The sequence below is a fragment of the Hordeum vulgare genome, chromosome 1H (genome assembly GCF_904849725.1).
Source record: "Hordeum vulgare subsp. vulgare chromosome 1H, MorexV3_pseudomolecules_assembly, whole genome shotgun sequence".
Taxonomy (NCBI): domain Eukaryota; kingdom Viridiplantae; phylum Streptophyta; class Magnoliopsida; order Poales; family Poaceae; genus Hordeum; species Hordeum vulgare.
In genome coordinates this window covers 153,025,197-153,097,285 of record NC_058518.1, presented here as the reverse complement: position 1 = coordinate 153,097,285, position 72,089 = coordinate 153,025,197, and positions in this window count along the sequence as shown.

The window sequence follows — 72,089 nt, the reverse complement described above, 5'->3', positions numbered from 1 at the left end:
AATTCATGGGAGGCGTAGGATGAAGATGGAATTTCTCAAGCAATCCTGCAATCAAATAACAAAGAATCTCTTGTGTCCCCAACACACCCAATACAATGGTAAATTGTATAGGTGCATTAGTTCGGCGAAGAGATGGTGATACAATTTTAATATGGATGGTAGATATAGGTTTTTGTAATCTGAAAATATAAAAAAAGCAAGGTAAAAAATAGTAAACCACGAGCAAAATGTTGTATAAATGCTTGGAAACAAGGCCTAGGGTCCATACTTTCACTAGTGAAATTCTCCCAACAATACTAACATAGTTGAATCATATATAAATCCCTCACACGTGATAAAGAGTTCAATCCAAAGTCACAAATAGCGGAGAACAAAGGAAGAAATTATTGTAGGGTACGAAACCACCTCAAAGTTATCTTTTTCCGATCAATCTTATGAGCTATCCCTATAAGTGTCACGAACAGCCCTAGAGTTCGTACTAAAATAACACCTCAAGATACACATCAACCAATACCCTAATGTCACCTAGATACTCCAATGTCACCACAAGTACCCATGGGCTTGATTATACGATATGCATTACACAATCTCTGATTCATCATGTTCAATCCAACAGAAAGAACTTCAAAGAATGCCCCAAAGTTTCTACCCGAGAGTCAAGACGACAACATGTGCCAACCCCTATGCATAGATTCCCAAGGTCACGAAACCCGCAAGTTGACCACCAAAATATACATCAAGTGGAGAAATAGAACACCCCATTGTCACCACGGATATCCCATCGCAAGACATACATCAAGTGTTTTCAAATCCTTAAAGACTCAATACAATAATAAAACTTCAAAGGGAAAACTCAATTCATCACAAGAACATAGAGAGAGGAAAACTCCATATGATTCATCTATAAGCTCGCGATACATCAAGATAGTGCCATCTCAAGAACACGAGAGGGAGAGAACAAACACATAGCTACTGGTACAAACCCTCGGGACCAAGGGTGAACTACTCCCTCCGCCTCATGGAGACCATCGGGATGATGAAGATGGCCTCCGATGATGGTTTGCCCTTTCAACAGGGTGCTAGAACGGGCTCTCGTTTGGTTTTTCGTGGCTCTGGAGGCTTGCGGCGGTGTAACTCCCGCTCTAGGTTTCTTTCTGGAGGTTTCTTTATTTATAGTAATTTTTGGCGTTGCTCTCACGTCAAGGCGGTGCCCGAGGGGCCCACAAGACACGGGGCGCTCCCTTGGCTTGTGGCCAGGTGGTGGACCCCCTATGGTTGATTCTTTCGCCAGTATTTTTTATATTTTCCAAAAATATTCTTCGTAAATTTTTAGCTCATTCCGAGAACTTTTATTTCTGCACAAAAACAACACCACGGTAGATCTGGTGCAAACAACATCAGTCTGGGGTAGTTCTAATCAAATCATACCAAAATCATATAAAATTATTGTAAACATGACATGAATACTTCATAAATTATAGATACATTGGAGATGTATCATTGGGAGGGCCTTGAGGGCCCCACAAGCAAACAGGCCCCCGAGGCAGCGTCGGGTTGGCTTGTGGGGTTCTCGTGTGGCCCCCATCCTTCCTTCAATGTTTGTTGGTCTTCTTTTGGTCTAAAAAATCAGCAAAAAGTTTCAGGTCAATTGTACTTCGTTTGGTATGGAAAACCCGAAAAGTGAAAAACATGTAGAAAACAACAACTCGCACTTGGCACTGGGTCATAGGTTAGCTCTAAAAAATAATATAAATTGCTAAATAAATACCCCTAAAGTAGAATGATAATATATCAGCATGGAGCAATCAAAAATTATAGATATGTTGGACACATATTACCTCGCGATTCTTCCCTTGGTCGTCCCATGATTGTGGACTGGACACAGTGTGTGCGCTCGGGTTTGCCCGTGGAGTGTTGGTAAATCCAAGCGACCGAGTTCTGTCTCATGGGCGTGCTCACGCGCATGTCACCTCATAGAGGTCCTTGGTGTCTCACCCTCTCATGGAATTATCATGAGTAAGTAAGTGAGGGCGCAACCCAATTTGTATGACTACTAGATTGGTGTTTTGCCACCTCGGGCGCCACACATGCGTCGACTTTTCCCTTGATCATTCCATGGAGGAATTCAACCTGGAGTATGTGCTTTGGTCCATCCCTGCAGGGTCGCTAGACCTGAGTGACCTAGCTGTGTCTCGCGGGCAAGACCCACAGAAGTCACATCGTTTGGGTCCTCGGTGTCCAACCTCTTCATGCAATGGCCCCGAGACGGACCCCGACGTGTGTCACCCCATGTAACACGTGACAAGAGCACACAACTACGTCAAGAGCTTGGTGCAAACCTCCCGAGGATCAAGGAAGGAGCTCTAGAGCCCTGCGTTTGGAGCATTCGACACCTCCGCTAGTTCTACCCGGGACCATCTCACATAAGAATGAGGTGGGGCTATACATGCCCCCAACGACTCTGGAATAGACCTCCTACCCACACCCAAGTGGAAGCCCCATGATCAGTGGTGGCGAAACGGTCGAACTACGACCATGCCCATGCCCTAGTGGAAGCCCCATGCCCCGAGCCGGCGGATCGATCAAACCATGATCATGCCCACCCCCAAGTGGAACCCCCATGCTCCGCACTGGTGGATAGTGAACTATGAGCGTCCCACAGGCTGCAGCGGTCTCACGGTGAATTGTTCCTGACACATCGGCTACTGAACTTTTTTCGCGGCACGCACTCGTTAGCTTCCCCTTGAGCCTCATGCAAGCAGGGGCTAGAGACAGTGCATGTGTACGGGTTAGTCCCAGCAGCGCTGAAAACCCCTAGGGACCGGGCTATAGATCACGGGCCTTCTACTACGCATGTCACCCCACCAAGGCCCTTGGTGTCTGGTCTCCTCATGTGACACCCAAGTGCAAGCTGGCGAGCACGTGTCGTTCGCAATGAAGATTTTGTGTTCAGGTTTTTCTTCGGGATGGATACCTTGAGGGGTCTCACCAGCTGCGACCGACAAGTGGGAAACTATTGGAATTGCAAGGGACCAACTATGAGAACCCCCCGGGTAGCCTCGTCATTTCCAAAGTTTTTCCTCATGTGGGATGCTTGTGCGTCAAGGGGAACTCCTGAGCATCCCCCTCGAGAGCCTTCAATAGCTCCCGGAGCCCCTCACCTCCTGTCTTTGCCCAAGCACCGCGACCTGACATTCCAGCAACGACCGAGGTATGACCAGGGATGGGCCATGCCGATGTAGAGCCCTAAGACAAGCAATAGAGAACCAAGCACGGAGAGGAAACCCGCGGATCGTAAATGGTTATTACAAACTTTGAGTGTTTCGCAAATTAAACCATCTTCTTACACCTTCGCAAGGCAGAATGATAAAAGGAAGCTTCAGGAAGAAGGATGTCTGCTGCCATTGTCGATGCCCACCGTAGCCTTGCGGGGCTCCTCGTCGCTGCTACAGGAGAACTTCCCAAGCAATGCGCTCACGTGGCTTTCCACAGCTTCCGCGAGGTCGTCGCGAGATTCTTCGGGGATGGGGCATATCACCTTGCCGAAGTTGAAGACAAGATCACGAAGAAGGAGGTGGGTGAAGACTCGGGTCGCCACCATGGAGAAGAGGTCACGACATTCCTCCTCCAGGAATATCAATGTAGTTAGCCAAACTATTTCAATAGATCAAAGAGAATTATCAAGCTCTCGTAATCATGCCCCTAAGAATCATACAAGTATTCAGAGAAGACTCAAATGCTTATCATGAATAATATGAACATAAAACCACAATTCGTCGAATCCCAACAAACGCACTGCACAAAAGGAATTTAATCATGTGGATCAAAGTGAAGATGTGATGATCACTGTATTGAAGATCAAGAGAGAGCGATTGCCATCTAGGTACTCACTATGGACTCATAGGTCTGTGGTGAACTACTCACACATCATCGTGAGGGCAGCGAGGTTGATGAAGAGGCCTTCCATTATTGACCCCCTCCCTCCGGCAAGGTGCTGGAACAGAGTTCCAGATGGCCTCCCATCGCAATAGAGACTTGCGGGAGCGTAAAAATTGTTTCAAGATTGCTTGTGGGTTTTTAGGGTATATGAGAATTCATAAGCGAGAGAATGGAGTCGGGAGGGCCTTGAGGGGCCCACAAGCCAACACAGCGCGACCCTGCATGCCGCTCGGTTTGGCTTGTGGGGCCCTCGTGTGCCCCCAGCCTTCCTCTGATTCTTGTTGGTCTTCTTTTGGTCCAGAATATATACCAAAAAGTTTTTGGTCAATTGGAATTTATTTGGTATGGAAAACCTAAAAAGTGAAAAACATGTAGAAAACAACAATTGGCACTCGGGACTGGTCAACAGGTTTGTGCTAAAAAATAATATAAATTGGAAAATAAGCACCCTAAAAGTATTCTAGAATGATTATATATCAACATGGAACAATGAATAATTATAGATACATTGGATACGTATCAAGCATTCCCAAGCTTAATTCCTACTCTTCCTCGAGTAGGGAAATGATAAAAACAGATTTTTTTTATGTAACATGCTATCCATAATGTAACCTTATGCATCTATGCTCACTGACAAATGATGAATTAAGAAATATTAACACAACAATACTTATAGGGATAAGTAGCAAAATCATTATACTTTCAAAGTATACGATCCTCAATGATGGTTTTACCCCATTCATCTTATAATATTAGCAAGGCATGGCTCCATCTTCACCACATTAATGCAAATTTCAAGCACCACAGTGTCCAAGTCACACAATTGGACCATACTTTTTCAATATGCATAAATTTTTTATTCTTCACGCAATACATGAGCGTGAACCAATGGACATAGCATATAATATAGGTGGAATACAGTATGATGGTAGGTTTCAAAAGGGAAACAAGTGGATAAGATAGTCTCACATCAACTAGGCATAACAACGGGCTACAGAGATACCCATTGATAGATATCGATGCAAGGAGTAGGGATTGCCATGCAAATGACGCACTAGAGCTATAAGTGTATGAAAGCTCCACTGAAGCTAAGTGGGGTGTGCATCCAACTTCCTTGTTCATGAAGATCTCGGGCATTTGAGGAATCCCGTCATTGGTATATACAAGCCAAGTTTATGAAAAAGTGATTCCCACTAGCATATGAATGATATAACATGAGACTCTCTATATGAAGAACAAGGTGCCACTTTGAGGCAGAAGTGTGGTAAAGGATAGTAGCAAAGTACCTTCTCTCTTTTTCTCTCATTCATTTTTTATCTTTTAATTTTTAAATTTTTTCATTTTTTATTATGGTGGGCTCATTTGGCCTCCCCATTTTTATTTCCTCACTAGGACAATGCTTTACCAATGATGATCATCACACTTTTATGTACTTACAACTCAATATGAAAAATGATAGGACGATATGACTCTGTATGAATTCCTCTGGTAGTGTACCAGGATGTGCAAAGATCTAGCATGACATGTATAAAAATATGATGAATGGTGGATTTTCCACAAATACTGTGACAACTCTATATGATGATGCAAATCATTATGATGATGAACAAACAAGTCATGTGAAGTGAGGATGGCATTTGCATGGCAATATATCTCGAAATGGCTATGGAAATGCCATGATAGGTCGGTATGATGGCTGTTTTGAGGAGGGTATAAAAATGGTTATGTGCAACAGAGCATGTCATGTTATAGGGTTTGGATGCTCCAGTGGAAGTTGCACCGATCCTCAAGGTGAGAACGGGCTATGCACGATACGGAAGAGGCTAGCAAATATGAGGGGGTGAGATTGCGTATGTCCATGGTGTCACATTAGTCAAGAATAACTTATGTACGTATTGCAAAGTTTTATTAGTTTATCACAAATAAAAGTAATACACACATGCCCTGAGGGAGAGGGTTGGTAGGAATTAACCATCGCGCGACACCGACTTAGAACAACACTAGGATTTCAGCGAGGAATAGAAATGCTCACAAATCATCACCATGCCCTTTTAATTTTCAGATGAACAAGAAGTTTAAAATCACTTAATATTGACACCTCTCTGAATTAATAATTCTATTGCACTCACACCTTTTTTATATCACCACATCAATATCGATAACCCAAAATTTCTCTATATGTGCTACATGATGGTCTTAATTATCACTCATTGAACACCCATTATTTTTTAGCCAGTCTTATGACCCATGCAAATTACCGTCACTGTATACTTAAGTCTGAAATAAATATGAATTAAGAAAAAGAGCATAATATTTCTATAAAAACTACACGCCACCTTGCTCAAAAAGATATAAGTGAAGTACTAGAGCAAGTGCTAAGCTCAAAAGATATAAGTGAAGCACATAGAGTATTCTAACAAATTGTGAAGATGTGGTAAATATCTCAAATAGGTGTGTCCAGCAAACAATTATTTTGGAAAACTGAAATTAAAAGAAAACAAAAGCAAATGAAGCTCCAAGCAAAAACTCATATCATGTGATGAATAAAAATGTAGCTCCAAGTGACATACCGATGGACTCACACGAAAAGAGGGGATGCCTTTCGGGGCATTCCCAAGCTTAGACGTTTGAGCCTTCCTAACATATTACCTTCGGGTGCGTTGGGCATCCCCAAGCTTAGGCTTTTTCTGCTCCCCATTCCTTTGTCCATCGGGATAATACCCAAAACTTGAAAACATCAATCAAATAAAACTCAATGAAACTTCGTGAGATCCGTTAGTATAAGCAACATATCAAATACTTTCAGGTGTTGTTATAGGTTGATACTTATTTTGTTTTAGAATAAGGTACGACATTCTAACTTCTCCATGTCTGATAACCCCGATACAATGCATAGCATCATCTAAACAAGCAAACTATGCAAGCAAAAACAGAATCTCACTGAAACAGAACAGTGTGTAGTAATCTATAATCAACCTATACTTCTGTGACTCCAAACATTCTGAATGATTTGGACGACCTAAGGAATTTGTATAGAAATATTGTGTAAAACATTCATCTTAAAAAGATGTTCGAGTAAAATCAGAGAAAATTTGCACTAGACGTGAAAGTTTGTGTTTTTGCACCGTATCAATTCTACTCATCATACAAATCATCCTAAAGGACTTACTTGGCTCAAACACTAACTAAAACATAAAAACACAATCATTACAGAGGCAATAATCATGTTATCACCAACAAACATAAAGTAAAAGACAAAATAAAAAGATAACTAGTGGGTTGCCTCCCAACAATCACTATTGTTTTACGCCCCTAGCTAGGCATATTGCATAGTTTCAAGTGTTGTTATCCTTGTCATCAAGCTCTTTAATAACACAACCATGGATAACAGTAACGAGAGGAGGCTTTATAATATGATCCTTTAGCAGGTTTACAAAGTTGGAGTGAACACTAATCGTTTTGAGATCTTCGTTTCTTTTGGTACGAGGTGTACTAATGCTCTTAGGAATGTATATGAACTTGGGACTTTTGTTTTAGAAGTACTAGAATTAGTTTTAGATGGTACAAAGGTAGAACCCACTTCGTCAATCACCTCATACATTTTATCAATTATACTCAAACCTCATTCTATCCTCTCATCAATAATAGTATCCTTCCTTTAAAGTTTTCAAAGTCATTCCTACACGTGACCCAAGTTGAGTGATATGGTTATGCAGTTTTTATAGAACTCCTCAATTGGTTCATGAGTAATCATTTTCCTTTAAATAGTATCAAGACTTTGCATAACATGTTCCAAGGTTAAATATGTTTCATTAATGATAATGAGTGGTGTTACTACAAGATTTCCAATGGCATTATAGGCATCCAAAGTGTGACACATTAAGAATTTCCCACCGGTGATGGTGTCAAGGACAAACCTATACCAAGTTGTCACATCAACATAAAAATTATGAAGCAAGGGAGTAGTGGATAGATTATTAGCTACTTTATTTTGAGAATAGCAAATCCTATACCATGCATGTTCCACACTTCTTCTTCCCGTTTGTTTAAAATTGACAACATCATTATTGAAAATAACGCGAACAAAGGAAGAACTAGCCATGACTTCAAACAAGAAGACTAGTAACAAGCAAAGACAAATATTTTGTATTTTTAATTTTTATTCGACAAACTAAATATACCAGCAAATAAAAAGGGGAACAAGTGAATGAAAATTTATGTGGAGTTACTTGGTAATTAGTGATGATAGTCCTCAACAAGGGTGCTAGAAATTCTTGTTGATACTTGTGATCTACGTTGGATTTTTCGTGAATAGGAATGTGTTATCAAAACACAATGTGGGTAAGTATTTCCCTCAGTTATGAAACCAATGCTTATCGAACCGATAGGAATAACAACCACAACTGTCTTCAATGGCTGCACACAGAAGAACAAACAACTTGCACCCAACGTGGGCAAGAGGGTTGTCAATCCCCATGTACTTGTTATTTGCAAGCGAGTGGTGTGTGTAGATAATTTTAGAAAGAAAGATAAAATAAAAATAAGTAAATGGAAGCAACATATTGAAATTTTTGTAAATATGTTGTGAATAGACCAAGGGGCCATAGTTTTCCCTAATGGCATATCTCATGAAAAATAACAGACAATTGGTAAACACATTATTGTTGGGCAATTGAGAGAAAAGCGGATAGTTATGCGATATTCACGACAGTAATCATGTGTATACAAGCATCACATCCATAAACAAAAAGGTCGACTCCTGCATGCATCAATTAATATTACTCCACTCATCGACCGCTAATGTGGGGACCCCGACTTACGAGTCGAGATCGCCGTGCTCAGTGATCCCAGAGACCAATGCTCACCGAACACAAATACCGAATAAAAAGTCTTACATCCATACATACCGTTTGATACAATAAATGACCACTTCGGCCGAGTCTTACATATATAGGGCCTTATAGGCCAACACTCCAAACTGGACCAATAGCGAAATTATCGGTTGAAGTGTGAACCCATGCCATCAGCCTTAACCTACATGCATTCTGACTGGGAATCTTCCTAGCTCGCAAGCACGTCACCGAGTTAATCTTCACCATATCCTGCTCTCTCATACCTGGTCAATGAAATAACCAGTGGCAAGCCAATTAGTACTTCTGATTGTACTCGCAAACAACCCACGATATGAACAATGAAGGTGAAGGATAACAATATCATGCATCTTTGGTGTAACTCGTCTTGGTGGAATGATCATGAATATGCATCAAGTTAAAGAATTACTTTTGAAGAATAGGTTACAGATATCAATATATCTGCCGAGGGCTGAACCATCCGGGTTCTCCCAATATGCCAAGTCACCGAACTTGGTCAGATCATTACTTTCATAACAACACCTTTTCCATCACCAACACACACACACACACACTTGGTTTATGCGGAAATAACTAGACGTAATTTAAGCAGGATTACCCAACTGTCCTTGACCGTGTACACGGCTATTCGAATAGTTTTACACTTTGTAGAGGTAGTACGCTGGACCCACGAGATCCGAGAAACTTCCATGTCATCCACGACTCGCGGTATATAACATACCCGAGGTAACTACCCAATCAATGCCTTTCCCCTTACGATACTAGACAAAGAGGTCCACTCGATTGGTACCCAGACCACATGTTGTACGTCTTACGAGCACCAACTCTGGACAATACCAACCATGCGGGGACCAACAGTGTGACTGGAACTCATAAAAATGGCATAGTCGTCCTACCTGGCACGACCCCACCACGAGAGTGACCACACATCACTCCCGCTACTAGTAATGTGGCTCTTCGCTAGCACCGACTAGAGTAATTAACGTAGCCCCGTCCCATAAGGGGTAACATGATCGTACTGGTAAGGTTGGGATGGTCGACACATCATAAATCTAATCCTCTTTTCAAAACCATACTCACGCAAATATGAGGTGTATCACTTCACCAAAAGTGACCACCTAACTCACCATCACCCTCGGGCATTAGTGGCACCCGACGGGGTTTTCATAAATTCTTGCTTATGTCATTAACATGCTCATGATAATACTACTTCTAACTTTACTTGTCAACACGATATTAGCATGACCCTCAAGGGGTAGGATCAAGCTCAATGCAAGTGCTCCGGGGGAACCATCGGTAAAATCATATCAAATGATTACCGACACTTATGATCATATGCAACAGAATACTTGCTATCTTAATCATGCAAAGTAACATATGATCAGTCATGGTCAAAGGGCGGCTTGCCTTTGCTCACATAAGTCCTCGGGGTCTTCGAGGTATTCCGCTCCAACTCCGAGTACTTCGTCTACCGTAAACTATCGTCGGAAACAATCATGGTAAGCCACATAGCAGGCAGAAATAACGTGCTACAAAAATAGAAGTTATATTTTTCTTGGACCTCTCTGGTCATAAGAAAAATACCTGAAGTATGCCATAGGAGGTTTGGATCATCAAGGATTGTTGAATGGAGGAAAGGAGGAATAGGTGATTTTAGAAATATTTAGGAAGTTGCTTCACTGGATTTGGAGTTTGAATGATTATACTAGAAATTTTCTACTATTGAATAAATAGCAATATGAAGCTATTTATTTTATACAACAGAATAAAGCCTGAATAAAATGTTGACCAAGGTTCTAAAAATAGAGAATGATTATAGAAGGCCCTAGGAATTGGAATCACTCCATTTGGAGTTGATTTGGAACCTATAGGAATTTTGAAAGGTGGGACAATTATATCCATATTTGGATTTGAGTAATAACACTACAGAAAATCTTCCTGAAAAAATATGCAAAGCATATATGTGGTAGAGCTTGAATCTAGGAACCTTTAGAAATATGAATCAATTAAATTGGAGTCAAAATGAATTTATGATGGAATTTATAACTTATGAAGAAAATGAAAATGAGAAAAGCTCAGCCTGTGGGGGTTATCTTGCCACCACGGCTTTAAATAGGCCTTCGGGCCGACCTAGTGGCTCGGGCCACCAGCGAGGAAGGCCACACAGGAGGCGCAGTTGGGAAAAGGTGCCTTCGGTGTTGGGGAAGCGTAGTTCCAAGGTGCGCTTCCACTTAAAAGGGGCGGGCCCGATTGGAGAGAGGCTGACGAGGGGCCCCACCCGTCAGCTTCGTCCCTAACCTCCCGCTCAAGATGGGAGAGAGGGGATGCAGGACAGGGCCGGGATTCGGCGCTCCTTCCGGCGGCTCAGGCTGCAGCTGGCGCCGCTCCGGCCATCAGGGCGCTTGGGGGAAGAAGCCACGTCGACCTAGGGGGTCCATGCCTGCAGGTGTAGCGAGGGCGAACAGGGGCTCAGGCCCGCAGCAGCTGGCCATTGATGGCCCCCGGCGGCAGCCACTTGCGAAGGAAAGGAAGAGGTGGGGGAGAGTGCAGGGAAGGCCTGAGGTCCCTGGGTGGCTGTGGGAGGATTAGGGAAGAGGAGAGGCACCCCTAGGTGCTTGGATTGGAGGAGGACGAAGCTGTTCCCCTTGGTCATGGAGGATGGGGGAGGGCCTCGAGGAGGACCCGGGAAGGATCCTAGGAGGAGAGGAGAGATTCCCCGGGCTGCCGATGCTCAAGGGGGAGGAGGTAATGATAGAGGAGGAGGGACAGAGGGAGGGAGCTTAGGAGCTCTCGAGAGCACGCGTGCGAGGGAACATTTGGCTGCATCTGAGCGTCAGAACGGGTTGGACGGGTCAAGGGGAGCATCCTGGCGCTGGGATATGCTGCCAAGGAGGGACCCGAGCTGCAAAAGGAGGAAAGGGTGCAGAGCACCAATACCATGGCAACTTGTGTCCACGGGGCAGCCAAGACCAGCCAAACATGTCTAACACTTAAGGCACACATGCAGGAAGGTTACTCTGGAGTTTGGCTGCTAGTGGAGTTGATTTGAAATGGGTTTGACTGAGTTAAACATTTCAGCAGAAAACTAGGGGCTGATACAAGTGGTTTTCACAGGAAGGGATGGGAGGTGAAACCATGTCCTGGAGCATCAGGTATGGAAGGACTACACCTCAGCAAAATTTCAGTTCAAGCAAGGAAGTTTAGCTAGCACTTGCTGTACAAAGCTACCTTTCAGCCATAAATCAATATGAGGATGTGCTTCTCATTTTCTCCACATGAGCATGCCATCTCTTGGCTTGAAACAATGCATTGGGATGCTAGGCACCCTCTGGAAAGAGATGGGGGCTTTGGCTTAAGAAGAAGTGAGGCAAGAGGGGTAAAAATAGTGATTCCAAGGGTAAAATGAGAGATAGTTACATAGGGTCTCTCTCCAATAATTGACCAATGGCCATGGGAATCTTAAAGGAGGTAAAATGTAACTAGACATAGCTGTGGTAGAAATTTGAGCTCAAGGGTAAAGGTGGAAGGGGTCAAATAAGCCAATTTAGTGGGTGCACACAAGGTGTTTGATCTGTTGTTAGGACAGTAGATGAATTCCAATGGCTATGAAACTTAACAGGACCAAATTTGGGATTTGCTAGAGAAGTTTTCCAATGTAAACTTGGAAAACCCATGAAATGGGTAGAAATGGCTTTTTGCTTACAATCTCATTAAATCAATTCACACAAATCCAATATTTGGTGTAGGGGCATTATTTGAGCATTAAGGCATGCACAAAAAGTTTGGGGTCAATGGGAGAAACTTTATAATGTAAAGTTTCCCAACGTCAGAAATCAACAGAGAGGGTTTTGATGGTCTTAAGACAAGTTCTTCTATTCTCCTTGATGCACCACTTGGTGTGGATGCATTATTGGAGTATTAGAACATGTCCACCAAATTTGAGCACAATTGGATACACTTCACAATGTAGAGTTGCTCAAGTTTGAATCTGGACACATAGGGTTTTAGAATAATTAGAGGAGTCAAATCAACTTGGATTGGGTTGAAATTTTGCAAGATCATCAAACACATCATAGGTGACATGATGGAATTTTACTGGAATTTATTGAGAATATTTCTTATACAAATATTTCCAAAGCTTGAAATAGGCATGAATGGTTTTGGAGGGGTTTGCCCAATATTTTTAACATGACCATGTGTTGAAACTCATATATATGGAATAAATATATCCAGTGAGTTTCCCTAAATTTTCTTAAATGTTTTGAAAGCAATAAAAATAACTTTCCTTCATAAGAGACCATTTCTGGCCTCACAGAAAGGCATTTCAATAAAATAATAAAATAACTTTTAAAATAATAATATTATGGTTTTTGGAAGAAATTTGGATGATAGGTTTTAAATAAAATATTTGGTGCCAAATAAATTCCCTAATTGGAGGACTTGTAGTACAAATCTCATCTCAGGGGTTTGGAAGTTTAATTCAAATAAATGCTTTTGGGGAAAAATAATATTTGATAAAAATATATATTAGTCCTAAACACATGGCATGATTATTAGGCAAGAGAATATGGGATGAGGAGGTGAGTTGGAGGATGGCAAGAATTATTGGGGAGCAATCACATGTATTCAAGCAAGTAGGCAATAGCCACTTCAAGCATCACAAGCATTCACAAATTTTTTTAATTGGTCCTAATTTTTGAAATAAGTTATTTTGTCAGGAAAGCTAAACACACGGTGTTACAAAGCTTACCCCTTTAAGAAAATCTCATCCCCGAGATTTCTAGGCTAGGGGTTGGAGAGATTTGAAATCTTGAGTCGGAGGTAGTGTTCATGTCCCCATGTTGCAGTTGTGGTCTCCAGGTGCTCGATTATACAACTTTAAATGTTTCGCACATCCTTGCCTGATCGTGAGCGGGATCTGGCAATAAGTTATGCTTGACCGAGGTCAAGGGCTTGGTGGACTAAGTTCGTGCAAGGTTTTGGCTTGCAAGTGCATTCCAAGTCAGAATACGTGGCAAGATAGTGTGTCTCGGATCTGGTCCTCGGGCTTCGCATGCCGGTTAGTGACATCAAGATGTCTCGTGTTAGAACACACTGCCAAAGTCTTCGTGTAGCTTCCTGCTTACGGGGAAGTCCTTGACTTCCTTTCGACAGTCAAGCTATGGTCGCAAATGGTCTTCGTCCTCGAGGGTGTTGCAGTGGTCTTCGAAGGCTTCTCGTGAAAGGGTCCGGGTTGGGTCTTACCCATGAGCTTAAGCTCGAAGGCTCAGAGTCCAGAATGGTCATGCTATCTGGGAGGGTTGCGAGAGTTCCTGGATGAGCTGGCTACCCAGTAGTATAGACCAGTCATCCACTCCCAAGGTCTGCGGCTCGGCGAGCGGGTGAATCACCTTTGGCAGCTTTTCACCACGACCCAACTAGTATTCTTGTCCTAGATTTGGACCAAGGAGAGATTGTATGATTCTTTCGCTTGTCCAAAGGCTTCATTGTCTTGAATCGTCAAGGCTTCTGACGTCATTGACATAATCGATGCACGATCGGTGGTTAACTTTTATTGCTTCTTCGTCAATGTCGTGGCTTCCTCGCCATGGCGGTTCTTCGTCTTGACTTGAGTAGGATAGAATTCTGTTGTCTTGGGGTTGCTTCGAGAAGCCCACCTTCTCGATATAACACTGTACCCTCGAGAGGCATCACAATCGGCGCTCCTGGGCTCGTCCAAACAGGACTAAGATGTTCATCCTCTTACTGGGTGTTTAAGTACGTCATCAGTGAGGATGACAACATACCTTCCCCAAACATGACATAAGCACAATGCTCATGAGTCAGGTGAGGAGAACGGGGACTTGCTATAGGGTGGATCGTTGGCCGAGGGGGAAGAGTTTATGGTCCACATGACCTGGTCCTTCTTGCCCATGTTCGTCATGGACACGATGGGCGAAGATTTATGGTCTCATGGAACTAGGATGTGGGTGAACAATTATCATCTTATCTCTAAGCACATTCCTTAAATGCCAATAGTTTCGACCTCTAATCTTGGAACGACATCACCCCATCTCATCAAGATACCATCCCACACGGTCAACTCGACACCGCTCAAGCTAGTCAACTCCGGGTTGAGGGAAGAACTAAACCCAAACACTACAAGTATGGTGTAGCTACGATGCACATGCATTCCTATGCAAGAACCTCGGGAGGCATACAAGCTCCTATGATTGAATTTAATACACAACAAATTGAAATGTCCAACTAAGTCATCCAATGGACAGGGTACTACATTACTATATTAGGGAAAAACATAGTATACCAATCCAATATCTTGTTTCCCTGCTACGAATCCGATCAAGTGATCCATCAATCCGATCAATCATTACTGAACCCATCACTCCTACAAATCCAATATTAACAGGGTTCTACATAATAGTTTAGGGTCCTCATAATTCACATACTACTGCAAGGATTACGTCATAGTATGTCTACCAACTTCAATACTCATGGCCATCTAATCTCCAAGGCCAGTCCATATAGGTTCGTAAACCAATCTGACAACTCCAAGTATACGCACTCTCTATCCACCGAGAAACATGGTATCATGATCGAGATTATCAGGCTAAATCCAATTTACTCCGAACCATCTGGGCTTGATACGTCTCAAACGTATCTATAATTTTTGATGGTTTCATGATGTTATCTTGTCATCCTTGGATGTTTTATGTACCTTTTATATCTTTTTGGGACTAACTTATTAATTCAGTGCCAAGTGCCAGTTCCTGTTTTTTTGTGTTTTGGCTCTTTCCAGATCTGATTTTGGAACGGAGTCCAAACAGAATAAAATCCCCAAAAAAAATTTTCCGGAACGGAAGAAGATCAGGGGGCTTGAGGGCCAAGCCAGGAGGGCTACACGAGGCCCACAAGCCCCCTATCCGCCACCAGGGGGCGGGGGATGGCAGGGTTGTGGCCTCCCTGGCGCCCCGTGACCTAGATCCTTCACCTATATATTCCCTAAAATACAGAAAAAAATCAAGGGATCCACGAAAATACTTTTCCGCCGCCGGAAGCTTCCGTTTCCACGAGATCTCATGTGGAGACCCTTCCCAGTGCCCTGCCGGACGGGACTTTGGAGTTGGAGGGCTTCTACATCAACATCATCGCCCCTCCAATGACTCGTGAGTAGTTCACTTCAGACCTACGGGTCCGTAGTTAGTAGCTAGATGGCTTCTTCTCTCTCTTGGATCTTCAATACAAAGTTCTCCATGATCTTCATGGAGATGTATCCGATGTAATCCTCTTTGGCGGTGTGTTTGTCGAGATCCGATGAATTGTGGATTTGTGATCAGATTATCTATGATACATATTTGAGTCTTTGCTGATTTCTTATATGCATGATTTGATATCCTTGTAAGTCTCTCCGAGTCTTGGGTTTTGTTTGACCAACTAGATCTATGATTCTTGCAATGGGAGAAGTGCTTGGTTTTGTGTTCTTACCGTGTGGTGACCTTTCCCAGTGATAGTAGGGGCAGCAAGGCACACATCGTGTAGTTCCCATCAAGGGTAATAAGGTGGGCTTTGTCGTAGATATGAGATTGTCCATCTACATCATGCCATCTTGCTTAAGGCGTTACTCTGTTCTTTCGGACTTAATACACTAGATGCATGATGGATAGCGATCGACGTGTGGAGTAATAGTAGTAGGTGCAGAAAGTATCGGTCTACTTGTTTTGGACGTGTTGCCTACAGATATAATCATTGCCATAGATGACGTCATGACTTTGCGCGGTTCTATCAATTGCTCGACAGTAATTTGTTCACCCACCGTCTACTTGCTTTCATGAGAGAAGCCACTAGTAAACACTACAGCCCCCGGGTCTTTTCACACCTATCGTTTCCACTTTCGCTTTTACTTTGCTTTGTTTCTTTATTGCTTTCAGTTCTCACTTGGCGAACAATCTATAAGGGATTGACAACCCCTTCATAGCGTTGGGAGCAAGCTTTTTGTGTTTGTGTAGGCACTTGTGATACTCCTTCACTCGATCGATACCTTGGTTCTCAAACTGAGGGAAATACTTACCACCGCTGTGCTACATCACCCTTTTCGCTTCGAGAGAACACCAACGCAAGGCTCCAAGGCCATGAGGGAAATCCTTTGCATATTTGCCTAGGAAGTCCCTTAAGGCGTAGCCGTAGCAGAAGGATTCATGGTGCCGTTGCTGAGGAGTACCAACACAAGATCAGTCTCCCGTCAACACGCCTATTTCTGACACCGTTGGAAGGTCTTTTGTTGTAGTAGTAGAAGTATTTCTGGCGCCGTTGCTGGGGAAGGCGACATCTATCCAAGTAGGTGTCTCAAACTCATCTCTTGCATTTACTGTTTTGCGAGTTGCCTCTCGTTTTCCTCTCCCCCACTTCACATTTGTCGTTTTCATTTGCCTTTCTCCTTTTCTTTTTTTTCATTTGCCTTTTCGTTCGCCCTTTTCTCTCGCTTACTTTATGTTCGCTTGTGTGACATGTGCCTTCATTATGCTTGCAACTTCTCTTGCTGAAAATCTAGTGATATGGATCCTCACCCACTTGCTAATCTCTTTAAGAGATCCAATTATGTTGATCCAATTGCTAGTAAGTTGAGGGCACTTGACTATTTTCATGGAGTTTTGCTTGAGATGCGTGAATCTGAAAATCGTGATGAAGAAATTCATGAAGTGATTCACGAGGGCTCCTTGGATGAAAAGCATGATTGCAATGGTTTCACTATAAATTCTATTAGTGACAATCATGCTAAAAACATGCAAAACACTAAGCTTGGCGATGCTAGTTTTGCTATGTCCACTACTTGTTGCAATGATCATGAGTGGGGCGATGATTTTTCTTATGATCTTGAAAATTTGTTTAAGCCTCATGATGAATATGATATTTGCAATAATATTGAAAGTGGGTTTGGAGAATTCAGGACTTTGGTCGATGATAATCCCACTATTTTTTAAGAGCGTCAACTTTGCATGCATGTGGATCATGAAAAGAATATCCTATGTGATAGTTACATTGTTGAATTCATTCATGATGCTACTAAAAATTAGTATGAGAGAGGATCATATGCTTCTACTTATTGCAATAGTATCAAGCTTCCTCTCCATGTGTTGAAATTTTTGAAGCTATGCTTGTTTTGCCTTCCTATGCTAGTTGATTCTTGCTCCAACAAGTTGTTTGTTCACAAAATCCCTATGCATAGGAAGTGGGTTAGACTTAAATGTGCTATCCATATGCTCCATGATTCTCTCGTTGTGTTTCAAACCTTACCTTTTATGTGAGCATCATTGAAATCAATGCCTAGCTAAGGGCGTTAAACAATAGTGCTTGTTGGGCGGCAACCCAACGAATCTATCCTTTTTATTTTTTGTTTTTTGTTTTCCACACTTTCATAATTCTGTTATGATTGTGTTTTTTGTGTTTCTTTTTGCGTTTCTGCCAAGCAAAACCGTTATGATTAGTCTTGGGGATGATCGTTTGGTCATGCCGGAAAAGACAGAAACTTTCTGCTCACGAAAAGAATTTTAATTTTTTTTTGCTGTAAAAGCTTTTGAGTTGATTCTTTTTGATGGTGATTTCTACGCAAACTATTTAGACTGTCGTAATGTTTTAGAATTTTTGAAGTACCAGAAGTATACGAAATATACAGATTGCTACAGACTGGTATGCTGTTAACAGATTCTGTTTTTGTTGTGTTGGTTGCTTATTTTGATGAAACTATGGATAGTATCGGGGGTATTAGCCATGGAAGATTGAAAATACAGTAACCCAACATCAGCATAAGTAGAATTTAGGTTTGCTACAGTACCTAAGGAAGTGGTGGTTTGCTTTCTCATACTAATGTTATCACGAGTTTCTGTTTAAGTTTCGTGTTGTGAAGTTTTCAAGTTTTGGGTGAAGTTCTTATGGACAAAGAGAAAAAGAGTGGCAAGAGCTAAAGCTTGGGGATGCCAAAGGCACCCCAAGAGATTCAAGGATGTCGTAAAAGCCTAAGCTTGGGGATGCCCCGGGAAGGCATCCCCTCTCTCGTCTTCAATCCATCGGTAATGTTACTTGGGGCTACATTTTTATTCACCACATGTTATGTGTTTTTGCTTGGAGCGTCTTGTATCGTAGGAGTTTTTTTTGTGTCACAATCATCCTTGCTGCACACATAGAGAGAGAGACATGCACTCACCGTGATTTTGTCGAGCTTCACTTATATCCTTTGGTAGACAATTCAGCTCACATGTGCTTCACTTATATCTTTTGAGCTAGATACTTTTGCTCTATGTGCTTCACTTATATCTTTTAGAGCACAGCGGTGCATGGCTTGGTAGTTGATCTATGCTTTGAAAGTAGTCTCAAAAGGGGTAGTTATCCAAAGGGATACGAAAACTTCCACCTTCATGTGCATTGAATAGTTAGAGAAGTTTGATTCATCTCAATTAGTTTTGAGTTGTGGTTTTGGTAATATTGAAGTCATGCTAGTAAGGTGTTGTGGATCTAGAAATACTTGTGTTTAAGTTAGTGATTTCCTTAGCATGCACGTATGGTGAACCGCTATGTAATGAAAACTGAGCATAATTAGTCTATTGATTGTCATCCTTTGCGTGGCGGTCAGGATCGCACGATGGTTTATGCCTACCAACCCTTTCCCTAGGAGTATGCGTTGAATGCTTTGTTTCGATTACTAATTAAACTTTTGCAACAAGTATATGAGTTCTTCATGACTAATGTTGAGTCAATGGTTTATATGCACTTTCACCTTCCACCATCACTATCTTCTTAGTGTCGTGCAACTTTCACCGGTGCACAAAACCCACCATTAGCCTCCCTCAAAACAGCCACCATACCTACCTACAATGGCTTTTTCACAGTCATTCTGAGATATATTGCCATGCAACTACCACCATGACATGTGACACCACGTCTACGTTGCCATTGCATGATCATAAGATAGCTAGCATGATGTTTCCATTAAATGTCTATGCCATGCTAGAACATTGTCACGGTACACTATCGAAGGCATTCCATATAGAGTGATCGTTGCTCTAAGTTTTGAGTTGAAAGTGTGATCATCATCATTGATGGAGCATTGTCCCATGTGAGGAAATAAAAGAGGCCGAAGATGCCCACCAAAATAAATAAATAAATAAATAAAGAGGCCAAAGAGCCCACCAAAAAATGAAAATAAAAAAATGAGAGAAAAAGACAGAAGGGGCAATGCTACCACTTTTCCACACTTGTGCATATTAAGCACCATGATCTTCATGATTGAGAGTCTCTCGTTTTGTCACCACCATATAGCTAGTGGAAAATCTTCATTATATAACTTGGCTTGTATATTCCAATGATAGGCTTCCTCAAAATTGCCTTAGGCCTTCGTGAGCAAGCAAGTTGGATGCACACCCACTAGTTTTCTTTAAGAGATTTCACATACTCTTAGCTCTAGTGCATCATTTGTATGGCAATCCCTACTCATTCACATTGATATCTATTGATGAGCATCTCCACAGCTCATTGATATGCCTAGTTAATGTGACCATCTTCTCCTTGTTTTTTCTTGCAACCTCCACCACACTCCACACCACTTATAGTGCTAAAACCACGGCTCACGCTCATGTATTGCGTGAGAGTTGAAAAGGTCTGAGAAAGTAAAGGTGTGAAACAATTACTTGGCCAATACCGGGGTTGTGCATGATTTAAATTCGTTGTGCAATGATGATAGAGCATAGCCAGACTATATGCTTTTGTAGGGATAACTTTCTTTTGGCCTTGTTATTTTGAAAGTTCATGATTACCTTGCTAGTTTGCTTGAATTATTATTGTTTCCACGTCAATAGCAAACTATTGTTTTGAATCTAATGGCTCTGAATATTCACGTCACATAAGAGGAGTTACAAAGGACATCTATGCTAGGTAGCATGAAAGCATCAAAAATTCATTCTTTATAACTTCCCTACTCAAGGACGAGCAGGAGTTAAGCTTGGGGATGCTTGATACGTCTCAAACGTATCTATAATTTTTGACGATTTCATGTTGTTATCTTGTCATCCTTGGATGTTTTATGTACCTTTTATATCTTTTTTGGGACTAACTTATTAATTCAGTGCCAAGTGCCAGTTCCTGTTTTTTGTGTGTTTTTGGTTCTTTTCAGATCTGATTTTGGAACGGAGTCCAAACGGAATAAAATCCACGAAATAAATATTTCCCGAATGGAAGAAGATCAGGGGGCTTGAGGGCCAAGCCATGAGGGGTACAGGGGCCCACAAGCCCCCTATCCGCCACGAGGGGGGGCAAATGGCAGGCTTGTGGCCTCCCTGGTGCTGCAAGCTGCAAAAATCAAGGGAATCACGAAAATACTTTTCCATTGCCGCAAGCTGCCGTTTCCGTGAGATCTCATCTCGAGACCCTTCCCGGTGCCCTGCCGGAGGGGACTTTGGAGTTGGAGGGATTCTACGTCAACATCAACGCACCTCCAATGACTCGTGAGTAGTTCACTTCAGACCTACGGGTCCCTAGTTAGTAGTTAGATGGCTTCTTCTCTCTCTTGGATCTTAAATACAAAGTTCTCCATGATCTTCATGGAGATCTATCAGATATAATCCTCTTTGGCGGTGTGTTTGTCGAGATCCGATGAATTGTGGATTTGTGATCAGATTATCTATGATATATATTTGAGTCTTTGCTGATTGCTTATATGCATGATTTGATATCCTTGTAAGTCTCTCCGAGTCTTGGGTTTTGTTTGGCCAACTAGATCTATGATTCTTGCAATGGGAGAAGTGCTTGGTTTTGGGTTCTTACCATGTGGTGACCTTTCCTAGTGACAGTAGGGGCAGCAAGGCACACATCGTGTAGTTGCCATCAATGGCAAGAAGTTGGATTTGTCGTAGATATGAGATTGTCCATCCACATCATGTCATCTTGCTTAAGGCGTTACTCTGTTCTTTCGGACTTAATACACTAGATGCATGCTGGATAGCGGTCGACGTGTGGAGTAATAGTAGTACATGCATAAAGTATCGGTCTACTTGTTTTGGACGTGATGCCTATAGATATAATCATTGCCATAGATGACGTCACATCTTTGCGCGGTTCTATCAATTGCTCGACAGTAATTTGTTCACCCACCGTCTACTTGCTTTCATGAGAGAAGCCACTAGTAAACACTACGGCCCCCGGGTCTATTCACACCTATCGTTTCCACTTTTTCTTTTACTTTGCTTTGTTACTTTGTTGCTTTCAGTTCTCACTTGGCGGACAATCTATAAGGGATTGACAACCCCTTCATAGCGTTGGGAGCAAGCTTTTTGTGTTTGTGCAGGCACTTGTGATACTCCTTCACTGGATCGATACATTGGTTCTCAAACTGAGGAAAATACTTACCACCGCTGCGCTACATCACCCTTTCCGCTTCGAGGGAACACCAACGCAAGGCTCCAAGGCCACGGGGGAAATCCTTTGCATATTTGCCTAGGAAGTCCCTTAAGGCATAGCCATAGCAGAAGGATTCCTGGTGCCGTTGCTGAGGAGTACCAAGACAAGAGCAGTCTCCCGTCAACACGCCTATTTCTGGCACCGTTGGAAGGTCTTTTGTTGCAGTAGCAGGGCTCTACCATCCTCGATACTCCATTAAGATTACCTATTTAAATCCAAGACTGAAGTCCAATAAGAAGTCTACTTGATACTCCAAGTCATTATGGTAAAGGCATCAAATCATGCCAACTACTTGCTAAAGTCATGTATACCACCAAGAATATTGTTGTTTGCGATTATAATCCTCCTACTAAATCCAACCTTACTCCAGGAATATGTAGGTTATGCTACTATATCAACTTGTTCCACCAAATTCATCTACCTATACAAGGGTCTTATGTTCCACCAAGATAGTCTAGCTATATCTTCAAGACAACTGCCATCAATCTTTGCCTAACACTCTCGTGTCCGAGAACGGTCTTTCTCATGGCATTAGGGTTATGGTGCTATCTTAAGATTGAAGGATACTTGTTCACTGCGATCACTCGTTCCATAAGGAACCCGGTGCTAAGAGGGGTTTATCGGGGACCTACAGGTGTTCTGGCAAGTCCGTGTACTAGACACGCGACCAGAATACTTGAGCCGGAAAGGCTTGCGGCAGTTAGTCTGGTCTGGTGAGGTTCTTCCAATCTTGAGGGAAAAGCATCACTACTACGGTTACGTGCGGTTAAGCATGGCACAGTCAGTGTCTTCAGTGTCAGTCGTCCTTCGAAGTAGATCCTTTGTGCATCCTGTCTTGCTGTCTTCAATTCTCGAGGGGTGAAGGAGAGAGAGTAGCATAGAGGGGAGTGTCTAAGGGTCTTAGTGCAATCAAACAAGCATTAGAAAGTCAACTCAAACAAGTGCCAAAATCATTTCGAACATCAAAACAAGTACCGCGATAAAACCGCATGCTTGTTGCTCAATCAAATGTGCGACTTATATCAAAGCACAAACAACAAAAACAAGCAACACACAACATGGTCCATCCGAACCATTTCATGGACTCGACTTCGCATAGGGAATTTTATGACTCATCCTAACCTAGGTTCTTGGACTCGACGATCGTGCTTTCTTCATGCTCCGGAGAGGAGCCTGCTAAGTCTTCTGGACCTTCTCATGGTGTTGTCACGCCTCTTGTTGTCTCTTGCCGAAGCAATTCACTTGAGTTGTAAGGAACTCTTTATGTCTTCTCATCTGGGGGGGTTGTTCACAAAGTTGGTTCTTCATGGTTGTCATTGAGAGGATCTTCCTTGTCTTCATGATCTTGTCATTGTCTCCTTGTCTTTCGAGGCTTCGAGAGTCTCAAGTGGACATCTTCATGCATTGTTATTTGCAGGACATGATAGAGTTCTGATATGTCAATCATACTAATTTCTATATCGACACCTAGAACGGGGGATCAAGAGATCCGTTTTCCTGCTCACTAAGGTGAGGCAGACCAAATGGCGAGGTTCTCATCCACCGGTGGTGGTCGACACAATCCTTTTAATTGACAGGGTTGCTCTATTAGTGATGCAGATCATGGTTTGCATATATTATGCCCAGATTATCGTAGGTGAAAGTGGCATCACTCTGCACTACTGGAATCCAGAAATTTGCCGTCAGCCAGTTCTTTACCGTCTGCTGGCTGACGGCAAAGAACCTCTTTGCCATCAGTTGACACAATACAGACGGCAAAGAACTGACACATGGCAAAAATACAATTTGCCATGTGTGGGTCCTTTGCCGTCTGCGAGGAGACGGCAAAGAGCCCCACGGCAGACGGCAAAGGGGACGCGTGGGTCCCATGCCTGCCGTGTCCGAAATCCGGGGGCCTTTGCCGTCCGCGGGCCTTTGCCGTCTGCCATACGGCCCTTTGCCGTCTGCCATACGGCCCTTTGTCGTCGGGGGGCGGACGGCAAAGGGGCAGCCCTATAACGGCCGTTACCCCCCCTCGCTCACTGTCTCTCTCTCTCTCTCACCCCGACCACTCTCTCTCTCCACGGCGGCGACCCCCTCCCCGCGGCGAGCCCACCCCCCCGGCGAGCCCACCGCCCCCGGCGACCCCCCCCCCCCCCGGCGACCCCCTCCCCGTGGGATCCCCTCCCCGAGAGGGCACCTCCCCTGCGGCGCGCCCCCTGCCGCCGCCGCCCCCTGCCGCCGCCCCCTGCCGCCGCCGCCCCCTGCCGCCGCCCCCTGCCGCCGCCACCCCCTGCCGCGTGCCCGCGCCACCTGCCGTCGCCGCCCCCTGCCGTCGCCGCCCCCTGCCGCCGCCGCCCCCTGCTGCGCGCCACCTGCCGTCGCCGCCCCCTGCCGCCGACGCCCCCTGCGGCGAGCCCCCAGCCGCGCGCCCCCTGCCGCCGCCCCCTGCCGGTGAGTTTTTCCTGTTTTTCTTTTTAAAAAACTTAATTACTTTAGTTAGTTTATTAGGTTAGTTTTTTTATTATATATAGGGTAATTTAGTTAGTTTATTTGGTTAGATTATTAGGCTAATTAGGTTAGTTAGTTAGGTTAGAAGAAAAAAAGCAGAAGGAAAAAAAGCAGGAGAAGAAGAAGAAGAAGAAGAAGAAGAAGAGGAGGAGGAGGAGGAGAAAGAAGAAGAAGAAGAAGAAGAAGAAGAAGAAGAAGAAGAAGAAGAAGAAGAGGAGAGGAGGAGGAGGAGAAAGAGGAGGAGAAAGAAGAAGAAGAAGAAGAAGAAGAAGAAGAAGAAAAAGAATAGAAGGAGAAAAAGCGGAGGGGGAGTAGGAGGAGAAAAAAGAAGAAGAAGAAGAAGAAGAAGAAGAAGAAGAAGAAGAAGAAAAAGAGGAGAGAGGAGAAGAAGAAAGAAGAGGAAAAGGGAACCCCGGCACCCCGAAACTGACCCTCGACCCCCGACCCCTGACGCCCGACGCCACTGACCCCCGACCATCGACCTCCGACGCCACTGACCCCCGACCCCCGACCCCCGACGCCACTGACCCCCGACGCCACTAACCCTCGACCCCCGACGCCACTGCCCCCGACCCAGACCCTCGGCCCACGACTCCCGGCCCCCGACGCTCGATGCCACCAACCCCCGACCCCCGACGCCACTGACACCGGCGTCACTGACCCTGGACCCCTGACGCCACTGACCCTGGACCCCCGACGCCACTTAACCCCCACAACCGACGCCACTAACCCCCCGACCCCCGATGCCACCGACCCTCGACGGCACTGACTCCCGACGCCACTAAGCCCCGACCCCCGACACCTCTTCTGCCTTCTTTTGAACGAGAAGGTGCTTTTCGGCCTTCCAGAGGCCCACGGGGTCATAGTTTTGTAAATTATGAGTTAGGTCACATATTTTCCGATCATGTTAATTATAAAAACATCGTATTTGTGTTGATCGGGTGAATTTCAATGTGCAGTTGTTCGACGACCTCCACGTGCGTTGGACGAGCTCCGCCCTTGCGTTTGTTGGTGAGCACAAATGACTTCTCCTCCTACCCCCTTAATTTGCTCTGTCCCGGTCTTCGTGCCGATGAAACTTGCTAGCTATAGGTTTCTTCAATCATGAGTATGCGTGACCAGTATGCGTCTCCCGTTCGAAAGGGCGACATCTATAAATATGCATTTCTTTGCATATTTATAACCGCCATCCTTTCGAATTGTCCAACATTATCCATGGACAGCCCGAGTATGTGTAGATTGGGTTTGTTTTCCCGTATGCTGTGCTCCGGATCCGATGCGGAATTTCGTTAGTGCCTCCCCTGTTGTTCTCCGGGTACACATCCTCTCTGCTTATTGCCGAGACGTGTACCAGGAGAACAGCGGGGAGGTGCTGCCGAAATTCTGCGTCGCATCTGGAGCAGAGCATGGGAAAACGAACCCAGTCTACACATACTCGGGTGGGATTAGGACCTATCTTTACCTATTAGCGTGTAGGTTGCATGGACGTAATAAAACTGACAAACTTGATTAGCGTATGAATATAGATGATGAATTATGTATTTATTTCTTGTGCCCCCATAGGTAGCTAGGCAACATGAGTGATCGTGCTTGGATGTACACTGTTCACCCTAGTCAGAAAGACATGACCCATGAATGGTTTACAAAAACCAGGGGGTTTGTGAGAGCCGCATTTGCAAATGGCCAGCAAAAAACATGGTGCCCCTGTCCCAACTACGACAACTGGAAAAAGCAGACAGAGTTTGAAATGGGTAAACACTTGCAGAAGTGGGGTTTTACGCCTAATTATACGGTGTGGACTTTTCATGGTGAGTCTGACCAACGTGCCAGAGCTGAGGTGATTCGTCGTCGCACCGACGAGCATGGTACCGGGATTGAAGACATGGTGCAAGACTTTGATGATGCTCGGGATTCGGACGATGAGATGGAGGAATCTGCAATGGCCTTCTATGAAATGCTGGAGTCTTCAAAACGTCCTCTCCACGAGCAGACTGAGCTTTGTCAGCTGGATGCCATCGCGCAAGTAATGGCTCTGAAGGCTCAATTCAACCTAGGCAGAGAATGCTACGACGCGATGATGACGATATTTGGACGCTTTCTACCCAAAGGCCATGTACTGCCTGCAAACCTGTACGAGTCAGAGAAAATCCTCCGTGTACTTAAGATGCCCTATGAGAAGATACATGCCTGTGAGAATGGATGTGCCTTATTTAGGCTTGAGTATGCGGCCTTGAACTATTGCCCCATTTGCAATTCTTCCAGGTATATTGTGGCAGACAACGACATGGGTGAGAAGAATCAGACCAAAATCCCCATTAGTGTTCTTCGATATCCGTCAATTGTACCAAGACTTCAACGTCTTTTCATGGTCGAAGAGACGGCCAGACAGATGACATGGCACAAATTGGGCAAAAGAACCGAACTAGGTGCGGATGGGAACAAGATGCTGGTACACACTTCAGATGGTTTTGCGTGGAGGCACTTCGATGCATTACATAAGGATAAATCGAAAGATCCAAGGCAACCTAGAGTTGCCATCAGCACGGATGGGTTCAATGTGTATGGTATGACGGCAGCACAATACAGTTGTTGGCCTGTATTTGTCATTCCACTAAATTTGCCACCCGGAGAGATTATGAAAAGAAAGAACATTTTCCTGACGTTGATAATTCCAGGGCCCAACTATCCGGGGAAGAATATGAATGTGTACATGCAGCCGCTTAAGGATGAGTTGCAAGAAGCCTGGGATAATGGGATCAAGACCTACGACGCGGCTACCAAAACAAATTTCAAAATGCATGTGTGGTACATGTACTCGACGCATGATTATCCGGCGTTTGCGCTATTCGCTGGCTGGTGTGTGCATGGAAGGTTCCCGTGCACCACATGCAAGGCAGCTCTTCAGTTCCGTTGGCTGCAGGCTGGTCGCAAGTATTCTTGCTTCGACATGCATAGACAATTCCTGGATCCTGACCATAAGTTCAGAAAAGACAAGAAGAATTTCATCAAAGGTAGAGTTGTCAAAAACACTGCACCAGCTGCGTTGACAGGCCAACAGACCCTTGATCAGTTAAACGCTCTCGAGCCCGATCCTTTGCGTCCAGGATACTTCAAAGGGTATAATACGGAACACGCCTGGACTCACAAGTCATGCTTATGGGATCTCCCTTACTTCAAAGACCTCCTTTGCCCACACAACATTGACGTGATGCACACTGAAAAGAATATTGCGGAGGCCATTTTTGGTACATTGTTCGGCATAGAGGGGAAGTCAAAAGATAATCCTAAGGCTAGAATCGACCTGGAGGCTCTATGTGATGGACCGTTGCAAAACTTGCGACAACGGAAAGGAAAGAAAAGCATAGCGAAGCCAAAGGCTTGGTTCAATCTTGAAAGGCCAGCTATGAGGGAAATGCTATTGTGGGTGAAAATGCGGTCGATGTTCCCCGATGGGTATGCTGCGAATCTAAAGAGGGGAGCGAGTCTTGAGAAAATGAAAATATTTGGGCTCAAGAGTCATGATTGGCACATATGGATTGAGCGGGTAATGCCGGTGATGTTGCGTGGCTTTATCCCTGAGGATGAATGGCTAGTACTGGCAGAGCTGAGCTATTTCTTCCGTTCTCTTTGTGCGAAAGAACTATCGCCTGGCATGCTAGATGAAATGGAAGAGTTGGCGCCGGAGTTGGTCTGCAAATTAGAAAAGATCTTTCCATCGGGCTTCTTTAATCCAATGCAACATTTGATTTTGCATCTCCCGACCGAGGCAAGAATGGGGGGGCCCGTTCAAAATCGATGGTGCTACTCAACTGAGAGGATGCAGAAGACGCTTCGAGCTAAGTGTAAAAATAAACGTCGAATTGAAGCATCGATGGCAAAGGCATTCATTACTGAGGAGGCGGCAAACTTCGTGACAGCACACTACGAAGCCAAAAATTATCATTTGCATAACCCGAAGCCTCGGTACAATGATGGCGATCGAGAAAAAGTTCGATCCATCCTCAGCCTATTCAAAGGTAAGCTCGCACCATCCGGTGCTTCGAAAGGGAAATCGTTGGATGTCGAAGAATGGCGGACCATTTCATTGTATATCTTCACCAACCTAACAGAAGTGCGGCCGTACATCGAGTAAGTTCTCGGTAATTTATTGTTCTGCAACTTCTAATTGCTTTGAACCACTCTTATTCCCGGATATTTGATATAGTCGATACGTCGCCGAATTCTCGGATGGAGCGGTCATCGAAAAGGATTCCGTCGAAGAGTATGAGCTTCTCGCAAAGCATGGCGGCGACTATCCTGGTTTCATCTCTTGGTTCAAACAAAGGGTAATTAATTACCATTAAGGGCCCATTTGACTTATTGGTCTAATTTGCGGCTAATGCATCCATTCTTTCGTATTAAACTTGTAGGCTGATGCAGAGTCTATGGACGCCAAGTTGAGACATGTCGCTAATGGTTTTGACTATAAGGTCCGTTCATTTGAAAAATACAACATCAATGGGTATCACTTTCGTACCTTTGGCAAAGAGCTATCTATGCCCGACCTAAAGACTACAAATTGTTCTGTCTCTTCTATCGGCGAAGGAGACACCGAGTATTATGGAAGGGTTGAAGCAATTTATGAACTTCTATTCTATGGTGAGAACCCACCGACCGTCGTAGTCTTCAAATGTTATTGTTTTGAGCCGAGGGAGACTAGAAGGACTCATGAACATATAGGACTAGTCGAAATCAACCAAAACACCCACTTAGATGTTCCCGATGTCTATATTACGGCTCAACAGGCGACACAAGTTTTCTATCTACCGTGGGCCTGCCAAACTGATCCAAATCTCAAAGGTTGGGATGTCGTTTATGAAGTGCCACCACATTTTAGACCACCTACCCTCAATGAAGAGGATTACGAACCTCACATTAACCCAGACACATATGAAGGAGAATTCTTCCAAGAAACACGTATGTCCAAGAAACGTTTCAAGAACTGCTCTACTTCACCCCAGAACATTGAAGTAGACAGCGACAGTGAATCCGTCTTAACCCCTGAGCCCAAAGAGGAAGAGCTGGAAGAAGAAGAGGTTACTGCTGCGGATGACCTGTCACTTCTGACCGATTACATAATGGTGGCCTTCCACATGTTCTTCTAGATAGTGATGATGATGATGCATTTATTGATGATAGTGATGATCATGATGCAATTATTGACCCCGAAGCATATATAGACGAGGACGATTGTTATTAGTTCATGTCAGGTATTCAACTATTATACTATATATAAATTTTGAGTTCATGTTAGGTATTCAATTTTTATTAGTCATGTTGGTATTTATGTTGTACTAATTTCATTTAGTATTTGTCATGACAGGTGTTGAAAGATGGTGGGAAAGGGTCGAAAGCATGCCGCGGTTGCTTCTTCGTCGGCGGGTGATGGGATGGGTACTTCCATTCCTGCCTCGCCTCTTCGAAGAGTGTTGCTCTCTACTATGCAAGGAGCGGCCCCCGTGAGAGGAGGTCGACCACCCGCGAAGCCGAGAGGCACTAAAGGTACACGTTGTATTCATGTTGGTATTTATGTTGTACTCATGTTGTATGCATATTGGTATTTATATACATTTTATTACTCATGTTGGTATTTATGTTGTACTAAAGGTACACGTGGCCGCGGGAGAGGTAGGGCTACACGGTCTCCGCCACCACCCCAAGCTGATTCACTTGAGCACAGGAGGACTTCTAGGGTGGATTCATCTGAGGTGGAGGCTACACGGTCTCCGGTTCACGAGCCTCGGGTCGACGAGCCTCAGGTCGACGAGCCTTTGACCCACGAGACTCGTGTCCCAGAGGCTTCCTTCCACACGACTGCGGAGCACAGCAGGGATGAGGGTACGTCCCAAGAGACCCAGTGGGATCCCTGGCAGAGCCAACTGGCCATGCTGGTAGCGACGAGGAGCTGGGTGAGGGGGATACCGTCTACCAGCGTGGTAGTTCGGGGCTCCCGCTCGTGCCAGCGACCCCCGAGCAGAGGTGCTCGATTAGGCCAAATGGGGACAAGTAAGTTAATTTACTCTTATTTAACCTTTTGCCTTCGCGTTTTCTCAAATATCTAATGTTTTGGCTTTAATTTGTCATACTGTAGGGGTTGGATTGTTGCCAAGGTGTCCGCAAGCCCAACAGCGTCCTCGGTGTTCTTTGCCGTCAAAACTTCCCAGGGTTTGTTACGTTGCCCGGTCGGGAGCGAGAGGTAGGGATGACCTGGGAGCACTACTTGGGTGCCCCGGCCCCGCCGGAGGTGGAGATCGACGGTGTTTTGTGTGCCACGAGGGCGGACATGGTGATCCGAAAGTTCTGGGTAATTTCTCTTTCACACAATTATAAATTAACCATAGCTATTTATTGTACTAATCGGTGTTGTCTCGTTTGCAGACCTTCTACAGGTGTGAGGAGGGATACGAGGACGACGCGGCAAAGGTTATCGAAACCGAATGTTGCCGCCTACTTCAAAACTTCCGGTACGAGGCTCGGGTGCAGGCTGTTCGAGACTACTATGCCACGCGGCGTATTAGGATTGATAAGGCGAAGTGCCGTGATGCTAAGATGGAGAAGGAGCATTACATGAAGGTAATTACATATTATTAAGGCTTTGTAGTTAGTTTCCTTGATTTGGTTCTTACGCACTCAAATTTCTCTTTATTAACTTAGGTGCCCCTAGATGGTGTGTGGATAAGATGGATTGTTGGGAGGCCTTGGTGGACCAGTGGTGCTCCGAAACATGGGAGACCAGCCACAACAACGCCAAGGAGAGGGAGCATCAACTTAATCCAATTTGGCGAGAACTGGGTATGTGGTTTGCTTCATGCCTCATGCAATTCATTCTTAATGCTATCTTGAGCCCTTTACCAATACAATTTTCTGCTCTCTCTCTTTTAGGTGCGTCACAATAAGACGGAGGCGCCACAGATGTACGACCTGTATGCGATGGCCCATACTGCCTCGTACAAGAAGGTCAAGGCGTGTGTGAGTCTGACCTCGAGCATCCAGAAAACTTCACCAACATCTCCTCCCACGACAAGCTCGTGAAGTACAGAGATCACGGGAAGGCGAGGAAAGGGGAGGACTTTAACCCGAGCGAGGGGCCTATTGATCCAGAGCTGGTGATGATAGCTGGCAACGGGAGGCCCCATGGCTCGATTGCCATTGGAGACGGCCTTATACGTTGTCCTAGCACTCTCCGGCAGATAAAGGCACGCCAAACGAGCTCTTGTCCAGAGATAACACGTCGTCCACGGCCAGTCGAGCTCGCTATCGAGGTTAGTTTAATGGACTCAACTATCTTTCCGCATTATGTTGTGCGTTGGAACCAATATGATTACATTGCTAACAATGAGTTGTGTTGCAGGCTGCTATTCAGAAAGAGAGAGCGGCAATGCAGGCGGCTATGGTGGAGAAGGATAAGGAAATTAGGGAGCTGGAGGAGAGGACGACTGCATTGGTGGAGGCGGAGAGGGCACGGAATGAAGCGTCTACCAGGGCCATATACGAGCTCTTCGTGGTAAGTTTGTTCTTCATGTTATTTCAAATCTTGCATTTGAATGTCCGTTTCATTAATAAATAAAAAGTTTGACTTGTCGAAACAAAATGTACAGTCTATGTGCGAGAAGAACAGCCAAGTCCCTCCGCCGATGCCAGTCATTAACGTGGCGGGGACGGTGAGTTTCATTTCAGTGGAATGATCTTAAGAGTGTCCTCATGCTAACTACACATTGCAAACGATGTTTGGTGCAGAATATGTCCCGAAACGCATCGCACGACCCTTCTACAGTCGAGCCTTCTCCAGGGCAGCCTTCTCCAGGTGAAACAAGCTAGAGCCACCGTGCTTCACCCTAACTTAGGTATGTTATTTCTAGTGTTTTAATAAAAAATAGCTAGACTTCCATCTAATGACATAATTAGCTTAGTTAGCTCCAAAATAGCTAGACTTCCATCTAATGACATAATTAGCTTAGTTAGCTCCAAAATGGCCTATTTAATAAAAAATGACCTATACTTAGCTAATTATCCTCGAAATGACATAATTAGCTCCAAAAAGGCATTCTTAGCCAATTTAGCCCGAAGAAGGGGACAAGAAGAGAAAAAGAGGAAAAATGAAAGGAGGGAAGAGGAAAAATGAGGAGAAGAAGGAGGAGAGGGAGGAGGAGAAGAAGAAGGAGAAGAAGGAGAAGAAGGAGAAGGAGCTCCTCCTTCCCCTTCTTCTTCCTCCTTCTTCCTCCTTCTCCTTCTCCTTCTTCTTCTCCTTCTCCTTCTTCTTTTCTTCTTCTTCTCCTCTTCCTTCTTCTTATCCTCCTCCTCCTCCTCCTCCTTATTTTACTTCTTCTTCTCTATCTCTTCTTATACGTAGCTTAGACTCATCCAAGAAAGGCTAAATTGGCTAATTATCCTACGAAATGACATAATTAGCTTAGTTAGCTCCAAAATGGCATTCTTAGCCAATTTAGCCCGAAGAAGGGGACAAGAAGAGAAAAAGAGGAAAATGAAAGGAAGGAAGAGGAAAAAGGAGAAGAAGAAGGAGGAGAGGGAGTAGGAGAAGAAGAAGGAGAAGAAGGCGAAGGAGCTCCTCCTTCCCCTTCTTCTTCCTCCTTCTTCCTCCTTCTCCTTCTCCTTCTTCTTCTCCTTCTCCTTCTTCTTTTCTTCTTCTTCTCCTCTTCCTTCTTCTTCTCCTCCTCCTCCTTATTTTACTTCTTCTTCTCTATCTCTTCTTCTACGTAGCTTAGACTCATCCAAGAAAGGCTAAATTGGCTAATTGTCCTACGAAATGACATAATTAGCTTAGTTAGCTCCAAAATGTCCTATTTAATAAAAAAAGACCTATACTTAGCTAATTATCCTCGAAATGACATAATTAGCTCCAAAAAGGCATTCTCAGCCAATTTAGCCCGAAGAAGGGGACCAGAAGAGAAAAAGAGGAAAATGAAAGGAAGGAAGAGGAAAAAGGAGAAGAAGAAGGAGGAGAGGGAGGAGGAGAAGAAGAAGGAGAAGAAGGAGGAGAAGGAGAAGGAGCTCCTCCTTCCCCTTCTTCTTCCTCCTTCTTCCTCCTTCTCCTTCTCCTTCTTCTTCTCCTTCTCCTTCTTCTTTTCTTCTTCTTCTCCTCTTCCTTCTTCTCCTCCTCCTCCTCCTCCTCCTCCTCCTTATTTTACTTCTTCTTCTCTATCTCTTCTTCTACGTAGCTTAGACTCATCCAAGAAAGGCTAAATTGGCTAATTATCCTACGAAATGACATAATTAACTTAGTTAGCTCCAAAATGTCCTATTTAATAAAAAAAGACCTATACTTAGCTAATTATCCTCAAAATGACATAATTAGCTCCAAAAAGGCATTCTTAGCCAATTTAGCCCAAGAAGGGGACCATAAGAGAAAAAGAGGAAAATGAAAGGAAGGAAGAGCAAAAAGGAGAAGAAGAAGGAGGAGAGGGAGGAGGAGAAGAAGAAGGGGACAAAAGGATAAGAAGAAGAAGGAGAAGAAGGAGAAGAAGAAGGAGAAGGAGCTCCCGCTCCTTCTCCTTCTTCTTCTCCTTCTTCTCCTTCTTCTTCTCCTTCTTCTCCTTCTTCTTCTTCTCCTCTTCCTTCTCCTTCTCCTCCTCCTCCTCCTCCTCCTTTTTCTTCTTCTTCTCCTCTTCCTTCTCCTTCTCCTCCTCCTCCTCCTTCTTTTACTTCTTCTTCTCTTTCTCTTCTCCTATAGTTAGCTAGGGTTCCACCTAAATGACATAATTAGCTTAGTTAGCTCCTAAATGGTCTATACTTAGCTAATTTCTCTCCGAAATAACCTATATATACACTACTTCATCTAGTATTATTTTTCTAACTTTCTTATTTGTCATTTTGCAGATTACCTTCACTTCACGGGAAGGTTGGTTGATGGAATGCTTGAAGATTATTTCTTGTACCATGGGTTGTATTGAAACTATTGTAGTATATGAATATATGAAACTTTGTATGCACGTGGATGAAACTGGTGTAATATATGGTTTGGTACGAATGTAACTTCCATAATATGTATGCACTATGGATGAGAGTTATTTTAATATGGTTATGAGTATGGAAAGAAATTTATTTATGTCAAATATATATATATATATCCTGATTATTGTTAAAAATGCTGGATATAACAAAAAATAAATAAAAAAGGGGTTGGTTCCCCTCTTTGCCGTCTGCCCCCACATGGCAAAGGGGGGGAGGCAGACGACAAAGAGGGAATCTGCCCCCTCTCTCTCCCCTCTTTGCCGTCTGCCCCCACATGGCAAAGGGGGGGAGGCAGACGGCAAAGAGGGAATCTGCCCCCTCTCTCTCCCCTCTTTTCCGTCTGCCCCCACATGGCAAAGGGGGGGAGGCAGACGACAAAGAGGGAATCTACCCCCTCTCTCTCCCCTGTTTGCCGTCTGCCCCCACATGGCAAAGGGGGGGAGGCAGACGGCAAAGAGAGGAGCCCTGGCGTTAACACTTAACGGGGACGTTGCAATATATGCCGTCCCACTTATTTTGCCGTCTGCCCCCTCATGGCAAAGATTCTTTGCCGTCCGCTTTGTGAAAGCAGACGGCAAAGAGCCTCTTCACCGGATTTTTTTTACCGTCTACTTTGCCATGAGGGGGCAGACGGCAAAGCCTTTGCCGTCCGTGGTTGCCGCCTTTGCCGTCCGCCTTGGCAGACGGCAAATTTCTGAATTTCAGTAGTGCTGGACAGTGCCCAGGGTGTCACCATCTTCTAAACCTCGATGTCCTTGTTCCTCATGGAGGTACTTCTGTTGGTGTCGTCTGGTCCTAGTGTTGTCATCTTTGTCCTTTAGCATAGGTGTTTGCCTGGAAAGGTTACTTCCTTCCGGGCTGCCCAAGAGGATTTCAATTTATCCCGTGGTCAGAGGGCATAATGTACTAGCGACCATTTGCAAGTTTTGAAAAAGTAGACGAGGAGTGTCAAGAAAATAAGAGTGGAAGGCTAGAGTATAACCTTCACTTTATTTGAAGATTTAGGAGAGTCGAGAAAATATATAAGTTTTGTAAGTATTTTTGAAGGATCTGAAAAGCAGTTTTACCCTAACTAACGTCCGTGCTAACTAAGGCTTCCTAAAGTCAGGATAGCTCTGATACCAGCTCTGTGGGGACCCTGACTTACGAGTCGAGATCGCCATGCTCAGTGATCCCAGAGATCAATGTTCACCGAACACAGATACCGAATAAAAGAGTCTTACATCCATACATACCGTTTGATACAATAAATGACCACTTCGGTCGAGTCTTACATATATAGGGCCTTATAGGCAAACACTCCAAACTGGACCAATAGCGGAATTATCAGTTGAAGCGTGAACCCATGCCATCAGCCTTAACCTACATGCATTCTGATTGGGAAGCGTCCTAGCTCGCAAGCACGTCACCGAGTTAATATTCACCATATCATGTTCTTTCATACCTGGTCAATGAAATAACCAGTGGCAAACCAATGAGTACTTTTGATTGTACTCGCAAACAGCCCATGATATGAACAATGAAGGTGAAGGATAACAATATCATTCATCTTGGGTGTAACTCGTCTTGGTGGAATGATCATGAATATGCATCAAGTTAAAGAATTACTTTTGAAGAACAGGTTACAGATATCAATATATCTGCCAAGGGCTTAACCATCCGGGTTCTCCCAATATGCCAAGTCACCAAACTTGGTCATATCATTACTTTCATAACAACACCTTTTTCATCACCAACACACACACACACACACACACACACTTGGTTTATGCGGAAATAACTGGACGTAGTTTAAGCAGGATTACCCAACCGTCCTTCACCGTGGACACGGCTATTCGAATAGTTTTACACTTTGCAGAGGTAGTATGCTGGACCCACGAGATCCAGGAAACTTCCGTGTCATCCACGACTCGCGGTGTGTAACATACCCGAGGTAAGTACCCGATCAATGCCTTTGCCCTGAAGATACTAGACAAAGAGGTCCACTCGATTGGTACCCAGCCCACATGTTGTACGTCTTACGAGCACCGACTGTAGACAATACCAACCATGCGGGGACTAACGGTGTGACTAGAACTCATAAAAATGTCATAGTCATCCTACCTGGCATGACCCCATTCCGAGAGTGACCACACATCACTCCCGCCACTAGTAATGTGGCTCTTTTCTAGCACCGACCAGAGTAATTAACATAGCCCCGTCCCATAAGGGGTAACGTGGTCGTACTGGTAAGGTTGGGATGGTCTACACATCATAAATCTAATCCTCTTTCCGAAACCATACTCACGCAAATACCGGGTGCATCACTTCACCAAAAGTGACCACCTAACTCATCATCACCCTCGAGCATTAGTGGCACCCGATGGGGTTCTCATAAACTCTTGCTTATGTCATTAACATGCTCATGATAATACTACTTGTAGCTTTACTTGTGAATATGATATTAGCATGACCCTCAAGGGGTAGGATCTAGCTCAATGCAAGTGCTTTGGGGGAGCCATCGGTAAAATCATATCAAATGATTACCGACACTTATGATCATATGCAACGGAATACTTGCTATCTTAATCATGCAAAGTAACATATGCTCAGTCATGGTCAAAGGGCTGCTTGCCTTTGCTCACATAAGTTCTCGGGGTCTTCGAGGTCTCCCGCTCCAACTCCGAGTACTCCGTCTATCGTCAACTATCGTCGGAAACAATCATGGTAAGCCACACATCAGGCAGAAATAAAGTGCTACAAAAATAGAAGTTATATTTTTCTTGGACCTCTCTGGTCATAAGAAAAATACCTGAAGTTTGCCATAGGAGGTTTGGATCATAAAGGATTGTTGAATGGATGAAAGGAGGAATAGGTGATTATTGAAGAAGCCTATAGAAATCATTCTCTTAAAAATGAGTGGAGGCACTCAATAAATAGAGAATGATTTTAGAAATATTTAGGATGTTTCTTCACTGGATTTGGAGTTGGAATGATTATACTAGGAATTTTCTACTATGGAATAAATAGCAATAGGAAGCTATTTATTTTAGACAACGTAATAAAGCCTGAATAAAATGTTGACCAAGGTTCTAAAAATAGGGAATGATTTTAGAAAGCCCTAGGAATTGGAATCACTCCATTTGGAGTTGATTTGGAACCTATAGGAATTTTGAAAGGTGGGACAATTATATCCACATTTGGATTTTAGTAATAACACTACAGAAAATATTCCTAGAAAAATGTGCAAAGCATATATGTGGATAGAGCTTGAATTTGGGAACCTGTCGAAATTTGAATCAATTAAATTGGAGTCAGAATGAATTTATGATGGAATTTATAAGTTACGAAGAAAATGGAAATGAGAAAAGCTCAGCTTCTAGGGGTTATCTTGCCACCAATGCCTTAAATAGGCCTTTGGGCCGGCCTAGTGGCTCGGGCCAACAGCGAGGGAGGCCACACAGGAGGCGCAGTTGGGAAAAGGCGCCTTCGGCATTGGGGAAGCGTAGTTCCAAGGTGCGCTTCCACTTAAAAGGGGCGGGCCCGATTGGAGAGAGGCGGATGAGTGGCCCCGCCCGTCAGCTTCATCCCTAACCTCCCGCTCAAGATGGGAGAGAGGGGAGGCAGGACAGGGCCGGGATCCGGTGCTGCTTCCGGCGGCTTAGGTTGTAGCTGGTGCTGCTCCGGCCACCAGGGCGCTTGGGGGAAGGAGTCGCGTCGGCCTAGGGGGTCCATCCCTACAGGTGGAGCGAGGGCGAGCAGGGGCTCAGGACATAGCGGCTGGCCATCGATGGCCCCCGGCGGCAGCCACTTGCAAAGGAAAGGAAGAGGTGGGGGAGAGTCCAGGGAAGGCCCGAGGTCCGTGGGTGGCTGTGGGAGGATTAGGGAAGAGGGGAGGCATCCCTAGGTTCTTGGTTTGGAGGAGGCCGAAGCTCTTCCCCTTGGTCATGGAGGATGGGGGAGGGGCTCGAGGAGGACCCGGGAAGGATCCCAGGAGGAGAATAGAGATGCCCCGGGCTGCCGATGCTCAAGGGGGACGAGGTAATGATAGAGGATGAGGGAGAGAGGGAGGGAGCTCAGGAGCTCTCGGGAGCTTTGGTGCACGGCGAGAGCACGCGTGCGAGGGAACATGTGTCTGCATGTGAGCGTCAGAACGGGTTGGACGGGTCAAGGGGAGCATTCTGGCGCGCTGGGGCATGCTTCCAAGGAGGGACCCGAGCTGCAAAAGGAGGAAAGGGTGCAGAGCACTAATACTACATGCTGCCAGCGTGGTCACCATGGCAACTTGTGTCCACGGGGCTGCCAAGACCAGCCAAACATGTCTAACACTTCAGGCACACATGCAGGAAGGTTACTATGGAGTTTGGCTGCTAGTGGAGTTGATTTGAAATGGGTTTGACTGAGGTAAACATTCAGCAGTAAACTAGGGGTTGATACAAGTGGTTTTCATAGGAAGGGATGGGAGGTGAAACCATGTCGTGGAGCATCAGGTATGGAAGGACTACACCTCAGCAAAATTTCAGTTCAAGCAAGGAAGTGTAGCTAGCACTTGCTGTATAAAGCTACCTTTCAGCCATAAATCAATATGAGGATGTGCTACTATTTTCTCCACATGAGCATGCCATCTCTTGGCTTGAAACAATGCATTGGGATGCTAAGCACCCTCTAAAAAGAGATGGGGGCTTTGGCTTAAGAAGAAGTGAGGCAAGAGGGGTAACAATAGTGATTCCAAGGGTAAAATGGGAGATAGTTACATAGGATCTCTCTCCAATAATTGACCAGTGGCCATGGGAATGTTATTGGAGGTAAAATGTAAATAGAGATAGCTGTGGTAGAAAGTTGAGTTCAATGGTAAAGGTGTAAGGGATCAAAGAAGCCAATTTAGTGAGTGCACACAAGGTGTTTGATCTGTGGTTAGGCCATCAGACGAATTCCAATGGCTATGAAACTGAACAGGATCAAATAATAGATGAAAATAAGCTTGCACACCAAATTTGGGATTTGCTCGAGAAGTTTTCCAATGTAAACTTGGAAAACCCATGAACTGGGCAGAAATGGCTTTCTGCTTACAATCCCATTCAAATCAATTCCCACAAATCCAATATTTGGTGTAGGGGCATTATTTGAGCATTAAGGCATGCACAAAAAGTTTGGGGTCAATTGGAGGAACTTTGTAATGTAAAGTTTCCCAAAGTCAGAAATCAACAGAGAGGGTTTTGAGGGTCTTAAGACAAGTTCTTCTATTCTCCTTGATGCACCACATTGTGTGGATGCATTATTGGAGTATTAGAACATGTCCACCAAATTTGAGCACAATTGGAGACACTTCACAATCTAGAGTTGCTCAAATTTGAATATGGACAGATAGGGTTTTAGAATAATTAGAGGAGTCAAATCAACTTGGATTGAGTTGAAACTTGGCAAGATCATCAAACATATCATAGGTGACATGCTGGAATTCTACTGGAATATATTGAGAATATTTCTTATAGAAATATATCCAAAGCTTGAAATAGGCACGAATGGTTTAGGAGGTGTTTGCCCAATATTTTGAAAATGACCATGTGTGGAAACTCATATATATGGAATAACTATATCCATTAAGTATCCGTAAATTATCTTAAATATTTTCAAAGCAATAAAAATAACTTTCCTTCATAAGAGACCATTTCTGGCCTCACAGAAAGGCATTGAAATAAAATAATAAAATAACTTTTAAAATAAAAATATTATGGTTTTTGGAAGAAATTTTGATGATAGGTTTTAAATATAATATTTGGTGGCAAATAAATTCCCTAATTGGAGGACTTGTAGTACAAATCTCATCTCAGGGGTCTGGAAGTTTAATTCGAAGAAATGATTTTGGGGAAAAATAGATATTTGGTAAAAATAGATATTGGTCCTAAACACATGGCATGATTATTAGGCAAGAGAATATGGGATGAGGAGGTGAGTTGGAGGATGGCAAGAATTATTGGGGAGCAATCACATGCATTCAAGCAAGCTGGCAAATAATAGTCACTTCAACCATCACAAGCATTCACAATTTTTTTTCATTGGTCCTAATTTTTGAAATAAGTTATTTAGTCAGGAAAGCTAAACACAGGGTGTTACAACTAACCAACTTGCATCTAGAGTATGAGGTAAAATAGAGTAATGTATGGAGAACAATGACATGATATAGACAAAGTAAACTCAAGCAATATGAATAAACCACATCATTTTATCCTTAGTGGCATCAACACAAAGACGCATCTTGTCACGTTCTATGATTGGGATATAGAAATTCGCCAGGTTGAACCTACTACAACGCACCTGCCTTACCGAAGAAATATCAATCTAGCTGTCCAAATTTTTTCAATCGATCGGAGAGACGAAGCTATCATAATCATGCACATAAGAATCATATAAGTATTTAGAGAATACTCAGATATTTAACATGAATAATATGAACATAAACCCACAATTCATCATATCCCAACAAATGCACCGGACAAAAGGAATTACACCATGTGGATCAAAGCGAAGATGCGATGATCATTGCATTGAAGATCACGAGAGAGAGAGATTGCCATCTAGGTACTAGCTATGGACTTGTAGGTCTCTGGTGAACTACTCACACATCATCTTGAGGGCAGCAAGGTTGATGAAGAGGCCCTCCATGTTTGACCCCGCTCTGGCAGGATGTCGGAATGGAGCTCGAGATGGCCTCCCATTGGAACATAGACTTGCGATGGCATAAAGAGTGTTTCATGACTACTTTTGGGTTTTCAGGGTATATGAGAATTTATAAGCTAAAGAACAAAGTCGGGAGGGCCTCGAGGGGCCCACAAGCCAACAACCCCCACCAGGCTACGCCAGGCTGGCTTGTACGGCTCTCATGTGGCCCCTAGCCTTCCTTCGATGCTTGTTGGTCTTCTTTTGGTCTAAAAACTCACCAAAAAGTTTCAGGTCAATTCTACTTCATTTGGTATGGAAAACCTAAAAAGTGAAAAACATGCAGAAAACAACAACTAGCATTGGGCACTGGGTCAATAGGTTAGTGCTGAAAAATATTAAAACTCATAAATAAATACCTCTAAAGTATTCTAGAATGATCATATATCAACATGAAACAATCAAAAATTATAAACACGTTGTACAGGTATCACCTCACGACTCTTCCCTCGGCTGTCCCATGAAAGGGGATTGGACACGGCGTGTGCGCTCGGGTTCATCCCTGCAGCATTGATAAATCAAAGTGATCGAGTTCTGTCTCGCGGGCCTGCTCGCACACACGTCACCTCATAGAGGTCATTGGTGTATCGACCTCTCAAGGAATCGTCGCGAGTAAGTAAGTAAGGGTGCGACCCAATTTGTATGACTGCCAGTTTGGTGTTTCGGCACCTCGGGCGCCATGCATGCATCGACTTTTCGTTTGGTCATTCCATGGAGGTACTCGACATGGTGTATGTGCTTTGGTCCATCCCTATAGCATCGCTAAACCCGGGTGACTGAGCTGTGTCTAATGGGCCAGACCCGCACACGTCACCTCGTTTGGGTCCTCGTTGTCCGACCTCTTCATGCAATGGCATCAGGATGGCCGCCCGGCGCATGTCACCCCAATGTCACAGGTTACATGAGCACACAACTGTGTCAAGAGCTAGGCGCAAACCGCCCGAGGACTAAGGAAGGAGCTCCTGAGCCGTGCGTGTTGAGCATCGAACACCTCCACAAGTTCTACCCATGACCCTCTAACGTAAGAATGAGGTGGGTTGTACATTCCTCGTAGACTCGGGAACAGAGCTCCCACCCACGCCTGAGTGGACGCCCCATGCTCAGTGTTGGCGGAACGGTCGAACTACGGCCATGCCCACGCCCAAGTGGAAGCCCCATGCCCCGCGCCGGCGGAGCGATCAAACCATGATCATGCCCATGTCCAAGTGGAAGCCCCATGCTCCGTGCTGGTAGATAGTCAACTCTAAACACCCCATAGGTTGCACCAGCCTTAAGGTGAATCGTTCCTGACACGACAGCTCCTGGAATTTTTTCACGGCACAAACTCGCTAGCATCCCCTTGAGCCTCACGTAAGTGGGGGTTGGACACTGTGCCAGTGCTCGGGTTAGTCCGAGCAGCGCTGAAAACCCCAAGGAACCGGGCTCTGGCTCGTTGGCCTTCTCTTGCGCATGTCACCTCACCAAGGCCCTTGGTGTCTGGTCTCCTCACGTGATACCCAAGCGCAAGCTCGCAAGTGCGCGGCGTTCAAACTACTGGAATCAGGGAATTTGCCATCAGCCAATTCTTTGCCTTCTGCTGGGTGATGGCAAAGAGCTTCTTTGTCATCAGTTGCGTGCAAACAGACGACAAAGAGGAGGTTGATGGCAAAGACAATGTTTGCAATCAGCCAATTCTTTGTCATGTGCCACCACATGGCAAAGAAGCTGCAAGCAAACGACAAAGAGCCCACGCGCACCACCACTTTGCTGTCTACGAGCAGACGACAAAGAAGCTGCCAGCAGAGGACAAAGTGGATGGCCCTTAATGACGTATGCCACCCCACCCCCTCTTTCCCATCTGTGGCAGACGGCAAAGGGCATTGCCCCATAACGACCGGCGCCACCCCCACCCACCCCAACCTCTCTCTCTTTCTCTCTATCTCTCAATCACCCCATCCACCAAGTGCTGCCCCGCCACACTTCATATCCCCGCGGCCGGCCATCCCTCGCCGGACCTCCTCTGTGCATCGACCATCCTCCCCGTGGCTTGCCCGCGGCCACCCCTCCCCGCAATCCGCGCCCCTACCCCGACTAGCACCACCTCGTCGACCCCGGCGCCCCCGTCGCCCGCGCTGCCCCGGACTCTAATTTGCATGATTTGAATGGAACTAACCCGGACTGACGCTGTTTTCAGCAGAATTGCCATGGTGTTGTTTTTGTGTAGAAATAAAAGTTCTCGGAATGTCCTGAAAATTTACGGAGATTTTTTCTGGAATAAAAGAAAAATACTTGCACAAAGATCCACCGGAGGAGGTGGACCAGTGGGCCACAAGCCCACAGGCCGCGGCCACCCTCCGTTTCCGCGCCGTGAGGGTTTGTGGGGCCCACATGGCTCCACCGCCCCCAAATTTAGTTCTATATCTTTCGTCTCGCCCGGAAAAAAATCAGAGAGAAGGTTTCATCGCGTTTTACGATACGGAGGCGCCACCACATCCTATTCTTCATCTGGAGGGCAGATCTGGAGTCTGTTTCGGGCTCCGGAGAGGGGAAATCGTCGCCATCGTCATCATCAACCTTTGTCTATCGACAATTCCAGGATGCTCTTCATCGTTCGTGAGTAATCTCATCATAGGCTTGCTGGACGGTGATGAGTTGGATGAGATCTATCATGTAATCGAGTTAGTTCTTGACGGGGATTGATCCCTAGTATCCACTATGTTCTAGATTGATGTTGCTACTACTTGGCTATGCTTAATGCTTGTCACTAGGGCCCGAGTGCCATGATTTTAGATCTGAACCTATTATGTTGTCGCCAATATATGTGTGTTTTAGATCCTATCTTGCAAGTTGTAGTCACCTACTATGTGTTATGACCCGGCAACCCCGGAGTGACAATAGCATGAACCACTCCCAGAGATGACCATAGTATGAGGAGTTCATGTATTCACCACGTGTTAATGCGTTGTTCCAGTTCTTTATTAAAAGGAGAACCTTAATATCCCGTAGTTTCCATTAGGACCCCGCTGCCACGGGAGGGATGGACAATAGATGTCATGCAAGTTCTTTTCCTTAAGAACGTATGACTACATACGGAATACATGCCTACATTAGATTGACGAACGGGAGCTAGTTACTTATCTCTCCGTGTTATAGCTGTTACATGATGAATCACATCCGTCATACTCATCCATCACCGATCCATTGCCTACAAGTCTTTTACTACTGGTCCTCGCTACGTTACTTTGCTTAGGCTTGTCCCTTGCTACAAAAGGGATTGTGCCACTTTGCTACTCTGTTGCTACTGTTGTTACTCTGCTGCTGCTGCTACAGCTGTTCCTTGCTACTTTGCTGTTACTTGTTGCAAGATCTTTTCCGACACTGTTGTCGGGGAAGAATAGTTACTCGTCCATGTGTAACCTTTTGGCGCCATCGATACAACAGTTAGGAATAGTCTGCCTTGTCAACAGATCGTTTCTGGCACCGTTGCTATCATACTACTTTGCTACTGATACTTTGCTTGCACACACTAATCTTTCAGGTGTGGTTGAATCTGACGAACTCAGCTGCTAATACTCGAGAATATTCTTTCGCTTCGTCCTTGGCGAACCAACAAATTTGGGTTGAATACTCTACCCTCGAAAACTTCTGCGATCACATACGCTTGTGGGTCATCAAGGCTCTTTCTAGCGCCATTGCCGGGGAGGCACAACTATATTCTCTGAGTCACTTGGGATTGACGTCTGCTGGTCACTATGAGGAATGCGAAAGATCCAAGAACAAAAATCTTGGCTTCCACTACGAGGAGAGGTAAGGAGCTGCCATCTAGCTCTGCACTTGATTCACCTTCAGTTTTGAGTAAGTTTGCGACTTCGCCTCCTGCTAGAAATCTTGATATGTCGCCTGTGCTTGATGATGCTACTTCTGCTGTTCATGATGCTATGCTTGATACTATGCCTGGTGATGCTATGCTTGATACTATGCGTGATGATGCTATGCTTGATACTATGCCTGCTATGCCTGATACTTCTTTGCCACTTGGTGCATTCCTTGATGCACATATTGCTAGAGCTGCTGCTATATGTGATGATAGTTCTGAAACTGCTGATACTATTGAAGTAGAACCTGCTACTATGCCTGAATTGCCTGTTATGCCTGATACACGCTATGTTATGGAGGGAGAGATAGGTGAGGATTTTCTTGCGTGTAAGGATAGCTATGATGTTGAGAAACTTGTGCGCAAGTGGAAAGAAAAATCTCTGAACGCTATGATGAAATACGACCCAAAGTTTGCTACTTCGCCTATCTTTGTGACCGATAAGGATTATGAATTCTGTGTCGACCCTGAGTTAATCACTCTGGTCGATTCGGATCCCTTTCACGGTTACGAGTCTGAAACGGTTGTAGCCCATCTTACCAAACTGCATGATATAGCCACCCAATTCACTAGTGAGGAAAAGATCCGCCACTACTATATGCTCAAGCTGTTTCCTTTCTCGCTAAAGGATGATGCTAAGACCTGGTTCACTTCTCTTGCTCCTGGATGTGAGCGTAGCCCCCAGGATATGGTCTACGAATTCTTTGAAAAATATTTCCCTGCCCATAAGAAGCAAGATGCCTTGCAGGAAATATACAACTTTGCTCAAGCTGAGGAAGAGAGTCTCCCACAACCTTGGGGGAGGCTTATCCAGCTACTGAATGCTTTGCCTGATCACCCTCTTGAGAAGAATGAAATACTTGATATCTTCTATAATGGACTTGCTGATGCTTCTAAAGACCACCTAGATAGTTGTGCCGGTTGTGTTTTTAGGGAACGAACTATAGAACAAGCTGAGATTCTACTGAATAACATCTTGTGTAATGAGAATGCTTGGACTATTCCCGAACCACCTCCTAAGCCAACTTCGAAGATAAGAGGTATTCTATTCCTCAGTCCTGAAGATATGCAAGAAGCCAAGAAATCTATGTGAGAGAAAGGCCTTAAATCTGAAGATGCCAAAAATCTACCACCTATCAAAGAGATCCATGGTCTCGATAACCCGATACATGTAGTAGAGGTAAATTCTCTGCGTAGGTTTGATAAGAGTGATATTCCTTTTGATAAACGTGCTAGCTTACGCCTGGATGAATTTGATAACTTTTTTGCCAAACAACAAAGCTTCAATGATTATGTTAGCAGACAATTGGAACAAAATGCTCGTATGCTTAGTCATTTAAGTGCTTGTGTGGACAGAAACGCCAATGATCTTAAGCTTCTGAGTAAACATGCCCCTATGGTTACTACTCAGGTAGAACAAGTACTTAAAGGTTAGAATGACTTGCTCAACGAGTTGAATGACAATTCTTTCAGAGTCGTCACTAGAGGCGGTAGAATGACCCAGGAACCTTTGTATCTTGAGAGTCATCCGAAGAGAGTAGAACAAGAGTCTCAAGGAGTTAGCATTGATGCACCTAGTCATCCTAGAAAGAAGAAGAAAGATGATAGGAACCTGCACGCTAGCAACCCTGTTGCTGCTACACCTGAGAGTCCAAACGATGCCTCTGTCTCTGATGCTGAAACACAATCTGATGATGAACATGAGCCTAATGATAATATCAATAGTGATGTTCATAAAGATGCTCAACCTAGCAATGAAAAGGATGTGGAGATTGAACCTGTTGATCCTGATAACCCACAACCTAAGAAAAGAAGAGATGATAAGAATGACTTCACTGCTAGGAAGCATGGTAAAGAAAGGGAGCCATGGGTTCAAAAACCTATGCCCTTTCCTCGCAAACAATCCAAGAAAAAGGATGATGAGGACTTTGAGCGATTCGTTGAAATGATTAGACCTGTCTTTCTACAGATGCGTTTGACAGAAATGCTCAAAATATCTTCGTATGCTAAGTACATGAAAGATATTGTGACTAATAAAAGGAGGATACCTGATCTAGAGATCTCCGCCATGCTTGCTAACTATACCTTCAAGGGTGGAACTCCTAAGAAACTAGGTGATCCCGGTGTGCCCACTATACCTTGCTCCATTAAAGGTAACTACGTTAGAACTGCTTTATGCGACCTTGGAGCCGATGTTAGTGTTATCCCTCTCTCTCTTTATTGTAGACTTGAACTGGATAAGTTGACACCCACTGAAATCTCTCTGCAAATGGCCGACAAATCAACTGCTTTCCCTATCGGCATTTGCGAGGATGTCCCTGTTGTGGTTGCTAACACCACTATCTTAACATACTTTGTTATCTTGGATATTCCCGAGGATGGTGCCATGGTTGTTATCCTTGGAAGACCCTTTTTAAACACTGCAGGGGCAGTTATAGATTGCAACAAAGGCAATGTCACTTTCCACGTCAATGGTAATGAGCATACGGTGCACTTTCCGAAGAAACAATATCGAGTACATTGCATCAATGCTATTGAAAAAACTTCATCGATTCTTATTGGGAGCTTTGAATGCCCTATTCCTCGTGTCAAGATGAAGTATGATTTGCTTGTTGGGGAGATACACATCCCCATTGAGGTGACTTAGTGACTATTCGAAAACTCTCCATCTTCTTTTGCGATTCGAGAAAGTTTGTCGCGGAGGCTTGATCAACCTCACTGACGGATTTCTTTCGATGACCATGAGATGGATGAATCGAGGAGTCACAAACCTCTATTCCAAGCTTTCACCTTCGGTTGCTTAGAAGAAAAATGATAGGTTTAGTTTAGTTTTCCCTGTTTTCTGTTTTAGCGTCCGGTAGAAAAGTACTTCGAAAGTAAAAGTTCTCCGAACGTCCTGAAAATCAAGTATGATCTTTTCTGCATTTTATGAAAAATTCTAAGACAAAGAGCTTGTGTGGGGCCCACACCAGTGGGCCACAAGCCCTAGGGGCACGGGCACCCCCTAGCCGTGCCACCCAGGCTTGTGGGTCCCACACGCACCCCCTCCACTCATTATTGCTCTCATCTGGTTCTCCTACCTCCAGAAAAAATCGTTTCGCGGCTCAAACCCGTGTTCTTGCTCCTCTTGCTGGGATTTTCGATCTCTTTGCTCAAATCACCGTTCTCCGAACTGTTTTGGGGAAATTACTCTTTGGTAAGTGACTCCTCCATTGGTCCAATTAGTTTTTTCTCTAGTGCCTTATACTCCGCGTATTTTTGCTGCCTTGGTGAAAATGTTCTTGAGCTTTGCATGCTGATTTTAGCTGGTCCCAAGTAGTTTTGATGCGTAATATGGTCTCTAGGCACTTGTGGGAGTAGTTGCTACGAGTTTCATTGAGCCTTATTCACTTTTCCTTAGAATCACTAAAAATTTCAGAAATATTCAGAGATAGGAAAGGGAAAAGATGAGGAGGTTTTTAAGAGGCTCTTCAAGCCGTGGCCCCAAGGATGATGGGAGTGAGAAGAAGCCCAAGTATTTGGTCCCTCGAGTCACAGAAGTTCGAGCGTGCGAGTGGCCAAGCGACGTATTCTTACGCGCTTCTAGAATTTATGAGGACTTTTATCACTTGGTGGAGAACGCATGCCATACCGCCTTCGTCGAAGAAAACTGTCTGCAATGCCTCCTCCTCACTAATATCTTTGTACAAAGCTTTAAATTCTATCCGAGGAAGAATGCTCGTATGGTTGAGTTCAAACTTTATGATATCCCCCAGCGCATGTCACTCCAAGTACAAAGCTTTAACTGAAAGCAACAAAGTAACAAAGCAAAGTAAAAGCAGAGTTGTAAACAATGGATGTGAATAGACCCGGGGGCCGTAGTCTTTACTAGTGGCTTCTCTCATAAAAGCAAGTAGACGGTGGGTGAACAAATTACTGTCGAGCAATTGATAGAACTGTGCAGAGTCGTGACGATATCTATGCAATGATTATTTCTATAGGCATCACGTCCGAAACAAGTAGACCGATACTTTCTGCATCTACTACTATTACTCCACAGTCGACCGCTATCCAGCATGCATGTAGTGTATTAAGTCCATAAGAACAGAGTAACGCCTTAAGCAAGATGACATGATGTAGAGGGATAATCTCAAACCAATGATAAAAACCGCATCTTTTTACCCTTGATGGCAACTGCTTGATGTGTGCCTTGCTGCCCCTACTGTCACTGGGAAAGGTCACCACATGGCTGAACCCAAAACCAAGCACTTCTCCCATTGCAAGAATCATAGATCTAGTTGGCCAAACAAAACCCAAGACTCGGAGAGACTTAAAGGATATCAAATCATGCATATAAGAAATCAGCAAAGTCTCAAATATATATCATAGATAATCTGATCACAAGTCCACAATTCATTGGATCTCGACAAACACACCGCCAAAGAAGATTACATCGGATAGATCTCCATGAAGATCATGGAGAACTTTGTATTGAAGATACAAGAGAGAGAAGAATCCATCTAGCTACTAACTACGGACCCTCAGGTCTGAAGTGAACTACTCACGAGTCATTGGAGGGGTGATGATGATGATGAAGAAGCCCTCCACCTCCAAAGTCCCCTCCGGCAGGGCGCCGGGAAGGGTCTCCACATGAGATCTCGCGAAAACGGAAGCTTGCGGCGGCGGAAAAGTATTTTCGAGGCTCCCCCGATTTTTTGCGGAATATTTGGAAATATATAGGCGCAAGACCTAGGTGACGGGGCGGCCAGGGAGGCCACAAGCCTGCCCACCGCCGCCTCCCCCCTGGTGGCGGAGTGGGGGCTTGTGGGCTCCCTGGAGCCCACCTGGCTTAGCCCAAAAGCTCCCTGGACTTCTTCCGTTCGGGAAAAAATCATTTCGGGGTTTTTCTTCCGTTTGGACTCCATTCCAAAATCAGATCTAAAAAGAGTCAAAAACACGGAAAAACAGGAACAGGTACTTGGCATTGAATCAATAAGTTAGTCCCAAAAAAGATATAAAAAGATACATAAAACATACAAAGAAGGCAAGATAACAGCGTGAAACCATAAAAAATTATAGATACGTTTGAGACGTATCAAGCATCCCCAAGCTTAACTCCTACTCGTCCTCGAGTAGGGAAGTGATAAGAATGAATTTTTGATGCTTTCATGCTACCTAGCATAGGTGTCCTTTGTAATTCCCCTTATGTGACGTGAATGTTCAGATCCATTTGATTCAAAACAATAGTTTGCCATTGACGTGGAGACAATAATAATTCACGCAAACTTGCGAATTAATCATGAACTTTCAAAACACCAAGGCCAAAAGAAAGTTATCCCTACAAAAGCATATAGTCTGGCTATGCTCTATCATCATTGCACAACGAATTTAGATCATGCACAACCCCGGTATTGGCCAAGTATTTGTTTCACACCGTTACTTTCCCAAACATTTTCAACTCTCACGCAATACATAAGCGTGAGCCATGGTTATAGCACTATAGATGGTGTGGAATGTGGTGGAGGTTGCAAGACAAAAAGGAGAAGATAGTCACATTAACTAGGCATATCAATGAGCTGTGGAGATGCTCATCAATAGATATCAATGTGAATGAGTAGGGATTGCCATACAAATGATGCACTAGAGCTACAAGTATGTGAAAGCTCTTAAAGAAAACTAGTGGGTGTGCATCCAACTTGCTTGCTCACGAAGACCTAAGGCAATTTTAAGGAAGCCTATCATTGGAATATACAAGCCAATTTATATAATTAGAATTTCCCATTAGCTATATGGTGGTGACAAAACGAGAGACTCTCAATCATGAAGATCATGGTGCTCAAAATGCACAAGTGTGGAAAAAGTGGTAGCATTGTCCCTTCTCTCTTTTTCTCTCACTTTATTTTTATTTTTATTTTGGTGGGCTCTTTGGCCTCTTTTTTATGGTCTTCTTTGGCCTCTTTTACTTCCTCACATGGGACCATGCTCCAATAATGATGATCATCACACTTTCAACTCAAAACATAGAGCAATTATGACTCTATATGGAATGCCTTCGGTAGTGTACCGTTGCAATGATCTAGCATGGCATAGACATCAATGGAAACATCATGCTAGCTATCTTACGATCATGCAATGGTAATGTAGACATGGTGGCACATATCATGGTGGTAGTTGCATGGAAATATATCTCGGAATGACTTTGGAAAAAGCCAAAATAGGTAGGTATGGTGGCTGTTTTGAGGGAGGCTAATGGTAGTTTTGTGCATCGGCGAAAGTTGCACGGCACTAAGAAGATAGTGATGGTGGAAGGTGAAAGTGCATCTAAACCATGGACTGAACATTAGTCATGAAGAACTCATATACTTGTTGCAAAAGTTTTATTAGTAATCGAAACAAAGCATTCAACGCATACTCCTAGGGGAAGGGTTGGTAGGTATAAACCATCGCGTGATCCCGACCGCCACGCAAAGGATGACAATCAATAGATTAATCATGCTCAGATTTCATCACATAGCGGTTCACCATACGTGCATGCTACGGGAATCACTAACTTCAACACAAGTATTTCTAGATCCACAACACCTTACTAGCATGACTTCAATATTACCATAACCACAACTCAAAACTAATTAAGATGAATCAAACTTCTCTAACTATTCAATGCACATGAAGGTGGATGTTTTCGTATCCCTTTGGATAACTACCCCTTTGAGACTACTTTCAAAGCATAGATAAACTACCAAGCCACGTACCTCTGTGCTCTAAAAGATATAAGTGAAGCACATAGAGCAAAAGTATCTAGCTCAAAAGATATAAGTGAAGCAGATGTGAGCTGAATTGTCTACCAGAAGATATAAGTGAAGCTCGAGAAAATCACGGTGTGTGCATGTCTCTCTCTAGGTGTGCACCAAGGATGATTGTGAAACAAGAAAAATAAAAGACTCCTACGATACAAGACGCTCCAAGCAAAAACACATAACATGTGGTGAATAAAAATATAGCCCCAAGTAACGTCACCGATGGATTGAAGACGAGAGAGGGGATGCCTTCCCGGGGCATCCCCAAGCTTAGGCTTTTACGGCATCCTTGAATATCTTGGGGTGCCTTGGGAATCCCCAAGCTTGAGCTCTTGCCACTCTTTATATTTTTGTCCATAAGAACTTCACCCAAAACTTGAAAACTTCACAACACGAAACTTAAACAGAAACTCGTGATAACATTAGTACAAGAAAGCAAACCACCACTTCCTTAGGTACTGTATCAAACTTTAAATTCTACATGTGCTGATGTTGGGTTACTGTACTTTCAATCTTCCATGGATAATACCCCCGATAATATCCATAGTTTCATCAAAATAAGCAACCAACACAACAAAAACAGAATCTGTTAACAGCAGACCAGTCTGTAGAAATCTGTATGTTTCGTATACCTCTCGTACTTAAAGAATTCTCACAAATTACGACAGTCTCAAGAATTTGCGTAGCAATCAGCAGCAAAAAGAATCAACTCAAAATCTCTTACATAAAAACAATGACAATTGTTTTCGTGAGAAAAAAGTTTGTGTCTTTTCCAGCATGACCAAACGATCATCCCCAAGACTAATCATAACGGTTTTTCTTGGCACAAACGCAAAAAGAAACAAAAAAACACAATCATAACAGAATTATGAAAGTGTGGAAAACACAAAACAGAAAGAAAAATAATAGATTCGTTGGGTTGCCTCACAACAAGCGCTATTGTTTAACGCCCTTAGCTAGGCATTCAATGATGCTCTCACAAAAGACAAGAATTGAAGCACAACGAGAGCATCCTAAAGCATGTGAAAATCAGATCTAAGTCAAACATACTTCCTATGCATAGGCATTTTATAGGAAAACAGATTGTCAAGACAACCAATAGTTTCCATATGCAAGGAAGAAGAAAGAGACAATATCAATCTCCACATAACGAGAGGTGATTTGGTAACGTGAAGGTTTCTACCAAAAAATTTTCCTCTCTCATAGCAATTACATGTGGGATCATATTCGAATTCAACAATGTAACTATCACAAAGGATATTCTTTTCAAGATCCACATGCATGCAAAGTTGACGCTCTTCAAAAATAGTGGGATTATCATCAACTAAAGTCATGACTTCTCCCAACCCACTTTCAATATCATTGCAAATATCATATTCATCATGAGGTTTAAACAAATTTTCAAGATCATAAGAAAGATCATCACCCCAATCATGATTATTGCAATAAGTAGTGGTCAAAGCAAAACTAGCATCCCCAAGCTTAGGGTTTTGCATATTTTTAGCATGATTGTCACTAATAGAATTTATAGTGAAACCTTGCAATCATGCTTTTCATGCAAGGAACCCTCGTGAATCACTTCATTAATTTCTTCCTCACAATTTTCAGATTCACGCATCTCAAGCAAAACTCCATAGAAATAGTCAATTGCCCTCAACTCACTAGCAATTCGTTCAACAATAGTGGGTCTCTTAAAGAGACTAGCTAGTGGATGAGGATCCATATCAATAGATTTTCAGCAAGCGAAGATGCAAGCATATTGAAGGCACATGGCACACAAGCGAGCAAGAAAGCAAGCGAGAGAAAAAGGCAAACAGAAAAGGCAAACGAAAAAGGCAAAGGAGAAAGGCAAATGAAAACAGCAAATGTGAAGTGGGGAGAGGAAAACGAGAGGCAACTCGCATCAAAAGTAAATGCAAGAGGAGAGTTTGTGAGACCTACTTGGATAGATCTTGATTTCTCCTCCCCCGCAACGGCGCCACAAATAGGCGTGTTGACGGGAGATTACTCTTGTCTTGATCTCCTCGGCAAGCGATCCTCCTCCCCTGCAACGGCGCCAGAAATACTTCTGATGGCTGCTGTGTATCCTTTGCAACGGCGCCAGAAATAGTTGTGTCGACGGCACCAGGAATCCTTCAGCTGTGGCTACGCCTTAAGGGAGTTCCTAGAAAAGTATGCAAAGGATTTCCCCCGTGGCCTTGAAGCCTTGCGTTGATGTTCCCTCGAAGAGAAAAGGGTGATGTAGCACAGCGACGGTAAGTATTTCCCTCAGTTTGAGAACCAAGGTATCAATCCGGCGGAAGAGTATCTCAAGATCCTGCACAAACACAAAAAGCTTGCACCCAACGCTATGAAGGGGTTGTCAATCCCTTAAAGATTGTTTGCCAAGTGAGAACTGAAAGAAACAAAGTAACAAAGCAAAGTAAAAGCAGAGTTGTAAATGATGGATGTGAATAGACCCGGGGGCCATAGTGTTTACTAGTGACTTCTCTCATAAAAGCAAGTAGACGGTGGGAGCACAAATTACTGTCGAGCAATTGATAGCACTGTGCAAAGTCATGATGATATCTATGCAATGGTTATTTCTATAGGCATCACGTCTGAAACAAGTAGACTGATACTTTCGGCATCTACTACTATTACTCCACACGTCGACCGCTATCCAGCATGCATCTAGTGTATTAAGTCCATAAGAACAGAGTAACGCCTTAAGCAAGATGACATGATGTAGAGGGATAATCTCAAACCAATGATCAAAACCCCATATTTTTACCCTTGATGGATACTGTTTGATGTGCACCTTGCTGCCCCTACTGTCACTGGGAAAGGTCACCACATGGCAGAACCCAAAACCAAGCACTTCTACCATTGCAAGAATCATAGATCTAGTTGGCCAAACAAAACCCAAGACTCGGAGAGACTTACAAGGATATCAAATCATGCATATAAGAAATCACCAAAGACTCAAATATATATCATAGATAATCTGATCACAAGTCCACAATTCATCGGATCTCAACAAACACACCGCCAGAGAAGATTACATCGGATAGATCTCCATGAAGATCATGGAGAACTTTGTATTGAAGATCCAAGAGAGAGAAGAAGCCATCTAGCTACTAACTACGGACCCGTAGGTCCAAAGTGAACTACTCACGAGTCATTGGAGGGGCGATGATGATGATGAAGAAGCCCTCCACCTCCAAAGTCCCCTCTGGCACGGCGCCGGGAAGGGTCTCCAGATGAAGCTTGCGGCGGCGGCGGAAAAGTATTTGCGAGGCTCCCCCGATTTTTTGCGGAATATTTGGGAATATATAGGCGCAAGACCTAGGTCAGGGGGCGGCCAGGGAGGCCACAAGCCTGCCCACTGCCACCTTCCCCTGGTGGCGGAGTGGGGGCTTGTGGGCTCCCTGGAGCCCACTTGGCTTGGCCAAAAAGCCCCCTGGACTTCTTCCATTCGGGAAAAAACCATTTCGGGGTTTTTCTTCCGTTTGGACTCCGTTCCAAAATCAGATCTGAAAAGAGTCAAAAACACGGAAAAACAGGAACTGGTACTTGGCACTGAATCAATAAGTTAGTCCCAAAAAGATATAAAAAGATACATAAAACATACAAAGAAGGCAAGATAACAACGTGAAACCATAAAAAATTATAGATACGTTTGAGACGTATCAGTGTTGTCTATGGAGGTAACTATGCTACTCGTCTTGCGAGACACTTTGAGATACCCATTAGACTGGAGGAGGAAGAAGAGGTTCTTCTTCCCGAGAGATATCTGGAATACGACACCATGGTTCGCCATAACTTTCTTGATAGAGATATAAGTAGAAGGATGATTTATAACCTGGTATTTAGTCAGGGTACTCGTGAGACTATTAATTTGCCTGCTCCTTCTTTGTTCAATCTTCATGCAGGCAGGTACATTATTATGCCCTCAGACATCTACACATATTGGGGCCTAGCCCAACCACAAGTGCCCGTGCCCGAGCCACCAGTCGAGTACCAAACGCCGGTTTATCAGTGGGAGCCGGAGGATCTCACACAACAGTGGCATCCTCAGTCCACTCCGGAGTATCCCGGAGCTGGTTATTTCCCTCCTTGGGAGTAGACCAAGTTAGGCCAAAAGCCTAAGCTTGGGGGAGTACGTGTTCTCACCAACTTTACATTCTTGCTTATGCTTTCACTTTGTTAGTCGGTGTTCACACTTTGCCACTGTATCATCCATGTTAGTTTATTTCTTTTTCTCGTTTTCTTTTCTTGTGTCTGTCTAGTTTGAAAAAAAACCAAAAATATTTTATTTTTCTTATTTTGCTTGTTGGGAGCGTGTAAATAGTTTTGTTTTTCTTTGGGTCAAGGTATAAGATATTGGTTACAATGTTTAGTGGCTCTCGCATGCATACTTGTTTAGCTGTCATAGAGCCATATTACTTTGTTTTCTCCTTTGTGTTTGCCTGCAGATTCTAGCTTTAGTCCAATGCATGAGCACGCTTATTATTGCTCACATCGTTCGGTCGTGCGAGTGAAAGGCAATAATGACGATATATGATGAAGTAACTGAGCCTGGAAAAGCTGGTATGTACTTGATATATTTTGTTTTTGTAAATATGACTAGCTCATCATGCCTGATTCAACTTTGTTGTGAGAGAAGCATGTTTGCAATGACAACTTAGAGATCATAGTTGCTTATGCCATGCTTACTTAGCTAGGAGCTTGTAATGATTTGTCTTGGATGCCCACATGAATTTTGAGATGACTATGATGTAGTATGATAGGATGGTATCCTCCTTTGAATGTTTCAATTGGCTTGACTTGGCGCATGTTCACGCATGTAGTTGAAACAAAATCAACATAGCCTCTATGATGTTCATGTTCGTGGTGATTTATTTCCTACTCATGCTTGCACTCAATGTTAGTTAATCTCAATGCATTTTGATGACCGTTGTCGCTCTCTAGTTGGTCGCTTCCCAGTCTTTTGCTAGCCTTCACTCGTACTAAGCAGGAATACTGCTTGTGCATCCACTTCCATAAACCCAAAGCTGTTCCATATGAGTCCACCATACCTACCTATATGCGGTATCTACTTGCCGTTCCAAGTAAATTTGCATGTGCCACTCTCTAAACCTTCAAGAAATAATCTGTTTTGCATGCCCGAACCGCTCATGTGGTGACAGGGGGCTATTTGTATCTTCCATGCTAGGCGTGTTATCCTCGATATGTGTTTATTCACTATCATTCATGAGAAAGGGGCCGGTAATTGGAATTCCCAATTCCATGCTCAAATCGAAAAGATAATTACAAACAAAACTCCCTCGGGATTGATGTTGGTTTGGACGGTACCCGAGGATTCGGCTAGCCGTGGAGTGTGATTGATTGGTGGTGGGGGAGTCAAATATTTACTTTTTTGTTTGGGAACCGCCTATAGCATGAGTAGCATGGAGGATATTGAGAACTCTGAGTCATTGGGTTGACAATGAAAGCATGCCACCCAAAACTATTATCTCTGTTTTCAAAGCTTGAGCTCTGGCACCTCTGCAAATCAATGCTTCCCTCTGCGAAGGGCCTGTCTATGTATGTTCCTGTTGAGTCATCCTACTCTTACAAAAGCACGAACTAGAGAGCACCTCTTTCATTTTTATGCTTTGCTTTTAACTGTGTTGAGTATGACTATGACTGGATCTTCATTGCCTTGAATTACAATGTTTAGTCGGCTCTTGGTCTTTTGAGGTGCTCTGCATTTATGTTTTGCGGTCTCAGAAAGAGCTAGCGAGATACCATCTGTTCGTACTGCTTCATGTTGTTTTGATTGAACTATTGACATTTGAGGCTTATTATTATTTGCTCGCTAGCTGATTATGCCATTGATATGAGTTTACCGCGAGACCTAGATGTCATTTGCTTATGTGGTTTGATTGTGATCTTGTTGAAATTCGGGTTGTGAGTTAGACATAGTTGCAACAACAAGATCAAACAGAGTTCGTCAAAGTTTTTCTTTTGTCTCTCTCAGTTTGTCAACTGAGTTTCTTGAGGACAAGCAAGGCTTTAAGCTTGGGGGAGTTGATACGTCTCCATCGTATCTACTTTTCCGAACTCTTTTGCCCTTGTTTTGGACTCTAATTTGCATGATTTGAATGGAACTAACCCGGACAGACACTGTTTTCAGCAAAATTGCCATGGTGTTGCTTTTGTGTGAAATTAAAAGTTCTCGGAATGTCCTAAGAATTTACGAAGATTTTTTCTGGAATAAAAGAAAAATACCTGCGCAAAGATCCACCGGAGGAGGTGGACTAGTGGGCCACAAGCCCACAGGCCGCGGCCACCCACCGTGGCCGCGCCGTGAGGGCTTGTGGGGCCCACGTGGCTCCACCGCCCCCAAACTCAGCTCTATGTCTTTCGTCTCGCCCGAAAAAAAAATCAGAGAGAAGGTTTCATCGCGTTTTGCGATACGGAGGCGTCGCCACATCCTGTTCTTCATCTGGAGGGCAGATCTGGAGTCCGTTTCGGGCTCCGGAGAGGGGAAATCGTCGCCATCGTCATCATCAACCTTTCTCCATCAACAATTCCATGATGCTCTTCATCGTTCGTGAGTAATCTCATCGTAGGCTTGCTGGACGGTGATGAGTTGGATGAGATCTATCATGTAATCAAGTTAGTTCTTGATGGGGATTGATCCCTAGTATCCACTATGTTCTAGATTGATGTTGCTACTACTTGGCTATGCTTAATGCTTGTCATTAGGGCCCGAGTGCCATGATTTCCGATCTGAACCTATTATGTTGTCGCTAATATATGTGTGTTTTAGATCCTATCTTGCTAGTTGTAGTCACCTACCATGTGTTATGACCCAGCAACCCCGGAGTGACAATAGCTCGAACCACTCCCGGAGATGACCATAGTATGAGGAGTTCATGTATTCACCACGTGTTAATGCGTTGGTCCGGTTCTTTATTAAAAGGAGAACCTTAATATCCCGTAGTTTCCATTAGGACCCCGCTGCCATGGGAGGGATAGACAATAGATGTCATGCAAGTTCTTTTCCTTAAGCATGTATGACTACATACGGAATACATGCCTACATTAGATTGACGAATGGGAGCTAGTTACTTATCTCTCCGTGTTATAACTGTTACCTGATGAATCACATCCGTCATACTCATCCATCACCGATCCACTGCCTACTAGTCTTTTACTACTTGTCATCGCTATGTTACTTTGCTTAGGCTTGTCCCTTGCTACAAAAGGGATTGGGCCACTTTGCTACTCTGTTGCTACTGCTACTGTTGTTCCTTGCTACTTCGCTGTTACTTGTTGCAAGATCTTTTCCGACACTATTGTCGGGGAAGAATAGTTAGTCGTCCACGTGCAACAATCTGGCACCATTGATACAACAGTTAGGAATAGTCTGCCTTGTCAACAGATCGTTTCTGGCACCGTTGCCATCATACTACTTTGCTACTGATACTTTGCTTGCAGACACTAATCTTTCAGGTGTGGTTGAATCTGACGAACTCAGCTGCTAATACTCGAGAATATTCTTTCGCTTCTTCCTTGGCGAACCAATAAATTTGGGTTGAATACTCTACCCTCGAAAACTACTGCGATCACATATGCTTGTGGGTCGTCAGTGCCCCCACGCCCTGCCATCCGGTGCCCCATCGGCCCACCCCCGCATCGTCCTGGTCCTCCATCGCCCCGGCCTCCGCATCGTGCTGCTCCGAAGGTAGACCTCCCCAAGGTGAGTTTTTTTCTTCTGTTTTTTTCTTTTTGTTGTTTAATGTTATATTGTTGATAGGTTTTAGTTTAGTGCTAGGTTTAGTGCTAGGTTTGTGTTAGGTTTTAGTTTAGTGCTAGGTTTTAGTTTAATGCGAGGTTTAGTGATAGTATTTTGTTGCTTTGTTCTTTTTTTGCTGTGTAATGCTAGAATAGTGATAGTTTTTAGTTTAGTGCTAGGTTATATTAGATTTAATTAAATTAAATTATTGATATTTTTTAGTTAATTAGTCATAATTAAAAGAAGTAAAAAAAAAGATGAAAAAAGATGAAGAAGAAAAGAATAATAAGTAGAAGAAGGAAGAAGAAGAAGAAGAGGAGGAGAAGGAGGAGGAGGAGAAGAAGAATAGGAGAAGAGGAGAACAAAGAAGAGGAAAGGAAAATAAGAAGAAGAAGAAGAAGAGAAGGAAAGAAGAAGAATAGATAGAAGAAGAGAAGAAGAAGAGGAGGAGGAGAAGGAAAGAAGAAGAATATGAAGTAGTAGAAGAAGAAGAAGAAGAAGAGGAGGAGGAGAAGAGGAGATGTCAAGCAATATGATTTTTTTCATAGTTTGAACTGTCAATGCTTTATGTGATGTGATGTCCTAAAAAAATTCACTCGGTAAAATTTACAGGCTTTGTGCTATTTCATATCCTTGGAGTCCTCGTCATCATAGTTTTTGGTCCGTGATCCCGTCGTTGTTTGACTACTTCCTCGACAACCGAGGGTGAGCTATGACTCCACCATCACCTCCTATGCTATTTAATCATGTGAGTAGATATAATTTTTATGCTAAGTCGCATAACCTAGGTGTCTCCCTCTGAACGGGTTGCATCGATAAATATGCATTCAGTTGCATATTTATCACCGTAACTCATTTAGATTGTCCAGCGATTTCCACGGACAGCCCGAGGATTTGTAAATTGGGTATGTTCTCCGTGATCTACCCCATTCCAAGACAAAACTTTGGCAGCACCTCCCCGTTCTTTACCGGATGCACATTCTCTCGGCTTTTTGCCAAGACCTGTATTTGGAGAATAGCGGGGAGGTGCTACCGAAATTTTGTTTTGGAATGGGGTAGAGCATGGAGAACGTACTCACTCTACACATACTCGGGTGGGATTAGGACCTATCTTTACCTATTAGCATGTAGGCAAGATGAGTGATCGTACGAGCATGTACACAGGTCACACTAGTCAGAAAGAGATGACCAAAGAATTGTTTATAAAAACCAAGGAGTTTGTGAAAGCCGTATTTGCAAATGGCCAGGAAACAAACTGGTGACCCTATCATGGGTGCGACAACTATAAAAACAGGATAGAGGCTGTAATTGTCGGTGTTCTGGAAATGCAGATACCGAGACCTGCCTGCCTGTGACCGAGAGTCGGCCCACTTCACTAGGCAAACCAACGGGTCCGACACCACTCAAGGCAAGACCCCCATGAGGGGCCTAGCCTCACGAGGAGGAACGACATCAAGACCCGCAGGGGGCTTCCTCAGGACCCCTCCGGAGAGGCAGATATTCCGAGGCGAGGCTCGACCTCAGGGGTCAAGGGTGACGCAAGGGAAGGACAAGCGAATAGCAGACAACAGGGCGGAGCAGTTTCCCCTTAGGTGCAAGGGGGGGCACGGACGTACTAGGTTTCCAAAGTCATCTTCCAAAGGTTTCCCTTCTTGTGCAACAAGGCAGTCGCCGCCCGCTAGCAGGACAGACGTCATCCCCGGGCCCGTCCCTGCAGCGCGGGCAGCCACTTTGCGGGAGACGACCACCTTTGGGCAAGGGAGCATGTTCCCCTGTTCCCCTTTGAAATTGGCCGCTGTGGGATCCCTTCCCGCCGAAACGATAAGGGAAGAGGTCCGGGGCCGCCACTATAAATAGAGGATAGGTTGCTTCGTAGAAGGGTCGGGAACCCGATTCATCCTTATTCTCCCATCTTCACACCACTGAGGCCACCTAGCCTCAGGACGCCGAAGAACACTGTAGTAGTTCATCCACCAACCTCCACGAGAGGCAATCCAGCAGAGCAGGAGTAGGGTTTTACGCTTCGCAGCGGCCCGAACCTGGGTAAACTATTGTGTTTTGTTTTGCTCTCACCATCAAGTGAGTTCTTCGCCGTTACCATCGAGTAGCGTGCTAGGCGAGGTCAGGCCGTGGGAGATCTTCGTACACGCCCCTGGGTTCAAATCTTTAGGGTTTAGCCAAGCCCGAAATCCGACATTTGGCGCGCCAGGTAGGGGGCGTGTCAAGGTCTCTCCGAGGACTCGGCCCGCTGAAGCTGATCGCCCTCATGGCACGGAAAAGGCGAATCCGCATGGAGGGGCGGGCCGCCCACATGGCGCGGATGGCACAGGAGGGCCGAGACACCCAGTGACGCTCTGCCACCCCGACGGCCGGCGTCCACGTTGGACAGTCTTCCAATGGGCGCCAGGGCTACCGCCTTCACTAACCACATGGCGTCCCCTCGTCGTCTCGGCCCTTCCACACGTTCGGGCGGATCCCTCCCCCATCCGAGTCTATCAGCACCCGACACATAGGCATCTCACGCTCCTCGTGGCGTACGAGCTCAGGCGCTAACACACCACCCTCCGCTGCCGTGTCGGAGGCTCCGGGCGCGATCTTGGGCACGACGCCGCCGGTGAAACCCAAGCGTGCCCATGTGCGAGCCGCGCTCGTTGGCCTACATCACCAGGGACTACGATGGGAGGACCATGCGGGCATGCCCTGAACATCCAATCTGGCCTGCCCCTACTGGGGATCCGACGGGAGCCACTGGAAGCACGGGATTTGGCCGCGCTGGAAAGGCGTCATCCAACGCTCCCCGACATGCTTCACGAGCAAGGAGGGAGTACCGGAGGCCCAACTATGTCAACCCTTGGAGGTGCCCACAGTCCGAGAATGACCGCACCGGCGCACCTTCGGGCTAAGGAGGGGGCAACGCAGACCATCACTACGGCAGGAGGCACGCGCACGACCCCGCTGGCAGCCCCACGAAACAGGTATGAACAACACCATGGGGGTGGCCCATGGGGGTGGCTTCACGGGGGCGCCTAGCATGGGTGTCCTCGCGGGGCACACCTGCTGGTGAGGAGGTGCTTCGGGCAGATGTCTGGGTCTGGGGACCGGGGACCTCTCGCCTTGGACGGGGTGTACGCGCTTTTGTGTCCAGTGAGAGGCGGCCTAGCCTGGGGACTGAGGGTGGAGCACACGCCCATGGTCCCAGATCAGACAATCCCAACCTGGGGGCCGGGGTGGTATATCCGCCCCTGCCCCCAGGGCGCACGGCACCCACCTGGGGACTAAGGGTGGAACACACGAGCATGTTGCCAGCGCGAGCTCCGTTCGATCGTCATCAGGTCTTCGGGTACCCGCCGTTGCCCTTAGGTCGGGCTTGCCTTTCCTGGGGGCATGGCCCAGGGTACCAACGAGGGGACCACGCCTCGCCACGCTCAAGACGGACCACACCAGACCGCTACGATCCTAGGGACTACGAGCGGGGCACACACCTATGAGGCATGGGGCCCCCGGAGCATCCTCGGGACCTGCATCAACCTGTAACACCCCTGCACCGCCCATGCGCTGCTTCAGCGCCGCCTCTGCATTGACCCTGCATCATCCTTCAATCCTTACGGAACCTACTTCATCCCATGAAACTCTCACGTAATAACGAGCCGAGGCTGTATACGCCCAGGGCCCCCCGAGGACGCGGAAGGGGTCCACACCACGCCTAGTGGACAAGATGGAGGCAATCAACACAGTCCACCAATGACTTCCTGAATCAGGCGCCTAATGCCCCGCGGGTACGGGCACTCGCGAGGTCAAAGCGTCCTCGCGACCTCCGAGATACACCCCCGCCGTGACACTCTCACGTAAAAACGAGCTGAGGCTGTATACGCCCGGAGCCCCTGAGGACGCGGAAGGGGTCCACCCCACGCCTAGTGGAAGCCCTATGCTCACCGCTGGGGGGAGAGGGAGGCGGTCAATAGCTAGGGTGCCAGACGCGGCTGTTTTCTCATTCCTTCCTTGCGTTTTAAGTCGTGGCCCACCAGGGCCTCCGCTTTTTGTATTTTGAGCTATCGAAGGATCAAAGGCTTATTTGCTTAATATTTTGAAAAGAAAAGAAGGGCGGGGCTTTCTTCTTTATGTTCTCTACTTTTATCAAACTCGCGTTCTCTTTCTCCCTTTGTTCTGATTGATGTTTCGCGAGAACCTCGGGAGACCCCCGGGCCTCCCGAGACAACTGCAAAAAGTGGCGGAGTCGGGAATCGCTCGAGCATCAAAGGTGGCTCCTGAGCATGGAGCCTCAGGAGTCTTACCGGTCATAAGGCCACTCGCCACCCCTGGTGTCGTCCCAGGGCCCAGGCCGATGCCAGGAACGGCGGGGCCCCGCCCCGTGAAGTGCATTGAACCTAACGGTGGTGGGAAAATGTGCGGGACCGGGACCTGTCGATGTAGAGCGGTTTGAGTGTCAAGGGGGGCTCTTGAGCAACATGCCTCCGGATCCTTACCGTTTGCAAGGCCACTCGGCCACCCAGTTGCCAACCATGTCGACACCCAGGCCGTCGGGGCCTTGCCCCGTTGGGGACAACCTTGGTAACGGGTTGTGTCTCACGTTGGTAGGGAAATGTGCAGGACCGGGACCTCAAGACACATAGTGTCGAAAGGGTCCTCAAACCGCCCCACAAGCAGGGAGGAAGTCCCACGAACGAAGCCACGCCCGCGGGCTAGACCATCAGCATCGCCACAACACGGGCTGACAGCAGCCACAGCGAGGAGGGAACCACCGAGCATACCTCGTCTTCAGAGAACGCGGTAAAAGTTACTCACCAGATACATCAAAGTTGTTGTTAAATTTAATACATAACCCTATCAGGAGAGCAAAGCGGCAGATTAGGAGGACGCATCTTCGCCAGAGTCCACGTCGTGACCTTCAGGAGCAAGCCTTGCCACCATATCTTCCACATGAACCTCGACCCATTCGGCTAGGGCGGCGCGGGTCATCTCCAGCACTGGATCCAGCACCGCGGCAAAGTCAAAGTCAGGGTCGAGGCGAAGGAGGTGGCTGAAGACGTCCAAGGCTGCTTGACTCAAGAGGTCACGACTCTTTTCCTCCGTGAGCGCGAGGGCCTTCGCGACGCCTGCCTCAAGACGCTCCACGGTGCGGAGGAAGAAACCCAAGTACCCAGCGTCGTCGGGGACTAGGGGGCTGGAGAAGCTCTCGTCACAAAAGTCACTCAAAGAGCGGGGGGCTCTCCTTTCAAGGGATTGGAATATCCGGGAGTGTTCAAGTTGGAGACAGCTGATACGTCTCCAACGTATCTATAATTTTTTATGGTTTCATGCTATTATCTTGTCAAACTTTGGATGTTTTGCATGCCTTTTATTTATTTTTTGGGCCTAACTTATTAACTCAGTGCCAAGTGCTAGTTCCTGTTTTTTCCATGTTTTTGACCCCTTTCAGAGGAGATTTTGAAACGGAGTCCAAACGGAAGAAAATCCCCAAAAAGATTTTTTCCGTAACGGAACAAGATCGGGAAGCTTGAGAGCAAAGGCAGGGGAGCCTCAGGGGACCCACAAGCCCCCACCCCGCGGCCAGGGGGTAGGCCGCGGCCCATAGGCTTGTGGGCCCCCTGGGAACCCTCCGCCCTAGGGGTTGCGCCTATATATTCCCTAAAAATCCCAAAAAAACCAGGAGATAATCAAAATCACTTTTCCGCTGCCGCAAGCTTCTGTCTCCGCAAGATCCCATCTGGGGCACGTTCTGGTGCCCTGCCGGAGGGGGGATTCGGATAGATAGGGCTTCTTCATCAACACCATGACCTCTCCGATCATGCGTGAGTAGTTCACCATAGACCTATGGGACCATAGCTAGTAGCTAGATGGCTTCTTCTCTCTCTTGGATCTTCAATACAATGTTGTCCATGATCTTCATGGAGATCTATATGATCTAATCTTTTTTTGCGGTGTGTTTGTCGAGATCCGATGAATTGTGGATTTATAATCAGATTATCTATGAATCTTATTTGAGTTTCTTCTGATCTCTCTTATGCAAGATTTCATATCCTTGTAATTCTCTTCGAGTTGTGGATTTTGTTTGGCCAACTAGATCTATGATTCTTGCAATGGGAGAAGTGCTTGGTTTTGGGTTCATACCGTGCTGTGACCTCACCCAGTGACAGAAGGGGTAGTAAGGCACGCATCGTGTTGTTGCCATCAAGGGTAAAAAGATGGGGTTTTCATCATTGGTTTGAAATTATCCCTCTACATCATGTAATCTTGCTTAAGGCGTTACTCTATTCATCATGAGCTCAATACACTAGATGCATGCTGGATAGCGGTCGATGTGTGGAGTAATAGTAGTAGATGAAGAAAGTATCGGTCTACTTGTCTCGGACGTGATGCCTATATGTATGATTATTGCCTTAGATATCGTCATTACTTTGCGCGGTTCTATCAATTGCTCGACAGTAATTTGTTCACCCACCGTGATATTTGCTGTTTTGAGAGAAGCCTCTAGTGAACACTATGGCCCCCGGGTCTACTCCACACCATATTTTAAGCCTTACACTTTTTACTTTGTTGCACTTTCCGCCTTCAGATCTTACTTTGCAAACAATCTTGAAGGGATTGACACCCCTTTGAAACGTTGTGTGCAAGCTTGTTTGTGTTTGCGCAGATACTCTGGACTTGACGAGACCCTCCTTCTGGATCGATACCTTGGTTCTCAAACTGAGGGAAATACTTACTGCTCCTATGCTGCATCACCCTTTCCTCTTTAAGGGAAAAAACCAACGCAAGCCAAGTCTCCGTCAACGTGTCAATTTCTGGCGCTGTTGTTTGAGAAGTTGCAGAAGGATTTCTGGCGCCGTTGCCGGGGAGGAAGATCAACTCTAGAACTCATCCAAGTAGGTGTCGCAAATTCATCTCTTGCATTTACTTTGTTTGCCAGTTGCCTCTCGTTTTCCTCTCCCCCACTTCACCAATTTTCCTTTTTCGTTTGCCTTTTTCGTTTGCCTTTACTTTGCTTGTGTGCTATGTGCCTTCAATATGCTTGCATCTTCGCTTGCTAAAATTCTAGTGATATGGATCCTCACCCACTTGCTAATCTCTTTAAGAGATCCACTTCTGTGGAACCAATTGCTAGTGAGTTGAGTGCACTTGACTTTCTCTATGGAGTTTTGCTTGAGATGCGTGAATCTGAAAATCGTGATGAAGAAATTTATGAAATGATTCACGAGGGCTCCTTGAATGAAAAGCATGATTGCAATGATTTCATTATAAATTCTATTAATGATAATCATGCTAAAAATATGCAAAACCCTAAGCTTGGGGATGCTAGTTTTGCTATGTCCACTACTTGTTGCAATGATACTTTCAATAATATTGAAAGTGGGTTTGGAGAAGTCATGACTTTTGTTTATGATAATCCCACCATTTCTGAAGAGCGTCAACTTTGCATGCATGTGGATCATGAAAAGAATATCCTTTGTGATAGCTATTTTGTTGAATTTGATTATGATCCCACATGTAATTGCTACGAGAGAGGAAAATATTGTGGTAGAAACTTTCATGTTACCAAATTACCTCTCGTTATGTGGAGAATGCTATAGTCTCTTTCTTCTTCCTTGCATATGGCAACTATTGGTTGTCTTCACAATCTGTTTTCCTATAAAACGCCTATGCATAGGAAGTATGTTAGACTTAGATGTGATTTTCACATGCTTTATGATGCTCTCGTTGTGCTTCAATTCTTGTCTTTTGTGTGAGCATCATTGATTTATCAATGCCTAGCTAAGGGCGTTAAACAATAGCGCTTGTTGGGAGGCAACCCAATGAATTTATCTTTTTCTTTCTGTTTTGTTGCGTCCACACCATCATGATTCTGTTGTGATTGTGTTTTTTGTGTTTCCTTTTGTGTTTGAGCCAAGCAATACCTTTATGATTAGTCTTGGTGATGGTTGTTTGATCCTGCTAGAAAAAGATAGAAACTTTTCGCTCATGAGATGATTTTTCATTTTTATTCAGAAAGAGCTTTTGATTTGATTCTTTTTGCTGCTGGTTGATATGCTTTTTGCCCAGGCCGTCGTAATTGTATAGATTTTTTTAGGTATGAAGTATACAGATTGCTACACATTGGTCTGTTTTTGACAGATTCTGTTTTTGTTGAGTTGGTTGCTTGTTTTGATGGCACTATGGTTAGCATCGGGGGGTATTAGCCATGGAAAAGTGAGAATACAGTAGCCCAACACCAATATAGTTGGAATTCAAGTTTTCTACAGTACGAAAAGAAGTGGTAGTTTGTTTTCTTGTGCTAATGTTATCACGAGTTTCTGTTTAAGTTTTGTGTTGTGAAGTTTTCAAGTTTTGGGTGGTGTTCTCATGGACAAAGAGATAAGGAGTGGAAAGAGCTCAAGCTTGGGGATGCCCAAGGCATCCCAAGCCAAATTCAAGGACACCAAAAAGCCTAAGCTTGGGGTTGCCCCGGGAAGGCATCCCCTCTTTCGTCTTCAATCTATCGGTAACATTACTTGGAGCTATATTTTTATTCACCACATGATATGTGTTTTGCTTGGAGCGTCTTGTATCGTAGGAGTCTTTTCTTTTTGTTGTGTAAGAATCATCCTTGCTGCACACCTTTTGAGAGAGAGAGACATGCACTCATCGTGATTTTGCTAGAATGCTCATAGTGCTTCAATTATATCTTTTGAGCTAGATACTTTTGCTCTAGTGCTTCACTTATATCTTTTAGAGCACGGCGGTGCGTGATTTGGTAGTTGGCTTATGCTATGAAAGTAGTCCCAAATGTGATAGGTATCCAAAGATGATGCAAAAACCTCCATTTTCATGTGCATTGAGTAGGAAGAGAAGTTTTGATTCCTCTCAAACAGTTTTGAGACGTGGATTTGGTAATATTAAGATCTATGTTAGTAGGGTGTTGTGAATCTAGAAATACTTGTTTTGAAGTTAGTGGTTCCAGTAGCATGCACGTATGGTGAACCGCTATGTTAGGAAGTCGGAGCATAATTGATCTATTGATTGTCATCCTTTGTGTTGAGGTCGGGATCGCGCGATGGTTAACACCTACCAACCCTTCCCCTAGGAGTATGCGGTTAGCACTTTGTTTCGATTACTAATAAAAACTTATGCAACAAGTATGTGAGTTCTTCATGACTAATGTGAATCCATGGTATAGATGCACTTTCACCTTACACCATTGCTAGCCTCTTTAGTGCCGCGCAATTCTAGCCGGTGCACAAACCCACCATATGTCTTCCTCAAAACAGCCACCATACCTACCTACTGTGGCATTTTTATAGCCATTCCGAGATATATTGCCATGTAACTCCCCCCGTTCCGTCTCATGACTTATGCCGCCACTCTCATATTATCATTGCATGATCGTAAGATAGCTAGCGAGATGTTTCAACGCCATACGACATGCTATATCATTGCACATCCCGGTACACTGTCGGAGGCATTTCCTATGGAGTCATCATCATTGTGAGTTTTGAGCTGTGAGTAAATAAAAGTGTGATGATCATCATTATTAGAGCATTGTCCCATGTGAGGAAAAAAGAGAGGACAAAGAGCCCAAAAATAAAAAAAAGGAGAAAAGAAAAGAAAAGAAAAAAAGAGGCCTAAGAGCCCAAATGAAAAAAAGAGAGAAAAAGAGAGAAGGGACAATGCTACTATCTTTTTCCACACTTATGCTTCATAATAGCACCATGTTCTTCATGATTGAGAGCTTCTTGCTTTGTCACTATCATATGCTAGTGGGAATATTCATTATATAACTTGGCTTGTATATTCCAATGATGGGCTTCCTCAAAATATCCCTAGGTCTTCGTGAGCAAGAAAGTCGGATGCACACCCACTAGTTTTTCTTTTTAGATTTCACATACTTATGGCTCTAGTGCATCTCTTGTATGGCAATCCCTACTCAATGTGACCATGTCCTCCTTTTTCTCTCACAGCCACCACCACACTGTATTCCACTTATAGTGCTATATCCATGGCTCGCGCTCATGTATTGCGTGATAGTTATAAAAAGTTTGAGAAAGTAAGAGTGTGAAAACAATTACTTGGCCAATACCGGGGTTGTGCATGATTTACATTAGTTGTGTGAGCATGATGGAGCATAGCCAGACTATATGATTTTGTAGGGATAACTTTCTTTGGCCTTGTTATTTTGAAAGTTCATGATTACCTTGCTAGTTTGCTTGAAGTATTATTGTTTTCATGTCAATAGCAAACTATTGTTTCGAATCTTACAGATCTGAACATTCATGTCACGTGAAAGAAGTTGCACAGGACAACTATGCTAGGTAGCATTCCACATCACAAATTCATTCTTTATCACTTCCCTACTCGAAGACGAGTAGGAGTTAAGCCTGGGGATTCTTGATACGTCTCCAACGTATCTATAATTTTTGATGGTTTCATGCTATTATCTTGTCAAACTTTGGATGTTTTGCATGCCTTTTATTTATTTTTTGGGACTAACTTATTAACTCAGTTCCAAGTGCCAGTTCCTGTTTTTTCCATGTTTTTGACCCCTTTCAGAGGAGATTTTGAAACGGAGTCCAAACGGAGGAAAATCCCCGAAAAGATTTTTTTCGTAACGGAAGAAGATTTGGAAGCTTGAGAGCCAAGGAAGGGGAGCCTCAAGGGCCCCACAAGCCCCCACCCCGTGGCCAGGGGGGTAGGCCACGACCCACAGGCTTGTGGGCCCCTTAGGCGCCCTCTGCCCTAGGGGTTGCACCTATATATTCCCTAAAAATCCCAAAACAAATCAGGAGATCATCGAAATCACTTTTTCGCCGCCGCAAGCTTCTGTCTCCACAAGATCCCATCTGGGGCACGTTCTGGTGCCCTACCGGAAGGGGATTCGGATACGAAGGGCTTCTTCATCAACACCATGACCTCTCCGATGATGCGTGAGTAGTTCACCATAGACCTACGGGTCCATAGCTAGTAACTAGATGGCTTCTTCTCTCTCTTGGATCTTCAATACAAAGTTTTCCATGATCTTCATGGAGATCTATCTGATGTAATCTTCTTTTGCGTTGTGTTTGTCGAGATCCGATGAATTGTGGATTTATGATTAGATTATCTATGAATCTTATTTGAGTTTCTTCTAGCTCTCTTATGCATGATTTCATATCCTTGTAATTCTCTTCGAGTTGTGGATTTTGTTTGGCCAACTAGATCTATGATTCTTGCAATGGGAGAAGTGCTTGGTTTTGGGTTCATACCGTGCGGTGACCTCACCTAGTGACAGAAGGGGTAGCGAGGCACGCATCATGTTGTTGCCATCAAGGGTAAAAAGATGGGGTTTCAATCATTGGTTTGAGATTATCCCTCTACATCATATCATCTTGCTTCAAGCATTACTCTATTCGTCATGAACTCAATACACTAGATGCATGCTGTATAACGGTCGATGTGTGGAGGAATAGTAGTAGATGCAGAAAGTATTAGTCTACTTGTCTCGGATGTGATGCCTATATGTATGATCATTGCCTTAGATATCGTCATGACTTTGCGCGGTTCTATCAATTGCTCGACAGTAATTTGTTCACCCACCGTGATATTTGCTATGTTGAGAGAAGCCTCTAGTGAACACTATGGCCCCCGGGTCTACTCCACACCATATTTTCAGCCTTACACTTTTTATTTCGTTGCACTTTCGGCCTTCAAATCTCACTTTGCAAACAATCTTGAAGGGATTGAGAACCCCTTTGAAGCGTTGGGTGCAAGCTTGTTTATGTTTGCGTAGGTACTCTGGACTTGCCGAGACCCTCCTTCTGGATAGATACATTGGTTCTCAAACTGAGGGAAATACTTACTGCTCCTGTGCTGCATCATCCTTTCCTCTTCAAGGGAAAACCAATGCAAGCCCAGTCTCCGTCAACGTGTCAATTTCTGGCGTTGTTGTTTGAGAAGTAGCAGCCGCGAGCACGGACCGCCTCCTTGGAGGCCACTCCAACTTGGGAAGCCGCGCCTTTCACCTGTTTGCAAACATGAGACAGTTTACCTTCGGTAGTACCCTGGGCGTCCATCATGACCTTTGACGCTTCACTTCCTTATCCAACCTTTTCCGGAGGACGTTGACCTAATTTAAGAGGTGGCCACGACACGCAAGGAAGCGTGACTCCTGGGGTCTCAGCTTCGCATGATAATCAAGGAGAAGGGAATGTCGAGCCTTCGCCACCCCCTTATCTACCCTCTCCCGAAGCTTCGTATCACGAGAGGCGAGAGATTCCTCGGCA